This window comes from Urocitellus parryii, chromosome 6, assembly GCF_045843805.1.
Source record: "Urocitellus parryii isolate mUroPar1 chromosome 6, mUroPar1.hap1, whole genome shotgun sequence".
NCBI classification, from domain to species: Eukaryota; Metazoa; Chordata; class Mammalia; order Rodentia; family Sciuridae; genus Urocitellus; species Urocitellus parryii.
In genome coordinates, this window is record NC_135536.1 from 169,512,246 (window position 1) to 169,583,714 (window position 71,469).

General features: G+C 44.9%; 1 protein-coding gene and 1 pseudogene across 1 annotated transcript; one reads left to right on the forward strand and one right to left on the reverse strand.

The window, feature by feature from the left end:
- Nucleotides 1–3,892: 3,892 nt before the first annotated feature.
- Nucleotides 3,893–48,682, forward strand: Rassf2 (Ras association domain family member 2). The gene is made up of 12 exons (XM_077799698.1): nucleotides 3,893–3,939; nucleotides 5,097–5,171; nucleotides 25,801–25,890; nucleotides 28,714–28,789; nucleotides 31,841–31,992; nucleotides 34,392–34,480; nucleotides 37,419–37,579; nucleotides 38,379–38,480; nucleotides 40,459–40,510; nucleotides 41,007–41,128; nucleotides 42,296–42,393; nucleotides 44,336–48,682. The coding sequence occupies exons 3-12, from the start codon at nucleotides 25,832–25,834 to the stop codon at nucleotides 44,403–44,405; spliced, it is 981 nt and encodes a 326-aa protein (XP_077655824.1). The 5' UTR covers nucleotides 3,893–3,939; nucleotides 5,097–5,171; nucleotides 25,801–25,831; the 3' UTR covers nucleotides 44,406–48,682.
- Nucleotides 21,119–21,896, reverse strand: LOC113180686 (large ribosomal subunit protein eL8 pseudogene; annotated as a pseudogene).
- Nucleotides 48,683–71,469: the final 22,787 nt, after the last annotated feature.

A 71,469-nucleotide genomic window follows, 5' to 3' on the forward strand; every position in this document is an offset into this window, starting at 1 on the left:
GGCAACTAATTAGGTCCTTTGAGAGCAAGAACTAAGTCATCAGAGAAAGGCCTGAATCCATTCATGAGGGCTCAGCTCCCATGACCTGACCACCCCCACACAGCACTGCCACAGGGAGGAATTAAGCTTCCAAAGAGTGAACTTTGCGGGGACACAATCAAACCCAGGCAGCTGGAGAGGGAATTACTGATTTTGGTTGGACTCTCTCACACCTAGGGTTTTGGCTGGAACAACTCAGCTGACTTGGCCTTGGACTGTGTGGTCTCCCATCTTCCAGTGGGCCAGCCCAAGGTTTGTGAACATGGTAGATACAAAGTTCCAATAGAGAGTAGAAGACTATAGGGCTTCTTGCTTGATGCCCAGGCTTTGGAAAGGCACAATACAGTATCTGCTATGTTCTATTGGCAAGTCACAGTGTCAGCCCACATTCCAGGTGGAGAAACTGGAGGAACTGCAAAGTCTCATTGCAAAGAGAATGCAGGCCGGGAGGGGAGTAATTGTGACCATTTGGGCAATCATTCTACCCCTTTCTGGGTATTCTTGTTGACCTACCAAGCCCTTGAAACAGAGAAGCTGAATGGTGGCATGTTAGTCCCTTCAGTGTTTCTCACAGGGTGATCCCCAAAGATGGCTACTTGAGCCTCTCAGTATCCCTGAGGAGCACAAAACAGTCCTTTGAAACTCAGAACCCCTTTGGTCTTCCCAGGAGTCCCCTTCTATGGGTCTAGTTTGGGGCCACTTCAACTCTCTTTCATGGCTTTACTGGGCCAAACTTGTTTTCTACTTCCCTCAGAGTGAGGTGACCTTCCAAGAGGGATATTATTATTATTATTATCATTATTATTATTATTATTATTTAACCTCCGTAGCAAACAAATCTCCAGCCAGCCCACCTTGCTGTGTGCCTGGCATATCCAGGTATGGTGGGGTCCCAGGAACAGATTTGCTTAGACTTCCTTATTTCTCTATGACTGACTGGATCTTCTTTTGTAGATGTGTCAGTGAATTCTTACTCTCTGGGCCTGTGCTGTCCCTGTGGAAGCCACTTGTCACATGTGGCTATTGAGTACTTGGAATATGTCCAGTGCCCCTGGGAACTGACTTCTAAGCTTATTTATTCATATCTAAAATTAAAATTTGGGGCTAGGGATGTGGCTCAAGCGGTAGCTCGCTCGCCTGGCATGCGTGCGACCCGGGTTCGATCCTCAGCACCACATACCACCAAAGATGTTGTGTCCGCTGAGAACTAAAAAATAAATATTAAAAAATTCTCTCTCTCTCTCTCTCCCTTCTCTCACTCTCTTTAAAAAAATAAAAATAAAAATAAAATTTATACACTGATACTCAATTCAATTGCTGGGGACCATTTAAGTATGTTTGGAACAACTTGGTTATATGAATCTACAACTAGTTTTATATAACTGCAATTTGAATATTTTTAATGAAAATTTAAATCTGAATTGAGGTGTGTAGAAGTATAAATATATACTTAATTTCTGCTCAAGTATGAAAATAGAATGTAAAATATCTCATGAATAATAAAACATAGATTACATGTTGAAACGACAATACTTTGGGTATACTGGGTTAAATAAAAAGTATTATTAAAATTAATTTCACCTGTTTCTTTTTACCATTTTTAATGTGATTATTAGAAAGTTTAAAATCAAGCTGGATGCAGTGACATCCCAGTAATCCAGGAGCAGGACTGAGAGTTCAAAGTCAGCCTCAGCAATTTAGCGATGCCCAAGCAACTCAGTGAGACCCTCTCTCTCTAAATAAAATACAAAATAGGGCTGGGGATGTGGCTCAGTGGTTAAGTGGCCCTGAGTTCAATCCCTAGTACCAAAAAAAAAAAAAAAAAGAAAAGAAAAGAAAGAAAGAAAGTAAGTTTAAAATCACATCTGTGGCTCCAGTGTGCTTTCATTGTTGTGTTTTTTGGCGTTTTTGGAGATCAAACCCAGCACCTCATGCATGGTAGGTAAATGCTCTATCACTGAGCTACATCCCCAGCACTTTTCTTTATTTTTATTGAAGAATTCCTTCTGGAAGGCTCACCTGCTGCTTCCCTATACCATTTTGGGTATGAGGGTGGAAACCTATAAGAAAACATGGTTGTTTTTTTTTTTTTTTTCTAGTACTGAGAATGGAACCCAGAGCATCACACATGCTAGGTAAGTGTTTTTCTACTAAGCCACATCCCCAGCCCTCAAGGGTGGACTTTAATGCAATATTAATGCAATATTTTCAAAATATCTTTATCTCAGATGTATTGTCCCTATCTTTTCTTGAAGGTAGACAGACTTTTCCTTTTTCTCTTGTGGCTTCTAAGGGAAACTGATGAATAGTGTCTTCAATCAATCAATCAATCAATCAATGTATTTACCATGATGGAGAATATAATTAGAGAGAAATGGGTTTGGTTTTAAACAAATTATAGGGTCAATGTACTTGATGGGACATGGGACAAGGGAGCCTACACGTGGCTCAGGGGATGGGTCATAGGATGGTCACCTGATTCAAGGTAAGCCTGTGAGCTACTTTCCAGGGAGACTAAGGGATTCTAGCAGCATGTGGCTGCTTTCTTGAGTAGCCCTGCACCAAGCCCTAGTTATAGAAGTCATGACTACTTTTGGTCATGTGTCTGCAGAGCAGAAAAGATCACTCTAGAAGAGAAGAAAAAACCCCTTGGAGAAGGTTTATCCAGGGTTACTGGAAGCCTTCCAGCTCTGCATCTCCTCTTACTGAGTTCTCCCAACAGTTTCTGACCTGAGAAACTCCCACGTCCTCAGAATACATTCCCTGAGGGTCCTCCTGTTACCTGCAAAAGAAAGAAGCTTAACAGAATAGTGGCTTCAAAGAGGGAACATTAATGGGAAAGGTTTATGTTTTCTAGCTCAAGGAGAAAAAAAAAGCATATTTATTTATTTATTTTCAATAGAAAAAGCTAATCAGTGGCCTTCTTGTTCAGGGTAGCTGACAGTTCTCCTTAAGGCCCTGCAACTGCATTTTGGGTTCAACAGACTTTTGTGGCTGGCCTGGGAAGCAGATCACCATTTATAACATTGTTTCTAAGGGAGACACATTCCAAGATCCAAACAATGAATTCAATAAGGAATGTTTGGCTTCCAAGCAGGATGAGCTGATCGGGCTGTAAATTGGGGAACTGGCCACCATTAATCGTTATGCTCCCTTCCCCTTTGGCTGGGACCTTTCTGCGGGGTGGAGGTATGTATGCGGGGTGGGGGTGGGGGGAGAAATCTGAAAGGAGGATAGAGAACCCGTAGCTGGGGTGTTTGAGGACCTCCTCCTGGACCCTGGAAGTGCCCGGAGGTCCAGGGATGGAGAAGAGGGGGAGGTGAAAGATGGACAAAGAAACTTGTCCTCCTTCACATTGCTGTCACGTCTGCCAGCCCGCCAAGTCGACAGGGCGTGTTTAGCCTCTGCCCAACTCAACCCTTTGGGGGAATAAGCTGGGATGATGTTGATAAAAACCAAACCAAGTAAAAGGGCACATCTCCTGCGTGGGGAATCCGGTCGCTCTAGGTGGGCTCGGTAGAGCAGGGTGACTACTCCCTGGGAGTGGCTGTCACCGCGCCAGGCGAGCCGAGGAGCCGGAGCCAAGTCTCCATCCCACTTGGAGACGGCAGCGGCGATGGGGTGAGAGTAGCGAGCTCATCTTCCCACCCCGCACACTTACCCCCTTCTCACCTCCCCCAGCCCGGAAGAAGCCCTGGCAGCCCGAGCCCCGACTTGGCGGGCGGGGAAGGGGACGAGCAGTCACAGCATTGTCTAAGAGGGAGGGGAGAAGCTCCGCCCTCTGGAGGGGAGAGAGGGGAAGGGAGGGCGGGAGAGGAGCGAAGGAAGAAAGGCGAGCGAAGAGGGTGGGGGAGTGATGGAGAGCCAGAGAAAGAGGAGGAGAGAGGACGGTCAGACCCGGTAGGGCAGATAAAGGCAGAGGGACGGGAAGGAGGGCGCGGAGGGGCGGAGGGGAGCAAGGAGGGCGGGGCGGCCGACCCCCCAGAGCGCTGCCACCTCCGCCGCCGCCCGGCCCGACTGAGCTGGGCCGCCGGTCGCTGGCAGAGGCGCGGCTGGAGCATCCCCGCCCCCGGCAGCGGCGCCCCCACTTTGCAACTCCTCGGTCCCAGCGGCGCGCGCGGGATGCAGCTGGCCCGGGACGCAGGCAAGGCACCTGGCACCGGGCGCTGGGAGCTAGGCACGGGCGCCCGATGCTGGGCGCAAGGTGTGGGGCACCGGGCGGTCCCCTTCCCGCGTCGCCCCACCTCGCCCAAAGTTTTTCCTCCGTGCCCCCTGTCCCGTCCCGGTCAGCCCCTCAGTCTTCTCCTGCCCCCAGTCTCTTTCCTTCTCCCCCAGCCATCGGGGGAGCCCAGGCGTGAGAACTGCCCCGAGGGCCTGGTAGGCGCCCAGCCCCAGCCCACCCGCCTTCCGCCCCAAGAAAGTTGTGGCTCTGAGTTCCTCCCCTTTAACCCTTGGGGGGGGGGTCCATCCTTCTCTCCGCGCCAAGGGTGGTGGCAGGAAAGTGCCCCCAACCCAGATTCAGGGTCTCTGGGACTCCCTGGTGAAGTTGAGCCTGGTAGCAGGTGCAGAGCTGGGCAGGCCCAGCAGCCCTGGGGAGTGTCCGACCCCAATTCTCCGGTTCCTTCCTGGAAGCTGGACAAGTTCCCCAAAGGCTAATCCCGGTTCCCAGCGCAGGGACTCGGCGCGCACATGGCTCTCTCTGCCTTGCGAACTGCTGCTGGGAGCTCGGAGGCCTGTGGTCCTCGGTGTACTTCCTCTTTGCGGTCTCCCGGCCGCCTGGGTAGCTAGTGCCTGAGGTCACTGGGGACCCAGCTTTGAGTCCTTTCTGAGCAGGTGCTTTGGGCGGCCTAGGCAACTTCTGCATTTCATAGTGCACTCAGCTCTAAGCCAGAGAGCCCTGGGGACAGCGGAGAGTGGAGGTGGCCTGAAAGGGAGACCAAAAGTTCTGTTTTTCTGGATGATGTGTGGCCTCTGCACTGTCCATTAGCACCTCTGTACCTCCATAACTAAGAAGCTGAGAGCCAGGTTTCTTAGGGCTGCATACACTTTATTCTCAGGTATCTGGAACCCAGGGGCCTAGAAGGCATTCCTCCGGAGAGCAGAGTCCTAGTCTGCAGCGGGCCAGGGTTATAGTAAGTACCTTCCGTGTGATGAATGAATGTGTGAAGGAATGGAACCACAAATAGCGATTTGTCTCTGAGCAAATTTTATTCCTGCCAGTTAGTTCTGACACAATTGGAGGAAAGAATTGGTGACCACAATTCTATTTAAACAGGTGGGAGTCCAAGTTCTTCTTTAAGGAGCCTGTGGATGGGGATCTGAGGTTGACCCATCTTACTTTTCAACCCACATTTACTTACTGGGTACTTTATCTGAAGGTTGTCTGAGGGTTAAAGAAACCTCTCAAGGCAAACATATATTGGGTTTAAGAACAGTTTTGCTGTTGTTGTTTGTTTTTGTTTTGTTTTTAACTTGTATCCTGGGAACTGAGGTCTTGTCCTCTTAAGAGGTGCCTGTTTAGGATCAGAGAGCCTCCCTGGCCTTAGGGCCATGAATGTGGGCTCTATTTTCTCCTTTGGACAGGGCAGGCTGACATCTGGAATCTCCCTCTGGAAGAGGGCATGGAATGGTGTCTGAACTTGCAGAGGTGGGGTTTTGGACAGATGGGTAGTTTTTGCCCTGGGAGAAGATGGAGGCAGAGCATGTAGCCTGCCTGGGCACCTGGGGGTGTTGGACTGGTACAGTTTGGGATCTCCTGTGCTGGGGGGCCTGGAAGGCAAGACCTACTCCTTTTTTTTTTTTTTTAACAAATTGGACAACAAAGTGATGTATTGGGGAGACACAGGATAAAACTTGGGGTATAGCCTAGACCTATCCCAAGCACTTCAGTACTTTCTAAGCTGTTGAAATCCCATTAGAATGATGAGGGGCAATTTCAAGGATCCAGGCTGAGAGGAGGTCAGAGGATCTGAAGTCCCCCACTGAAGCTTCCTCCCCAGGGAAGGTAGGGGCGCATTCTGTGCAGCTGGCCAGGTGAGCTAGAGCATGTGCTGTCCCTGTGAGTGTGTTGGTCCAGCCAGCATCATTCCTACCTTCCTGAGGCTTCCTCTGCTCCTGGGGCTCCACAGTCCATCTCTCTGCGTCTCTGGGTGGCTTCTCTTAGGAGGTTCAGGTCTGTTTCCCAGTTTGTATGACACTGCAGCCAGCGTGGGGTATGGTAGATGATTATTTTTCATCTCTTACCTCTCTTCCTCATTCTCAGATGCCTTGGGCCATCTGGTACATGTCCTACTGGTTTAGCTTTTATTTCCTGATCTATTTCCTGGTGTCACAGAGACAGGCTTCTTGTCTGCAGTTCAGTGTGTGAGCCGCTTAGGAATGGCTGAGAAAGTTGGCTGGAGAGGTGCCCAGAGCCGAGCGTCTTGGCACCTCTGCTGCCTCAAAGAGCTGGACTGTGAGGCTTGCCAGAAAGGGACCTGTCATCAAAGTACAAAAGAACCTGGGCCAGATTATGGCTCTCAGGCTTTGCTGGGATACTTGTCAGGAAATGTCTTCACTGCCCCGAGGTTGGGGGTGTGGAGGCAGGGCCAGGTTACCCAGACAGTCCCTAAAGAGAGGCTGGGAGGTAGACTGAGGATACAAAGAACAATTCCAGGGCTTGACCCAGCCTCCTTCTCTCCCCTAGTGAAAAACTGGGCAGATCTCAGCAGTGTGCTTGAAATGGAACAAGCTGTCCAGTCTCGGTCTTCAAGTCATGGATGCAAAGAGCTGCTTCAGCTGAGTTTATAAAGCTAGAGTAGCAGTTCCTCCTACCACCTCCCACCCCTCCTATCACTTTTTACAATATTGTCCATTTATTTATGCCAGTGAGACATTGTCTGTTTAAACACCTCCCTTCCTTCCAGAAGAATTTTTTTTTAAAGTCCTTAAGATGGGGTAAACTCCCACAGACCTGTGATTGTTGGTTTCATTTATTTGGCCTGCTTGTGGGTTCCCATGGAGGATGTGGCCTTGGGGTTTAGTGGATGGGGCAGGAGGCGTAATAAACAAGGACATCCTTAGACTCAACTGGCTGAGCTGCCAGTGGGTCATTTTCCATCATCCCTGGGATGGCAGACTCTGAGACCTGTAATCAGTCATTTGGGATGATAGTTTGAGGCTCTGGAACTTCTGCCCAAGGCATCTGTGGCTGAATCAGAGGGAAATCTCTCACAGAAGAAGGAGAACTGGAAGGGCATTTGGCTAATTCCAGGGAGAAGGCAGTGACTTACAAGGACCTTTTTTTCCCCCTTTTCTGTTGATGAAAATTGATAAAAAGATGCCTTGTGTTTTCTTTGGATATAGCAACCCAAAATAACTTGGTTAAGTAGGTTCATTTCATCAACGTGGTGTTTTACATGAGCCGGCACTCAGTTGTGTTTGGTAACTGCTCATTTCTCTAAGTGCGAATGAAAATTGAATTTGGAACTTGACTTGCATTCTAACATTTTCTAACTGCAAGATCTGGGGTAATGTAATAGACACTGTCAGTGTCCTGCTTATGTTCCCTAGGCCTCAACCAATGACTGAGGGGAGAAGGTGTTTAAACACTCCAGCTTCCTCACCTCCTGGGGTTACTTTGGGACATGGTCTATGCTATCTCTAAAGTTTCCTAGAAGGACTGAATTGCTCTTAGTGGTAACTTGTTCCCTTCATTGGCTATCTTCCGCTTCCTGGCTCACTTCTCTACCCACTTTGCACTTGCACTTGAATCTTTGTATCAATTTCTACTTCTGGGGAAACCAACCTAAGATGGGCAATAGTCTGTAGTTAAAAACTCATTTATAACTCTCAGTTCCCTCCATTGTAAGATGGAAATTATAGTAACTGTATCACAGTGATATTATAAAAATCAAATGAACTATAGGCAGGGACGGCACAGAGCAATCATTCAGGAAAATATTTGCTGGTTCATTGATTAATAAGAAATGGGCTATGATGGATTTGAGAGCGTACAGCATGGTGCAACATGGAAAGTTATAATGCTTTGAAGACAGCAATCTGAGGTCACCTGCTCAGTGTTTTCATAGCTAGATTGTAACAGTAAATGTTTAACACCTGGCTCTCAAAAGGGTCAGGTAGAGGAAGGCTGCTTTATTCTGTTGGTCAATTTCTACGGTGCAAATATTCCCACCATGAACTGGGTAGTGGTGGTGCATGCCTGTAATCCCAATGATTTGTGAGGCTGAGGCAGGAGGATTGCAAATTGGAAGCTAGCCTCAGCAATTTATCAAGACCCTAACCAACCTAGTGAGATCTGGTCCCAAACTAAAAAAGAAAAGAGGTCTGAGGATGTAGCTCAGTGATAAAATGCCTCTAGTTTCAATCCCTAGTACAAAAAAAAAAAAAAAAGAAAAAGAAAAGAAAAGAAAAGAAAGAAAGAAAAAAAAACATCATGGCTGATTTCAAGCTACCAACATGGTGTGACCATCCCAGGGATCCAATTTCCAACTTTAAACACAGGAGAATAAGATTTAGCAGGGCATGGTGGTGCACACCTGTAATCCCAGTGGCAGGAGGATTGGGAGATCAAAGCCAGCCTCAGCAACTTAGCGAGGCCCTAAGCAACTCAGTGAGACCCTGTCTCCAAATAAAATACAAAAAAAAAAAAAAAAAAAAAAAAAGGCTGGGGGACTGGGGTTGTGGCTCAGTGGTAGAGTGCTTGCCTTGCATGTGTGAGGCACTGGGTTCAATCCTCAGCACCACATAAATAAATAAAATAAAGGTTGTGTCCATCTACAACTAAATTTTTTTAAAAGTTTTTTTAAAAAGGAGGGGGATGGGGATTTGGCTCAGTAATTAAGTGCCTCTGAGTTCAATCCCTGGTACCACAAGGAAAAACAAACAAACAACAACAACAAAAAAAGAATTGTACTAGTTGTCTAGGTGTGGTAGTACATGCCTGGAAGAGCCCTTCAGGAGACTGAGGCAGGAGGATCACAAGTTCAGGGTCAGCTTTGGCAATTTAGGGAGACACTCTCTCAAAATAAAATAAAAAGGGCTGGGGATGTAGCTCAGTGGTAAAACTCCTGCCTAGCACGCATGAGGTCCCTGGGTTTCATGCTAGTACTGCAGAAAAAAAAAAAAAAAAAACAAAATGAAAGAGTTGTACTCAATATCTGATATTTGGACTATAATTAAGCCCTGCTCTGAACTAGTTGAACACTGTGTGAGCCAGTTCTGGGGTTCATTTAGTGATTATTGAGATATTGATCCTGAGTCTTTCTGGGCCTTAGTTTTCCATCTCCAAGGAAAACGACAGATGATTCACACATCCTTTCTAGCCCTTTATCTCTTTAGAAAGCTCATTGGATTGTACTTCTGTCCATAAGAACAATATTTCAACAACAAAAATTCTTTTCTTTCTTTCTTTTTTTTCTTCCTATACAGGGGATTGAATCCAGAGGCATTCTACCACTATGCTATGTCTCTAGCCCATTTTCTTTTTTATTTTGAGATAGAATCTAAGTTGCTGAGGCTGGTCTTCACCTTGCAATCCTCCTACCTCAGCCTTCCAATTTGCTGGGATTACAAGTGTGGGCCACTGAGCCCAACTCAAAAAAAAAATTCACTTGTTCATGCTTGTGGTGTCCACCATTGATTGGGGACCCAGTATTGGGCAATCTTAGATGTTTTTCCTGTCGAAGAAGTAATTCAGTAGTTATTAACTGTGTAATTCTGCCTTCTTTGTATACCAGTTTTATTTTATGGCATGGGAAGTAAATATATGTCTCCAGAGAAGGCTGAGGAAGGGGATTAGGAAGGAGCTGGTTTCCTTTGGGAAGGACAGCCCCTAACTTTCTGAAGCATTGTACAATTTAATGAAATCCAAGAAAAGTTCATGGGGAGAGAGAAACTTTTATAAGACAGAATTCAACATCTCTGATATGGTTTTTCTCTTAATGCTCTGTTGAAAACCCTCTCAAGGGAATCCCTGATTCAGCAATTCCACCAGCAGGAATTCTTATCCGAAGTATATAATTGGACAAGTGTGTGGGGATGTCCCTTGCAACATTTATTTATTATTTTAATTGTTTTTTTTTTTTAGTTGTAGGTGGACACAATACTTTTTAAAAAAATTTATTCACTTTTATGTGGTGCTAAGGATTGAACCCAGTGTCTCACATATGTGAGGCAAGCGCTCTGCCACTGAGCCACAACTCCAGCCCTTGTAGCATATTTATAATAATGATAATTACAACAACAATGATAATAGCAATAAAAAGTGGAGTTTATGGTATATCAATATGTTGGGAAACCAGTGTAGTTTCAAAAATAAAGCATAGAGTTATATATGTATAAATATGGGAAAATAAGACATATTTCTTTTTTTTTTTTTTTTTTTTTTAAAGAGAGAGTGAGAGAGGAGAGAGAGAGAGAGAATTTTTTAATATTTATTTTTTTTTTTAGTTCTCGGCGGACACAACATCTTTGTTGGTATGTGGTGCTGAGGATCGAACCCGGGTCGCACGCATGCCAGGCGAGCGCGCTACCGCTTGAGCCACATCCCCAGCCCAATAAGACATATTTCCAAGAAGCAGGTCACCAAACATTGCACTATTTTTGTTGTTTTGTAATGTTTTAAGATGAGGGTCTCATTATGTTGCTCAGGCTGATCTTGAACCCCTGAACTCAAAGGATCATCTGGGGTTGGTGCATGCCTGTAATCTCAACCACTCAGGAGGCGGAGACAGGAGGATCATAAATTCAAGGTCAACTTTAGCAACTTACTGAGTCTGTAAGCTACTTAGGGAAACTATTTCAAAATCAAAAATAAAAAAGACTGGGGATATGGCTCAGTGGTAAAGCAACCCTGGGTTCAATCCCCAGTGCCAGAAAAAAAAAAAGTCGAATCATCCTGCCTCGGGCTTCCTAGTGCTGGGATTACGGACGTGTGCCACCACGCCTAGTCTTGTTTTATTTTGGTACAATAAATAATCTGTTTACATGTGTGTCTAGAAGGATCCATGGAAGAGTGTTAGCAGTGATTATCTTTTGGTGTTGGACTCTGGGGAGATTTTTTTTTTTTTACTGGGGATTGAACTCAGGGGTGCTTAACCACTGAGCCACATCCACATCTAATTTAGAGACAGGGTCTTGCTGAGTTGCTAAGTTCCTTGCTAAATTGTTGAGGCTGGCTTTGAACTTGCGATCCTCCTGCCTCAACCTCCCAGGCCGTGGGGATTATAGTCACACGGCCACCATGCCTGGTGAATTTGGGGAGATTTTTATTTCCATCTTTTTTTTCACATGTTATCATTATTGTGGAAATATGCATATGTATGTATATATCATAAAATTTACCCTTTTTTTCTATTAAGTATACAATTCAGTGGCATTAAGTACATTCATAATCTTGCGTGACCATCCCCACTATCCATTTCTAGAACTTTCCCATTATCTCAAGCAGAAGCTCTCTGTACCTTTACTCCATCTTCTCCCCAATTTCTGGTAACCTCTGTTCTACTTATTATCTTTTTGAATTAGCCTATTGTAGGCACTCCATATAAGTAGAATCACACAATATTTTTTCTTTCATGGATATTAATCTGTTTGTCTATTTTTTTTAAAGAATTTATTCATTTATTTATATGTGGTGCTCAAAATTGAACCCAGTGCCTCACACATGCTAAGCAAGCACTCTACTACCGAGCCACAACCCCAGCTCCTGTTTGTTTATATTTTTAAAATAAAATGAATTATTTTACTTGTGTAATAGAAATGGATAAAAACCCTGAAGTAGGTGGCGTGAGGGAGAGAGTGTGAGTTGTCATATTTGGCCTCAGATGGTTCGATTTCAGCCAGGGCCACTGGGCCCTGCTGGTCCTTCCTTCCTTTGATGCCGCAGCGCTCCTGCAGTGAGATCCAACCAAGTAGAAGTGGACTTGTTGAGACCAGCTTTCTTCAAGATTGAGGGAGTCTCAAGTTTTCTATGTCAAGCATCTTCTGTGTGTTCTAAACCCTGTGAGTGACCTGGATGTGCCACATACCCATCATGGCAGCCACCAGAATGGCTGTTGAAAGCTTTGTCCATGGTGTAGCCTGGGGTTCAGGGAGGACTTTGGCTGCTGGGGTCTAGGAGGCCCCAAGTACTCTGGAGATATGAGCAGTAGTTTCAGATAATTGTGCCCTTTTCCTAAATCTCTGTGTAGGATCTTTTTGATCACATGGACATCTGGGGGGGGGGGGATTGTTCTGCTGTGTGTGGACTTTAGGGCAGTGGGGTAGTAGCTGGTGAGCTCTGTCTGTATTTCAGGTTACAGAAATACAGAAGAGTTGACAGAAGGACAAGCAGCTGTGGGACCCAGGACTGGGAAGCCAGGTCTCATGGCTCTATTCAGGGGTCACGACATGGGTCAAGTGGCTTCCCTCCAGTATGCCTTGTTCTGTGACAAGGGCTTGAAGTTCCTTAAGTGAGCTCCCTGTGGGCCTGCCAGGCCTCCAGTGTGTCGGGAGGAGTGTGTGGGTCTGAGAGGGCTCTCGGGATGTTTCTTTACCTGGCTGTGCTTTTTCGTCTGTCCAGTGGACAACTGTCTTTGGAATTCCAGACCGTTAGGGAAGTATAAAGAAGATTCTAGAAAAACAGCCTTTGAGGGCCATGTTGGAGAAGCTCTGTTTTTTAGGAGGCTGATTTTCCTGTAGGCTTTGTTAGCTTTTCACAGGGCAGGCAGAGGAGGGCCCGAATATGATGTTGTGAAAGACTTCCCCTCAACCTCCTGGAAATGTTCTGGAAACCCCCAGATGACCCATCTCTCCTGGCCCTAGGATGGCCTCCAGATCTGATGTGTGAGGGTGAGTTTCCCCCCACACGCTGTTGGTGTGTTAATGAGGTTAGAGGAGGGGAGATAAGATGCTCCCACCATGGCTGCCCCTGGGGAGGGCCCAGAGTAGGTCAGAGCCATCCCTCTCTTCCCTCCTCACTGCTCCTCACATCCAAGGGACCTGCCTGTCTCCGGGGGTGGGGGTAAGGGGCAACCCCGTCAGGTTTCCGGCCCTGACTCCAGGTAGCAAGCAAAGGAAACCCCAAGATCTCTGCACACGAAGCTCCGAGTCTCAGCCTGTGGCACCATAAAAGGAAGAAGTGCTGGGGTTCCCTTCAGGAAAGGGATGTGAGGTCAGAGGTGAGTCTCAGATTGGCCTGTGACTTGGAGACGACCCAGTAAACAGGACGTGTGGCCATCACAGAAACCTGTGCTCAGAGGAAACAGGGAACTGGAGCCAGCCCTTCCTTACCTGCCCCGATCAGCCAGCAGGTCTGCAGAGCTGAGAGACCAGCCCATGGACAGGCAGGTGTGTGGGAGCTCAAGGACACAGACTCATGTCCTGCCTGCAGGATGGCCTCCCTGTAGGATGGGACTCCATTTATATCCCTAATTATTGGGCTAGAAGGAAGCTTAATTTGTCTTTATCCAGGTTAGACATTAAAACTGTCCTATCAAATATCCCTGGGTTTTGAGAATTGCAGGTCAGAATGTTTCTTATTTGCAGATAAAGATGGTAGGGTTTAAGTCTCTGGTTTCTCTGAGTCAGAGTCTAAGTTCTCGGACCTACTTTGTCCTATAGTAAGTCATAAGACCCTCCTTGTCCCAGAGGGGTCTTGCCTCATAACCTGGAGTGGGGAATGCCACACGGAGAGGCCAAGAAGAATGCAGGCCTTGCTGGGTTTCCCCTCCCTGTCTCTTGGCATTAGATAATACCTGTTTTGGTCTAATCACATTTCGACACAGTTGTTCATGCATAAATACCCAAAAGGCTTGGGTTCAGAGAGCTCCCAGATAAGTAAGCATGTGGAGGTTCCTACAGGGTGGCACACCTGGAGAGGTCACAGAAGCTCCACACCTCTTCACCCAGACCTCGCTCTGTGCATCCTTCATTCCTATCCCCTGCAACATCTTTTACAATAAACATGTGAACAGAAGGACGTGTTCGCGTGAGTCCTGTGAACCGCATTAGCTAATTAATCAAAACCGAGAAGGGGGTTGTTGGAACCCTAATTTGTAGTTGGTGGATTCAAAACACAGGCAAAGCCACTTGGGACTTGTGACTGGCATCTGACATGTGGGAGGTGGTCTAGGGGACTGAGGCCTCAAGCCGTGGGATCTGACACTCTCTCCAGGAAGGTAGTCTTTCTTGATGTGGGTTAGGGGACGCTGAGCTGGTGTCTAGAGCAGAATTCATTGCTAGTGGGAGAAATCCCCATGCACTTGGGCACTTGGTGTCAGAAGACTTCTGTGTTGACTACAGTGTGAGGGGACTTTGCTTTTCCTGACGTTTCTCACACGTCACATGTACATACCCTCACGCATGAACACCCATAAGCACGGACACATGTCACACCCGCACACATTCACACTACACGCACACCCACCCCCTGTCCCCACACACATACACATGTACACATACCCCACCAACACCACACCACACCCCACACACCCCCAAACATGCCACGCACACCGTGCTTACACACCCAGACCTGTACATTCACGTCCACTCACATGTACCACTTTTTCTGTCTAAAAGTTTTACTTCCTTTAGGCCTTTTTTTGGTTCCTGGTTTTCTTTTCTTTCTTTCTTTCTTTTTTTTTTTTAAAGAGAGAGTGAGAGAGGAGAGAGAGAGAGAGAGAATTTTAATATTTATTTTTTAGTTCTCGGCGGACACAACATCTTTGTTGGTATGCGGTGCTGAGGATCTAACCCGGGCCGCACGCATGCCAGGCGAGCGCGCTACCGCTTGAGCCACATCCCCAGCCCGTGGTTCCTGGTTTTCTGATGAGAGGTGAAGGGCCCTTGAGATTTCTTTTAAACATCCATCCAAAAGGTTAAAAGCTGTGGAAACTGGCGGGACTTCCCTATAAACAGGAGGCTGCTCGTCCTGCCCGGGAGGCCATCGCCTGGCTGTCCCTGGGGCTGCTTTCCTGGTCACTCACCTGGCCAGCGCCTGCCTGTTGGTGTGCGGCAGGAAGCAGGCCTTGGGAGCAGGGGTTCCAGCCCTGCTCTCTCAGGTCTTCCACGGGCCCTGTGGGTTGGGGAGCTCAGGCCTGTGTGCGAGGGAGGGTCTGAGCCAGAAAGCCCAGGAGGGGCTCCAGTTGGTGTGGAAGGAGAAGGGACTTTGCAGAGCCACCTGCTTGGGGAGTCCCAGCCTTGCTGATTGCTGTGTTTCAGTTCCTCATCTCCCTGGTGGCCCAGGCTGAGATGCGTGTCAGGAAGGGCCTGTGTCTGGTGTTGGCCAATAGCTGAGGCTTTTTCTAGGGGTGAGGGTGGGGTGGAAAAGATCTGTGGGGCCTGTGATGGGGAAGTAGTTCATCTCTAGACAGGGTGCTATGTGACTAGGGTCGTGGCTCTGTGAATGCCAGTGCCCAGGCTCCTGGACAGGGATCTGCGTACTCTAGGCCTGCAGGGAGGGACAGGGTCTGCCTTTCCTCTAGCCTGTCTGCAGGGTCAGTCCCTCCCTCCCTCTATTCCCCAGGACTCCCAGCCTGCTGCTGCCTCCCCTGTGCCTGGGCAGGAGTCCCTCAGATCCAGCTCTCAGCAGATACCAGAGAAGGGGCACAGGCTTCAGGCCAGCTGTGTCACCTGGAACAAATTGCCTAACCTCTGGGACTTTCTGTTTCCTCATCTGCAAAGCAGTGAAAATAAAGCCCTCCCTGTGGGGTTCCTGGATGGACTGAGATAGAGCACAAGCCTTTCCTAGGAGCATTAGCACAGCCAGGAGCTTGTTAGAAACGCAGTATCTTGGGGATGTGGCTCAGCGGTAGAGCACTTGCCTGGCACGCATGAGGCTCTGGATTTGATCGCCAGCCACGCAAAAAAGATAGAAAGAAAGAAAGAAATGCATCATCTCCTGACTCCACCCAGAGTCACTGAGTTAGAAGCTGCGGGTTGAGGGTGGCAGGCATCTGGGTTTTAGCAAGGCCTCCAGATTCTGACACCCACTGAGGCAGACCCTCCAGACTCCAGCTGGCTCAGCTGATTTGGTGAAATCTCCTTCCCTTCACTCCAAGGGGAGCTGTAGTATGTAGAGGTTCTGCTTTGCCGCGGTGCCATCTTGAGTTTGGACCTCAGCTCTGCTCCTTGCCAGCTGTATCTTTGGGTAAGTTATGTAGCTTCTTGGTGCCTTGATTGCTTTACCTGCAAAATGGGAATAATAAAATTTCTTTTATTGTTTGGTGGTATTGGGGATCGAACCCAGAGACTCCTGGGTGTTAGATAAGTCCTCTACCACCAAGCTACACCCTGAACTCTTCATGGGGTTGTTGTGGGGATTAAATGAATTGAAGTAGATAAATAGAGAGCCTGGAGTCAGCTCTGCATGGTAGTTGTCTACTTATTCACATTTGTTGTCTTATCATAGCCCCAAAGGTTCCCTGGTTGTTCTGTTCCCCTTTTGTGGGGAAACCGATATTGAGGACCTCCTGCTAGAGCTTTTAGACTGAGTCCTTTCCCCCTGGCTTCCTTCATTCTGTTCCTCCTGAGCAGGGCAAAGTCACTTCCGTAATGCTTAAAATTTGGGGGCTGGGGGAGGAAGTCAAAAGTAAATCTTTGAAAGTGGAGTACATTCTCCCAGGACACTTGACTGCAGTGCCCCTCCATGCAAGTGTTTGGTGCTGGATCCCTTCCTGAGCAGGGTGGCTGGGAAAGCCATGTGGTGGACAATCAGTGGGTCCCTGGAGACCTGGAGAGGGGGTGAGGAAGGAGGTGTTGGAGTTTGTTTGGGGAAGGGTCTGGGGATGAGCAGATTCCAGGGAGGATGCAGCCTGGCCAGGAAGTGGGCCTTCTGTTGACCGAGGCATGCAGGTGGAAAAGGGGCACCTCGTTTCCTTCAGTGTCAACCCGAATTTTGCCCAGGCCCCCGGCAGGCTCAAGTTGGTGAACCTCTGTGTAGAATCTCTTGTCATCTCCAGATCTTGGCAGGAACCCAGCCCACAACTCAAGTCTCCTTCCTCATGTAGCGCAATGGGGCCGGGGTTTCCTGTTTGCCATTGGCACTTCTTCCTGCCCTGCTAGGAGGACAGTACAGAGGGCCCCACGTTATCTCCTCTGTCGCTGCTTGGGGACAAAGCAGATTCCCTGGGAGACCAAACCAAATCATTTTTAACACCCTAGTATGAAGCACTGTGTCAGATAACTCTGTTGTGCAACCCGGGAGATCCAGATTGTCCTCAGAGGTAGGGGCAGGGCTCAGAGAAGAGGTGGGGACAGGCCCCAAAAGGGGAAGCGGCAGATCTCCAGTGTGCATTTCCTGTATATCAGGCCTAGAGCCCAGGGCTGACTTCCTGGCTTCTGTGACATGGTGCCCTGGTTTGCAAGAAGGCCTTTTGCACCAGCTCTGTGCGTGCAGACGCCGCCTTTGGGAGACTCTGCAGTGTCTCCTTGGAATTCTTAATAACAGGAAGGAGGTGCTAAATACCCAATTCAGGTTGCTTTTAGGAATTTCCATTCCTTCCTTTCTTCAAAGGATATTCTCTCACTGATCAGGTGGTAGCTGGAGGATCTACCACCCTGGGAACTGCCCAAGGGAAGCCCTTTCCTCCTGGAGTCTGTCTCTCCCTCCTTGCAGGTGTTTTTTCTTAGAGAGAGTCTGTAAATTGACTTCTGCCCTACTGCCCTCCCCAGGCCCCACTGGGAGCTGAGGTGCAGGTGGGGTGGGGCCTGGCTCCTGCCATACAACCAGGAAGACAGTTTGGGAAACAAACAAAAACAGCCATCAAAGGGGATTCTTCATCCATCTCACTCTGGACTTTCCAGGGGTTGTGCCTTTCTGTTCTGCATTTTCCACACACCCCCCCCCTTTTTTTTTCCAGGGACTTTCCAGGCAACATATAAGAGGAGAGGCGCTTACTCTCACGGCTGGGACAGAAACCACAGGGAGGTGGGTCCCCTAACTGCAGGGAGTGAGGGCATCGGCATTTGGAGGAACCAAGGGCTAAGAACAGATTTTGTCTTTGGAGAGCACTCTGGATGCTGTTCCTACCTTCTAGGGCTTCTCAAGGACTTGGCATTTACTCTCCTCAGAGGAAGCTGAGCCTGTGAATTTCCAGGCCTTGGACAGCCCCTCATTTATTTTTTTGGGAGGCTGGAAACACCTGTGAGTGAGGTCTGTGACAAGGAAGAGGGGAGGCTCCTTCGAGTGCCGGTGACAGGGCCTTGACTGGCACAGAGCTGGCCCTGGCAGCTGCGTCTTCCCAGCTTGGCAGAGCCAGGCTGCGCTTCCGGACCAAACTCAGGGTGCGCTGGACGCTGAGGTACCCACCCGGGTTCCCTTTATCTACAGCGTGTGGTGAGCACCGGCTTCTGACAGGCCTTCGCTGTCCCCTTTATCCTGAGACTAGTTCTTGCTAGTCTCTGGCAGGGAAATGCTGGAGAGTCACCCCCCATCCATGAGTGGCACTCATCAGTGTCTGACTGGCACATAAGGCCTGTCCCCCCCTGCCTCTAGCTCGACAACCCCACGCTCTTTGTACCCCAGAGCTCCCTTGGGAGCAGGCTGAGTCTGGCCTCCCGCAGACCCATGCATCCCCTCCTCATTGCCAGTCCTGCCCAGCTTCCCTCACTCCCTTACAGTTTCTCTGAAGATGGGTCCTCCTCCTGCTCCTAGGGATCCCTGAGCAAAGCCGCAGGTTCCCTTCCCTGGGCTGCTACTGACTCCATCCCTTTCCTTGAGTCTTGGCAGGAGAGAGGCACAGGCTGGGAGCTGTGGGCCCAGAGGAAGGAAGGGTCAGGCCCAGGAGGGGAAACACCAGACAGGATTTCTGAATGGAGCTGTAAGAAGGAGCAGTGAGAGGGCTGAGCACCTGTCCTCACACAATGCGGACATTGGGGACAATGGTGACAGTTCAGAGTGGGAGGTAAGTTTGAATCAGGGTCTAGGGAACATGTGAGCTTGCTTGAGTCTGAAGAAGGAGCATGAGAACACCTACAGGGCCTGGGAAGCAGGTTCCACGTTAAATGTGGCACATTAATGACCAAGGAACCTTTCCTTTGTAAGGACATTCTCAGGGGTCTTTGGGGAGGTCATGCCCTTGAGTTGTCTTAGAAACAGGCAGGCAATCATGATGGGTCTCCAATGGGGTGAGCTAGATCCCATCAACCAGCTAGGATGGCCTCACCCCGGTGATTAATGGAGCTGAGGAGAATCCAGAATATTCTGCCAAAGCAGGAAGCTAGTGCTAGAAGGGAAAACTGACTGGTCGGTGGTCCCAAAAGAAGCCCAACGCGACTAAGAGGCTCACTGCCAAGTGGGCAAGTCCAGCAATAGTCACATCTAAAGCTTTTGCAGATGTGCTTTGTAATTAGTAGAATATATGTATTTTATTTTCTAAAGTGATTTTTCTAAAAAAGAAGTATTGATTCTTTTTTTTTTTCTCTCTCCATTGGTGCTATTGGGGCTTGAACCCAGAGCCTTGTGCCTGCTAGGAAAGCTCTCTGCCACTGAGCTATACCGGCCCTTTTTATTTTATTATGGACCTTTATTTTATTTATTTACATGTGGTGCTGAGAATCAAACCCAGTGCCTCGCCATGTTAGGCAAGTGCTCTGCCACTGAGCCACAATCCCAGCCCACGAGTTAGCATCTTTTTTAAAAAAAAAAAAATTATATCTTCTGTATTTTGAGTTTTGAATATAAAGGTTTTCCCACTTGAAGTTTATACTACATTTCCTTCAGCAATTTTATTTATTTCTTCCTCTCTCCTTTCACTGTGTGATCAGCTCTGAGGTGTCAAAGCGGCTGATGTGGGAAGCCCCCCATTTCTCCTTTCCCTTTTCCTTCTAAAAGACCTGGTGACGGTCGGTCTGCATTCCCCAGGCATTGTGGGAAGTGATGCTAGTAAATGATTCTTACAGGGCATCTTAGAGCACAGGAGGACTCCAGAGGGTCTAGATAATAACTGGGGAGACAGAAGATTTGCAATCAGCTGGCTGTGCGAATCCCTCTCTCCAAGGCCACAGATGTTGGCAGGAACCCTTGGAGGAAGTCTCCAATTGAATCCACATTCCAACCCCATAAACGTCTTCCTCTGACTCTTCCTTATGTGAGGAACAATACTCTGTTTGAGACCTAACTCTAAATTTCCGGCCCTTTGTTAAGGGCTGTGTTTGCCCTAAAGCGTGCATGCATAACTTGAGCTTGGTTTTTGCAGCTGGCTGGGGTAGTCAGGGATTTGGGGTCATGGTTTGAAAGTTTGTGAAGAGAGATGTAGATGTTCCCAAGGCAGACAGAGGAGGGGTGGTGTCCTAGAATCACTTACCTGGAATTTCAGTTTGACAATATGGTAGACTATGGGACCATTTTCCTAGTGCTCCTTTCCTGAGATGTAGAAAAAAGATGGGAGAAGTCAGATTAGAGACAACATGAGGGGCAACATGAGCCTATACATTGGATTTATTGTGATGGCCTTGATAAGCTCACCCGACAGTAGAAAATGACTTGAGTCATGGTGAGTGTGTATATTTGGGGCCATCAGACTACTTGATTTGTAAGTAAAAAAGGTCATGAGGGTCACGGTCATGAGGTATTTTCAAAGGTTTATTATTATTTTGAATTTATTTTTCTGTGAATATGTCCTTTGAGCCACCCTGACCCCCTTTTCAAAATGACTATAGGATCTTTTTCTTATTGATTTATTAAAGCCCTTTATATATTAAAGACATTAGCCCTTTGTTTTATATATTTGTAAATATTTTCCCCAATTTGACATTTGCCTTTGTATAGGGATAATTTTTGTTTTCCAGAAAAAAGTTAACATTTTTACAAGTTATTTATTTATTTATAGGTACTAGGATTAAAACTCAGGGATACTTTACCACTGAGCTACATCTCAGGCCTTTTTTTTTTTTTTTCAATTTTGAGACAGGCTGTCACTAAAAGGTTAAGGGTATCACTAAGTTGCTGAGGCCGGCCTCAAACTCAGAATCCTTCTGCCTCAGCCTCCTGAATCACTGGGATTATAGGTGTGTGCTACCTGGCCCAGCATCAGCACTTTATTTTTCTGGATGACGGATGATTTTTATTATTATGTATAGAAAACACACCAGTGTACATTTATCCTAGTTTAGTGTCTAGTTCTTTAGCCTTTGCCTTTTCCAACTTGGCAATGCGAGCCACAGATTCTGGACCCAGGATGTTGCCTCTCCCCTGACGTCAGATCTCATCCCATCTGTCCTTGTAGTTGGTTCTGATAGCTTTCACCAGCTTTTCCGGAGCGCCCTTGTCTTCCAAGTTAATCTGTGTGAAGGCAACAGTGGTGCATGTCTTCCTGTGAGCCCCATGTCCCAGTCTGGCCTTCCCCTGGACGGTGCAGTCGGGGGCTCCCATCTTGCCACACACAGCAGGCAGGAAGACAGCAGCTGGGTGGGATCCACATCACGAGCAACCACCACCAGCTGAGCCCCCTTGTTCTCCACCAAGGTAGTGACAGCATTGACCCCTGCTCCAAGGATGGCTGGTCTCTTAGTGGGGACATCCCCTTTGCCAGCAGCTTTTCTCTCTACCCATGCCAACAGCTTCTCCTGCTTAGTCTCTGGTCTCTCCTTGGGGCATAAGCAGCTGGGTAACTGGCCGGCCAAGGCCTAGGTGAACTCATTAGCTGCAGGAGGCACTTTTGGCCGCTTACAGAGTACAGCCCTTTGCTGCTGCATCTGGTTGCAGTGGGGCCATCTTACAAAGTGGGTAGGGTCCCTTTGGGGCTGGGTGTCCTGTCCAATGCTGAAGTTCTCAGGCCTTTTCTTAAACAGGGTTCGCCACCTTCTTGGCTTTCTATCTTAATGACAGCAGGGGCCGGGCTTGCCTGCTTCCCCTCGGCCTTCTTTCTTTTTAGCATCTGGGGCAGCTGGAGGAGACAGCTGCATTTTATTGCTTAATGCTTAAACTTTTTACTCATCAGTGATTTCTTTTGGTGGATGGAGTAAGATAGGGCTTTAGCTTCCCTACCTTCCTTTTTCAGGAGTCAGCTAATTCTCTAGTGACTTTTTTGTTTGTTGCAGTTAATCTATTTTTCCCCCCTATTATTTAGAAATTCTGCTCACATTCTATGTTCTCAGATAAATTTGGGTCTTGGGTCTAATTCTGTATGTTATATTGTTTCATTGATCTGCCTGTTTTTTTTTTCTCTAGTACCAAATAGATTTAATAACCATAAAGAAGACTTAAAGTTCTCTCATTGGTATTCTCAGTAGATTTAAGAGGACCTGGAATCAAAAGGGAGTCGTCTTAAGAGCAGGGCAGATTGCTTTCGGATGCAAAACAGAATGACTAAATTATAGGTTATATTGGAGGCAGTGAACAAAGAGAGGTCTGCAGAAAAATCAACCCATGAATTAGAAGATGTGCTGGAGAATTCTGAGGAAAATAAGAGATGGAGATTGTGAGTCCAAATGATGTGAGACTTGAAAGACAGCTGCAGGAATAGAGGCGTGGATGAAGACAGACTCGGGGTGCAGGGGGAGAAGGGCACTAGGCACCACCCATCTGATTCTGGCTCCAGGCTGTACAATTGGCTCCGGCTGAGGTTCCTCAAGACTTTCGTGTGCTTCAGATCGGGCTCCAGGTTTCCCTTCCCTGGGCTCCCTCACCACGGCCTCTATCTCAAGGTACCCTGTTTTCTGGATTTCCAGAATACACTACCTTTTGTTCCCACCCCACCAAGGGACTCTTACTCCTTGGTCCACACTGACCAACTAGGTATCTCAGAGCCCTGCCTTAGCCCTTTTCACTCCCTCCCTGGAGACCTCACCTGATCGTGTGCCTGCACGCACCACCCCATCCTGCACGACTCAGGGGTGCCCGATCCTCCTGCTTGGACACATCCACCCTCCCTTTGGCCAGTGCCATCTCATCAAAGACTTCTTTGTTTGGAGGTCACTTCCTTCAGAAAGCTCCCAGCTCCCCACCCAAACTCCTATTAGGTGTCCTTCGGTGAGCTACCGTAGCCCTGTCTTCCTTTGGTAGAAGGGGCTGCTCCCTTTGTCTCCCTCCTCCTAGACTGTGCACCCCAAGGGCAGGGTAGGGCCCATTTGCTGTTGAAGGCTGTGGAGCCCTCCAGAAGTACAACGTGTGGCCTGGCTAGGCACACAATAAATGTGTGTTGAAAGTGAAAATTGACGCATGCATATAAAGGGTACCTTTTGGATATGTACTAGTTATGGGTAATTGTCACTTAAAATGAAAAAAAAAAAAAGAAAAAAACTTTCTCACTTTCCTTTCTCCCTTTTTATGCAATACATATTCACTCTGGGTTTTATGATCAGAATATTTTTCCTGGAATTATTTTCCTGGAAAAAATTTGTTTGGGGGTGGTGGTGGTGGTACTGGGAATGGAACCTAGGGGCACTTAACCACTGAGCTCCCAGCCCCTTTTATTTTTTTATTATGAGACAGGGTCTTGCTGAATTGCTTAGGGCTTGCTAAGTTGCTGAGGCTAGCCTTACTTGTGATCCTCCTGCCTCGGGCTTCTGAGTTGCTGGGATTACAGGTATGTGCTACCACACTTGGCCCTTTCTGGAAAAGTTTTTATATATTTAAAATTTAGAGACAGCAGTTGTGTCTCTAGGGTATGGCTTTTGGGTACACAGGTGGACTTGGAGTTTTCTGAGTGGAACTCAGCCCTCTGTTCCCTCCCTGGACTCTCATTCCTTTGCATTCATTCCCATAGTTGCCATAACAAATTACCAAAACTCAGAGGTTTAAAACAACACAGATTTATTATCTTAACAGTGGTGTGGGTCAGAGATCTCTCATGGTTCTCATGGGACTAAAATCAAGGTGTCAGCAGGGCGGGTTCCATCTGTTTCCATAAACAAGTGTTGAGCTCAGTTTAATGAAATGCGTGCTGAAGTGTTTAAGGGAAAGTGATTGATGTCAGTAATCTACTTTGAAGTGAATGAAAAATAACAAGGATTTGTAACTGAATTAAGGGATGTACAGATGAACAGATGTGTGATAGAGTAAGTTTAGTAAAAGATTAAGGATACAATAGTCTTGGCTTTCATGGTAATGTTTCTGCATCTTTAAACAAAACAAAACAAACAAACAAACAAACAAACTATATATATATATATATATATATATATATATATATATATATATATATTAGATGTTGATGGACCTTTACCTTATTCATTTATTTTTATGTGGTGCTGAGAATCTAACTCAGTGCCTCACACATGCTAAGCAAGTGCTCTACCACTGAGCCACAACCCCAGCCCTGTTTCTTCATCTTTATGTTTGCAAATTCTTTCTCTTATTTCTTCTTCTTTATTTCTTTATTTATTTTTATTTTTTGGTACTGAGGATTGAACCCTGGTATACTATTGAGCTACATCCTCAGCCCTTTTACTTTTTTCGAGTCAGGATCTCACTAAATTGCTGAGGCTGGCCTCCAATTTGCGATCCTCCTGTCTCAGGCTCCTGAGTTGCTGGGATGACAGGTTGTGTGCCACCATACCAACCCTGAAAATTCACTTAATAAAATGTTTGAAAAAAATTACTAGTACCCAGATAGAGCCAGCCTTTCAATTGTTTCTATGCATCCATATAAATGCCAGTGGTTCTCAACTGGAGGTGATTTTGTCTGGAGACATTTTTGATTGTTATGACTGGGGTGATATAATGATTAGAGGCCAGGGATGCTGCTAAACATCCTCCAAAACTCAGGACAGCCCCCATGAACAAGAATGGTCTAGCCCTGGATGTTAATAGTGCCAAGAAAACTTGATGAATACCTACATATTTAAATGTATGTGTTTATACATATCAATGTGTATATTTCTAGCTTTTTCTTTTTGGTACTGGAAATTGAACCCAGGGGCACTTAACCACTGAGCTATATCTCCAGCCCTTTTAATTTTTAACTTTGAGCCACAATCTTTCTAAGTTGCTTAGGGCCTCCCTTAGTTGCTGAGGCTGGCCTTGATCTTGAGGTCCTCCTGCCTCAGCCTTCTGAGTTGCTGGGATTATAGGCATGTGCCACCAACCTTAGCTGTTTATGCATATTTTATATCTACATGTATTTAAAACAAATCAGACTCATAGCTTCATAACCCATGTTTTCATAATGTATTGCTCTTTTCCCAGGTAATGAAATCGCCCACATTTTAATGGCAATCACAGATCATATGCTGTAGTTGTTTGTGTCCAGCTCTCTTTGGGCATTTTTAGGTGGTTTCTCCATTCTCAGTGTGTTTGTCAGTTTTCCGTCACTATCACAAAATAACTGAGATAAGCAGCTTAAAAGGAGGAACCGTTTATTTTGGTTGGTGGTTTCCGTCCAGGCTTGCTTGACCCCTTCACTTTGGGCCTGTGGTAAATACAAAGATAATATAAAGTAAATACAAAGGTAAACACATTTCCAAGTAAGAATTTTTTGCTGTGTTGCTTGCCCAATGGCCAGTACTATGTGGGGACATTGTGGGTGGATAGAAACCACTGACAGAGAGGGACAAGGCTCATTGGTCATCCTTGGGACCAGCTTGGGTATCAGCATTCCTTGTGGCGGGGGCATTTATTCTTGGAGTATCCCAATTTCCTGAGGGTGTTTCTCTCAGTAGCCACTGCCAGCACAATGGCCTCTCAGCCGTCCTGGGTCAGCTTGGGGCACCCCAGGCTGTGGACCTGGGGGATGGTCTCCTTCGGCGTCTTCCTCCCCTTACCAGCTGCTGCCTGGGTTCTGCTGAATTTCCCAAGGACCAAAGCCAGCTTCAACCTCCGTCTTCTCCTTCCCGTCACAGGCTGCCCTTCGGATGAAAAGAGAAAGGAAGAATGGACTACAATCACCAAACGTCCCTCGTCCCCTGTGGACAAGATAAATACATTTCCAAGTAAGAATCCTTGCTGTGTTGCTTGCCCAGGGGCCAGGACTGTGTGGGGACATTGTGGGTGGATAGAAGCCACGGGCAGAGAGGCTTCCTCTGTGCCTCAGAGGGCCAGGGCTCTGGTGTGTGAAAGGGAGCCGAGCGGCTGGACTTGGACTTGTGGGGACAGCAGCAAGTGTGCAGCTTTAGATTGAAAAAAAAAAATCCCCCAAAGCCTAGCCTGGGAGGGAAGTAAAGGGGGAGCCAGACACAGCACCTTTGTGGTGTCCTGGAAGGCTTCCAGGAGGAGGAGAGGATGGTGTCTGCTTGCTGTGGCCTAGATGTCTGTGTTTGCCTCAAATTCATATGTTGAATCCTAATCTAAGTCGATGGTATGAAGAGGTGAGTGGAGATCTCATGAATGGAATTAGTGCCCTTAGAGAAAAGGCCTGAGAGAGCTTGTTTGCCCTTCATCCCTGTGAGGACACAGGAAGAAGGTACTACTATCTCTGAGGGGCAGGCCCTCGCCAGACTCTGAATCTGCTGGCACCTTGATCTGGGACTTTCTGCCCTCTAGAACTGTGAGACGTGAACTCCTATTGTTTATAAGCCACCCTGTCTCTAGTATTTTGTTATAGCAGCCCCCAACACACTAAGAAACTACTCACTGTTCTGTCTGTGATATTGCCTGAGGGAGTCCTGGCTTGGGTTGTGTGTTCCTGAGTTGCTCTGTTTCTGGCTAAAATTCGCACACCCTCTGAGTAGAAGGGGCAGGTTCCTTGTTTTCTATGTACTATAGGTGTCTTGCACTCAGATTTTTCTTTTCTTTCTTTCTCCCTCTCCCTCCCCTCCTACTCTCTTTCCAAAGGCCAAAACTGACTTTTTCCCACTACAAACTTGAGGATATATTTTTTTTGGCCTAGCCTGGAAATTTTACATACTGAATGTTCTCCGTCTTAAATAAGCCAACTTGAGTTTATCTGAGACTAAATTGTTTTAGACACACTTGGCCATACACAGATGCCTGTTGTGTGAGATCCAGAACATTCTTATCTCTTTATTGAAGGATTTCTCCAGGGACTTTTTCTGACTGGGTTTCAGATCTATGTGTTCAAAAGTACCAGACATTTTGTCTTAAGTTATTTGGAATCACTTTTTTTTAATATATATATATTTTTTAGTTGTTGATGGTCCTTTATTTTATTTGCTTATCTATATGTGGTGCTGGGGATCGAATGCAGTGCCTCATGTGTACAAGGCAAGCACTCTGTCGCTGAGCTACAACTCCAGCCCCCACTTTTTTTTTTTAACCATTTATTTCAGCTTGCTTAGAATTATTCCCTTATCTAGATTTAATATGTCAGAATTTTTTTTGGAATTTCCAGTGAGTTTTAACTTGTGCTGTGGTCCAAAATCTCTCCATTGGATGATTGGGATTAAAAGGACTGGATTCTGTCACCTCTTGCCTGAGATCAGGCAGAAACACACAGCAAATGGCTTCCCCAACCTCCTGCCTTCCCAATCCCTCATGGAGTGCAACAGCAAGCACTTTTAGATAAAATCATATCAAAAATAGAACATTGCTGGGTGTGGTGGCGCCCGCCTGTAATCCCAGTAGCTTGGGTGGCTGAGTCAGGAGGATTGCCAATTCAAGGCTGGTCTCAGCAATTTAGTGAGACCTTGTCTCAAAAAAAAAAAAAAAAAAATTAAAAAGGGCTAAGATGTAGATCCATGGTAGAGCACTTGCTTAGTGTGCAAGAGGCCCTGGGTTGAATCCTCAGCAACACATACACACACATAGTCTCTCTCTCTCTCTGTCTCTCTTACGCACACACACACACACACACACACACAAAAAAAAAAAAAAAGAAAGAAAAAAAGAAAGAAAGAAAGAAAGAAGAAAGAAAATAGGATATTGCCAGGGTTTAGAAGCCCCAGCCTGTCTACTTCCTCTCACCGTCCCACAAGGTGACCCTCTATTCTGAATCCTAAAACCCATTTCAAGCTTTATTTATTTATTTATTGGGGATTGAACCCAGGGGTGCTTGATCTCTGAGATACATCCCCAGCCCTTTTTATTTCTTGTATTTTGAACTGAGGCTGGGATTCCAGGCACACGCCATTGTGCCTGGTCCATGGTAAACTTTCTAGAAGTGGAATCGCACATTATGTTCTCTTTTCAAGTCTGTCTTCTTTCCCAATGAGATTCGTTCATGTTGTGTTGTTCGTTCATATCTTTGTGATTGTGTAATGATGCACTGTGTGACCGGGACTTCCTTTGCTCATCCAACTCTCTTGTTTGTGGGCGTTTGTAAGTTTTCAAACCCACAATGAGGTCATGTCAATCACGTCTGAGTTGGTCTGTCCCACACCTGTCCCTGTTCACCTTCTGAAAGTTTTTCTGAGTTTTGCAAATGCCTGTGAAGAACTCTCCTCTCCTCACTCACAGCATGCACCAGGGAGGGAAAGAGTGGAGAGGCAGGGGAAATCCTGTCTGAGGGGTCTGAGGGGCCTGTGGCCTTCTGGAAGGGTGTTTGTCTCCATGAATCTGTGACATACCTGCCCACTCATTTGGCTTGGGTTTGGGGGAGTGTCGACAGAGATCCAGCCTTGGCAGTCCAGGACTGTCTTGGGGTTCTAGAGTTGCTTCTTAACATTCGGTCAGGTCTGGACCTTCATGCTGGGGGAAGGTGGCCATAGGGTCTTGGAAACTCTATGTGTGTATGTGTGTGTGTGTGTGTGTGTGTCCATGTGAACATCCACTGAGGGGGTAACTGAGGCCAGGTTCCAGGTGAGAATGATTGCATTATAAGAGGCTTCAGCTGGAAATGTTGTCACTTTCCCCCTAAGGAATGAGCTTCTCCTGCATCTGAAGACCTACAACCTGTACTACGAAGGCCAGAACTTGCAGCTGCGACACAGAGAGGTAAGGGCAAGCCCTGGCAGGCTCCCTGGTGGGCTGGCCCAGTATTTGCCTCCACTTGATCTGGGTCTGAGGGGCCTGAGGTCTCCAGGGGTCCCCGCCCTCCTGCCCAGTGAGTGGCCTCTCACTTACAATGTTGGCAAGAGTCCTTAGGGTTGTTTGGAAGGAGGCCCCAGGCCCAGTTTTGATCCAGAATGGTTCAGCTTTTCTGCTCTGGAGACATCCCTATGGGAGTGTGACAGGGTAGCACAGCCTCAGAGGGGGGTATCTCCAGAGGGAGGTTTTCATGAAGTGACCCTCTCAGATGGCTCCCAAGCAGGCATCCCCTTGTGGGGTGGTTCCCCAGAACCTTACCTGTCCTCTGTGTTTACACTTCAGGGCCCAAGTCCTATTGCAGATCACATAAGATCTGGGTGGTGACGCCCACTCTCCCCCTCCACCTGTGGCCATCTTCTCAGCCCTTCTCAGGATGCCCTTGGCTTTCCCTCTGACTGTTCCCAGCCCCCATCCAGAAGCTAAGCTTACCCATCCAGTATCTGTTTCTGTAAAGCCTGCTATCAGATAGATGTTGAGTTATCAGGGCGGCTGGTGGAGTAATTCATACTCGAGCGTTCTTGACTGATAAGAAGCAGTGTGTAATACCCTCAGGTTATCAAGCCATGGCGATCTAATCCATAGAAAGAGATAGCAGATGGTGGAATTTCAGCCACTCAGGCAGGCTGTTGAGGGTAGGATATGGGAAGCGTGGCCTTTTCCTATGTCCCTCAAGCCACTCCACTTAGGCAAAGTCCTATTGAGGGTTAAATTCTGTCTTGTAGTAGTTCAATGTCATGATACCAGCCCTGCCCAGTTGGAAGTCCTTATAAATCAACTGTACTTACGTAAAGCCTTCTCTCTCTCTCTCTCTCTCTCTTTTTTTGAACCAGGGATTGAATCCAGGGGTGCTGAACCACTGAGCTACATCCCCAACCCCTTTTATTTTTGATTTTGAGATGATCTCTCTAAGTTTCCTAGGGCCTCACTAAGTTCTTAAGTCTGGCATAAACTTGCGATCCTCCTCCCTCAGTCTCCCAGGTTGCTGGAATTACAGGCATGTGTCACCGTACCCAGCCATGAAGCCCTTTTCCCCAAGATCCCCAAATGCTCTGAAGTTGTTCCACTCCTTTCCTGATTTCCCCCCAGTCTCCACCATGACTTTTTGGCTTTGGTTAGTTGCTCACTGGGCAGGTGCCATTTTCACCCCAGGGGGTTTGTCCTGAAGATGTGGCCATAACCTAGGTCAGACACCCATGAGACTTATCCAAAAAACATGGGTTCAGAAGGGTTTTTCTGAGACTAGAGGAAAAAAAAAACTGTCCCTTTTTGGCATTGTCAAAGCTGCTATTAATTAGTAGCTAGGCCACCGAGCAAGATTTTGATCTTTTATCAGCTTCCCTAGGATATATCCTACAGAATAAATCTTCAAAGACAGCTGGATGTCGTGGTACACATCTATAATCCTAGAGGCTTGGGAGGCTGAGGTGGGAGGATTGCAAGTTCAAGGCCAGCCTCAGCAACTTAATGAGAACTTAAGCAACTTAGTGAGACCTTGTATCAAATAAAGAATAAAAAGGGATGGGGATATAGCTCAGTGGTAAAATGCCCTTGAATTCAATCCTCAGTACAAAAAAAAAAAAAAGAATAAATTCTCAAAGTACTACATGATTAAAGTTTTTCATGGTCATAAATGATCTACTTTTTCAAGATGGAACATACTGATGTCCTTAGAAATTTCACATTTGCCAGGTGTGGTGGTGTATCCTCAGCTCTGAGGCTGAGGCAGGAGGATCATGAGTTCAAAGCCAGCCTCAGCAATTTAGCAAGGCCCTAAGTAACTTAACTTAGCAAAACACTGTCTCTAAATAAAATATTTTAAAAGGCTGGGGATGTAACTCAGGGGTTAAACACCCCTGAATTCCATCCCTGGTACCAAAAAACAAAAACAAAAACCAACAACAACAACAACAAAACACAAAGAAAGCAACCTTTTAGCATAACTTGGAATTCCTGCAGGATTTATTTACCTTTAGGAGAGTCGTAATATTAAGCACATTAGTTTATTACAAAGTGCCAAGAAGTCCTGTTAAGAAATTTGCTTAACACAGCCTCTCCTAACTCATGATCCCTTGACATCCTTTTAAGGCAACAGTTCATCTGCTAAAGGAGCTGGTGTTCTGTAGAAAAAACTTGGGGAAATTCTGCTTTAAATATCCTTCATCCAGAGGGTTGGATTGCTAGACATATGTTGTAACTAAGGACATGTCACTTTCTATAGTAGGGGAGGAATAAGTAGCTAATTCAAGAACCTGGTTCTTGCTTCTATTAGTAAGGCTAGGTCTCATTTTATTATACTTTTTTGGAACCAGGGATTGAATTTAGGGGTGCCCAATCATTGAGCTACATCCCCTGCCACTTATAATTTTTCATTTTGAGACAAGGTCTCTGCTAAATTGCCTAGAGCCTCACTAAATTGCTGAGCCTGGCCTTGAACTTGTGATCCTCTTGCCTCAGCCTCCTGAGCTACTGGGATTACAGGCATGTACCACCAAGCCCGGCTAATCTCACTTATTTTAAATGTATTCTGGTTTCTTAAAAGTTATTATTATACTAACAACAACAAAAAATGTTCTTTTTAATTTGCACACATTTTTTAGAATTTCACAGCAACGTGGTTTTTTTTTGTTTTTTGTTTTTTGTTTTTTGTTTTCAGAGCTGGGGTGGAGCCCAGGGACTCCTGCATGCTAGGCAGGCTGTCTGCCACTGAGCTACCCCCACCCCACCCCGCTCCTTCACAGCAACTTTTGTGCTGTCCTGTAAGGTCAGCGTCAGGGTGTCAGGGAACTTTAGAACACAGTATGTCTTGGAGTTGGGACCTGTGAACACCATTCACATCCTATGAATACCATCCGGGGCACCCAGATAGGACACATGAAGGATGCTGTCTTTGTCCCCCAGTGCCGGGCTGACTTTTGGGGGGCTTTTCTGGGCTCACCTGACTGATTGCTTTGTGGGCAGGAAGAAGATGAGTTCATTGTGGAGGGGCTGCTGAATATCTCCTGGGGGCTACGCCGGCCCATCCGCCTGCAGATGCAGGACGACAATGAACGCATCCGCCCCCCTCCGTCCTCTTCCTCCTGGCACTCGGGCTGCAACTTGGGGGCACAAGGGTGAGTGAGGCGCGATGGGGCTGGGAGGTGACTGGAGTGGCTGGGTGGTGTGTGCCTAGTCAGCCATGCTCCAGTCCTGTTCCCACTACCTCCACTGCCACCAGCGTTGGGCTTGTGTTGAGGAGAACAGGGTGGGGTCCGTGTGACGGGGGCCTCCGTTCTCTCTCCACAATCACTGAGTGAGGTCAGGGTGAGGAGGGGAGGTGCTGAGTCACAGAAGGGGACATGCCAGCGTGTCCTTCCTGCGGGAGAATTCTGGAGTCTCAGGGTGTGTTGCTCGTGGCCCGCACATCCAGCAGATTTCTAACAGGATGCCAATGTGTTGGCGTCCTCAAGGAATGGTCCCCACTCCAGGGACATTAAGGACTTGAACTTTCAGACTGAAGCTCTCTGAGTCTTGCAGGGAACCTGGAAAAAGAAAAGGAATGTCAACCCCTGTGTGAATCAGCCAAGGGAGGTCAGCTGGGGAGTCTGCTGCATACCTGGAAGGGTCATGGTCCCCTTCTCCTGGTCCCCAAGGGAAGGGGTATGCAGATCTTGCCTGTTCCTCCCCAAACTCTGCTCCGCATGTGGCCGAATGAGTAACCTAATGCATCTGCGAAGCCGCGCCCTTTTTACTGTCTTTCTGGGACTTTGGTTTTCAGGATCAAGTGACTAGCCTCCTTCCCTCCTGAAACTTGCTGATGCTGGCGGTCGGTCTGCAGGCTACAGCCTGGGTGGAGTTTTGCCGGCCTGGAGCCAAAACCACTGTGATGTTTTTTTTTTTCTAGTTTAAATGAGAGCCAAGCCCTCTCTGTTGGCCACATGGAACTTTTTGTTGAACTCCACGGCCAAAATCCATCTTTACAATTCAGAGATACCTACCATGTGGCCCCACTCTGGAGGTGATCTGGTTTCTTTCCAAGAGAATCTAAGGAGGAAAAGTTCTTACCCGTCCCATTGGGATGTCTGGTCAGGGTTCTTTGGTTTCATTTAACTTTGCTGGTTTCACACGGCTTTGCCTTCAGGGCTTACTCTGTATTTTATTTCCAAGGAGCCAAACCCTGTCCACTGCCCGATACTGACCCCCACGCTGTTACATTCCGTTCCCTACATGAGGTGATGACAAAAATTCCATTTGTCCGTGGGGCCTTTGACTGGAGCTGCTGTTGAGGGGTCCTTCAATCTGCATATTGGTTTCTTCTCCCTTCCCTGGGGCATCAGGCTGGTTTTGGTTGGCCCTCGAAACGTACAAACACATGGAGAGTAACCAGTTGGGTGGCCAGCTATAGTGAAGTGAATACCTGGACTACTGGGTTAAGGAGGATGCTGAGGCCAGTTTCTGCTTCAGAGGGCTTTGGATCAGGAAGTAAGGAGTAGCTGGCTACTCCAGATGCTAAGTGTTCATTATTCCCTGAGAGGCTCTGGCTGTATGGATCCATTCTGGGGCTCAGAAGACTGTATTATTATAGAAAATTCTTTCAGATTTTTAATATTAATTGTATTCCCTTAGAACTATCATCCTTGGAACATAAGGCCTGTCTCTACTGGGTCAGGAAACACACAGTCTTTTCACCCTGGGATGGCCTTAATTGGTTAAATATGATTCTCCTTCCTGGCCAAATCCTCTGTTGATTTTGGGTGTGTTTCTCTGAACTGCTTCCATTGTCCTTTTTGGCTTTGAGGAATTAATGGCCAGTCATCACGGCAAACCCCGGGTCTCAGCCCAGACTGCCTGCTGCGACTCTCTCTCTCTCTAGCTTGACTGTGGACTCAACCCAAAGAATGCTGTCATTGTGCCCCTACCAAAGCTGCCCTGACCCGTGTAGCAGCCAACCTGTTACGTTCTACTCCTTTGAGAAGCCAGAAGCGGTTTCTGAGTGTTTCCTCCAACAGAAGGGAAGGTGGGGCTGGGAATGTGGCTCAGTGGTGGAGAGCTTGCCTGCCATGAGTGAGCCCCTGGGTTGGATCCCCAGCACCGGAAAATAACAAAACAAAACAACAAACCAGAAGCGAATCTGAACTGGAATCCTGCCCCAAAAACAAATGGCCATTATTAGGGTTTCAAAAAATCAGTCATGGAACCCACATGTGCTTAGGAACTCGGCGCAGGCCACACATGGGTTTTGTTCTTTGGAGTTTTCCTTCCTGGGCTGGATGAATTAGGTGTTTGTGTTGCTGCAGATGTTGGAAGAGAGCATCTTCTTGTTCCTAAACTTCCCCCTCCCCACTCAGTGCTCAGCCTGCAGGCTGGGCCAGCCTCCTGGGATGCTCAGGGCAGCCCACCTGCCTCCTTCATCAGCTGGTGTGAGCTGGTACCCAGCCCGGCACAAGCAAAGCATTCACTGGGGTGGGTGGGATGGGGGGATCTCTGGACCCGGGTTAACCCAGTCTCCCTTTTGTTTGTTTTCTGCCCCCAGCACCATTATGAAGCCCCTCACCATGCCTAACATTCAGATCTCAGAGGTGGACGCTTCTCCTGAGAGTGAACAGACGCCAAGCCCCACAGGTACACTTGCCAGGGGAGGAACATCTGGTTAGGGGCTAACTGGGTGATAGTTGTTATGAATTGTGATTTATTTGTAGATATATGAAATTTTTATAGTTCAAGATTCAAGAAGTGTTAAAAGGAAAAAAAAAATGAATCTCCCACCTCCATCACTGAGCATCCTCCCTAAAAACAACCTGAGTACATCCTTCCCCAGGTAGTTTATGCATATACAAGCAAAAACACACTGACAGATCTTTGGGATGACTTTTATTTTTTGGTGGGGAGGGGGTACTGGGGATTGAGCTCAAGGGCACTCGACCACTGAGCCACATCCCCAGCCCTATTTTGTATTTTACTTAGAGACAGGGTCTCACTGAATTGTTTAGTGTCTCACTTTTGCTGAGGCTGGTTTTGAACTCTGGATCCTCTTGCCTTGGCCTCCTGAGACACTAGGATTACAGGTGGGCACCACCATGCCTGGCTGTATGTCATTTCTTATCTTCTCCTTTTTATATAAGTGGTAGCATTTTGCACATTGCTGGTTTTATCTCTATATATATTTTTTCATTTTAACTTAGGATTGTTCCACATAGATCCATAAAGAACGTCTCTGTTCTTCACAGCTCTGCAGGATTCCATGGAAAAATGATAATTTATTTAGTCACTCCTATTAATGAGACATTTAAGTCATTGTCAGTCTTTGCTATGAAAAACCAGATTGCTGACAGTAACCTTATACATGGGCCATTTAACTCATCTGTAAGCATGTCTATAGAATTCCTTGAAGTGGAATTACTGGGTCTAAGACAATATGTATTTGCAGTTTTGACAGATGTTGTCAGTTTGCAAATCATAAAACATGAATTAAATTATTTTAATAAAAAGAGTTTAATCTACAATTCTATTACTGTCAATTTTTAATATTTATAGACATACATTGGTAGAAATATGTCAGGGGACCCCCATATATTTGTGTCTTATTAACATTTTTTATTGTGATAAAATACATATGATCTTTTTATTCTTAACATTTTGAAGTGTACTGTCCAGTGGTGTTAAATACATTTATAATTATTCAGCCATCACTACTAAGTATTTCCAGGACTCTTCTTCCCTTAAAACCATCATCCTTGTGTGGGGAAAAAGGTACACTCATACATTGCTGGTAGGACTGCAAATTGGTGCAAGCATTCTGGAAAGTAGTATGGAAATTCCCCAGAAAACTTGGAATGAAACCACCATTTGACCTAGTTATCCAATTCCTCGGCATATATCCAGAAGACTAAAAATCTGCACACTATAGTGACATAGCCACATCAATGTTTATAGCAGCTCAGTTCATAAGAGCTAAGCTATAGAACCAAACTAGGTACCCTTCAACAGATGAATGGATAAAGAAAATGTGGTATATACACACAAAGGAATATAACTCAGGCATAAAGAAGAATGAAATTATGGCATTTGCTAGTAAATGGATGAAACTGGAGACTATCATGCTGAGTGAAATAAGTCAATCCCAAAAAACCAAAGGCTGAAAGTTCTCTTGATATGTGGATGCTGACTCACCATAGGTGGTATGTGTGAGTCAGCAGGGCAGGGGAGTAGAATTTCACCCAGTTGAAGGGGGGGGGAGTCGGGGGAAGGAAAGGGGATGGGAATGGGAATAGACAGTTAAATGAATTGAATATAACTTTCCTATGTTCATGTATGAATACACGACCAGTATAACACCACATCACGTACAACCACAAGAATGGGAAGTTATACTCCTTGGATGTATGATATGTCAAAATACACTCAACTTTCATGTATAACCAAAAAGAACAAATAGAAAATTAAAAAAAAATCATCCTTAGATCAATAAGATCTGTCTCTAAAACCCAGAACTCTTTTTTTTTTTTTTTTTAAATAAAACTGAAACTCTTGGGAGTATAGCTCAGTGGTAGAGCTCTTACCTAGCATGCATGAGGCCCTGGGTTTGATCCCCTGCACCACAAAAAAATAAAATTAAAACCCCTGAAATTCTGTACTCATTAAATAATAGCTCTCCATTTCCCTGCCTACCCCAGCCACTGGGAACCACCATTCCATATTGTGCCCCTATGGTTTTTGACTGTTCTGGGTACCTCCTAGGAGGGCAATCATGCATCACTTGTCTTTTTGCAACTGGCTGTTTTCACTCAGCATAACGCCTTCAAGGGTCATCCGTGTTGTAACACGTGACAGCATTGGTTTGCAATATCTTGCAGGCCCTCACATGCTTGTTCTGTGCCAGGCACTGTTCTAAGTGCTGTCTATTCATTCATTTAGACCTAATCTCCTAAGATGGGTGCTATTATTAGTCCCATGGTAGAGACGAGAAAACAGAGGCACAGAAAGACTAGTGACAGATGTCAGTGGAGGAGCTGGGATTTGAACCTGGGGAGTCTGGTTCTGAGGTCTCTACTCTGTACCTTGTCACTCTAGTACTTCTTGGTAAATCATGTATTATACTTTTCTTCCAGTGGGAAATAGTTTTTATAAAATTTACAAAAATATATTGAAGTATATAAATTTTGTAAAATATATTTTGGGGGAGGGAAGGAGTGCTGTAGTGTTGGCTAGAAAGGGACCATGTACAAGTTGCTGCATCCCAGGTCCAGCAAACAGAGGCCCACCTTCCTCTCCCTCCCTCCCTCCCTCCCTTCCTTCCTTCCTTCCTTCCTTCCTTCCTTCCTTCCTTCCTTCCTTCCTTCCGGGACTGGGGATTGAACCCAGAGATGCTCTACCACTGAGCTACATCCCCAGCTCTTTTTTAAAAATTTGAGACAAGGTCTTATTAAATTGCTCAGGGCCTTGCTAAGTTGCCAAGGCTGGTCTTGAACTTGTGGTCCTCCTCCCTCAGCTTCCTGACTCACTGGGATTATAGGTGTGTGCTACCACACTCAGCCAGAGCTTGTTTCTCCTTTTCTTTCAGATTCCAGGGGTCTGAAGCCTGTGCAGGAGGACACCCCACAGTTGATGCGTACACGCAGTGATGTTGGGGTACGTCGCCGTGGCAATGTGAGAACCCCCAGTGACCAGCGGCGAATCAGACGCCACCGCTTCTCCATCAATGGCCATTTCTACAACCACAAGGTAGAATGGATGGGGGAAGGTGAAGGGGACAGTTTCAGAGGGCAACACCCCTTCTTGGGCATCTGCCATCTCGGGGCTATAGCTATGCGGTCCCTGGTGGGACACCTAGGAAGTCGTGTTTGCTGTTCAGTCTTTGGACTGTAGATCTGCTGGCTCTATGAGGGTAAGGGGCCTCAGGTCAGGGGGTCCCCACTAGGGCTATGGGTACATTCAGCGGGGCTGTACAAAGTAGCACCTGCTGTAGCCTTGAAGGCTTCCTAAACATCCCTCATGAACTGCCCCCACCGAGGTACCTGTGTCTGTACCCTCTTTCTGCACCCCGAGCCCCGCGGCAGGTGCATGGTCTGACTTTCCCCTGAGCTAACGGCTTTGTGAAGCAGAGCTGTGAGCCCCAGATCGGCACCTTCTCCACAGGCAGCTGACCCCCTTCTTTCCTGTTTGGTTCAAATCCTGGCTTCTTATCGCACGGGCACGACTGGAGGGTGGCCAGAGGCCTCCTCATGGTGGTTCCAGCCAAAGGGTCTTTGTGAGTGTTTTCTTTGGAGAGAGTCCAATTTCCCCTCCCCAACCATGCCCTTTGGGGAGTCAGCCCTGAGCCTCCCACAGGGGAGCCCACACTGAGTTAGTCAAACCTGGGGGGCTGCTTGTCTGCATCAAAGTCCGATGCTCACCCTGCTGGCCCCGGGGGTTCTCAGGGGGCACCTTTTGAGGACCATTGTCACGGAAGCTAGTCCCTACCTGGGTTTTTATGCTGTCTTTGTCCCTGTTCCCACCCTGAGCCGGACCCCTCTATTGACAGACCTCGGTGTTCACACCTGCCTATGGCTCCGTCACTAACGTCCGCATCAACAGCACCATGACCACCCCACAGGTCCTGAAGCTGCTGCTCAACAAGTTTAAGGCAAGTTCCCTTTGCTGGTTGTGTGCCTCAGGGCCCTGGAGGGGTGGTGGGGGAAGCTTTGGAGAGTGTGGCTTGGCGGGTGCTGGGCAGAGGATTTGGGTTTTTAGACCCTTGCTAACCAAGGCAAGGCCCACAGCATTAGCATCGCCCAGAAGCTTGTTAGAAAAGCAGATTCTTAGACCCCATCTTAGAACTTTCGAGTCAGAACGCTGAGGGTGAGGCCAGGGGCCTGCAGGGCCCTCCACAGCCCCTTTGGAGCTTGAAAAGCATCCATCCTCGTGTACTTTTATGGGCTGCCATGGAACAACCCCAGGGCCTGACCTCTGGTTTTGGGCTTAGTGCATAGATAACTTCTGGAACACAGGTGAAGACTCTGCTTTTTAAAAGGAGACTTAAACAGACATGCAAATAATAGTGCCTATGTGCTTCTAAGGTACTGTCACCCTGTTTTCTGTATTCCCTTTATAATTCTCTTGGAGACCAAGTATTCTTATTTTTATTTTTTAAATTATTTTTAAGTAGTGTTTTAGTCAGCTTTTCCTCTCTGTGACCAAAGACTTGACAAGGACAATTTTAGAGGAGGAAAAGTTTATTTTGTGCTCATGACTTCAAAGGTCTCCGTCCATAGACAGCCAACTCCACTCTTTGGGGCCCCAGGTGAGGCAGAACATCATGGAGGAAGAGTGTGGCAGAGGAAAGCAGTTTAGGACCTGCTCCTGGAAGCAGAGGAAGAGAAGAAGGGCGGGGCTTCTATTCAACTAGGACAAATAGGTGCCTCCAGGGACCCACCTCCTCCAGCCACACCCTACCACCTACAGTTACCACCAAGTTAATCCCTCTGGGGGATTAGTGCACTGATTAGGTTAAACCTCTTCTAACCCAATCTTTTCACCCTGAGCTTTGTTGCATTGTCTCACTCTTGAGCTTTTCCAGAACACGTAATATCTAAACCATAACAAATGGTGGCTTGCTGTGTTGCCCAGGCTGGCCTCAAACTTCTAGATTTAAGATCCTCTGCCTCAACTTCTCAAGTAGCTGGGACTACAGGTGATTGCCACTCAGCCCAGCTAGTATACTTTTTCTTTTTAAAAAAAATTTCTATAGTTGTAGGTGGACAGCCTGCCTGCCTTAGCATGTTTTTTTTGTTTGCTTTTTTTTTTTTTTTTTTTTTTTTTGTGGTGCTAAGGATCAAACCCAGTGACTCTTGCGTGCTAGGCAAGCTCTCTGCCACTGAACTCCAGCTCCAGCCCTAGTATACTTGTTTTTAATGGAAGTCAGTGTAGCCTAGAACACAGGACCCTGGTTTGAATTCCTGTCCATCACCTGCTAGCTGGCTGAGTCGGACAGGGGACTTCATCTCCTTGGTTTCTGCTTCCTCATTCATAAGAGGAAGATGAGAGTAACATGTTTTGAGGTTGTCAGGAGCACGAGATGAATGAAAATAAATGTAGTGTGTGGAACTTCATTTTACAATAAATGTTACCTATGACTGCGAGCATCACTAGTCTGAAATCTTTCTCCAAGGTAGACGCTTTTGGAACACTGACATAATGCTCAAAAACTTTCTGACTTCAGAGCATTTTGGATTTCAGTGTTTTGAAGATCAAGTTTATGCAAATACTCCAAAATCTGAAAAACTCCAAAATCTGAAATACTTTTGGCCTTAAACATTTTAGGTAAAGGAGGCTCAACCGATATTATCTTTTTTTTAGAAATTGAAATTCTGGGGATAGAAATCAGAGCTTCATGCATGGTAGGCATTTGCTCTATCACTGAGCTACCCCCACCCCTAGCCCTGCATTATCTGTTATTGATAAAGTTATCTGCCTACCCCCATCTCCTTTTAAGAGTTGTGAATAAACAGCCTCCCCTCAAAAGAGCCTAAATCTGGTTTTTTAGTGTTGCGGAAGATGGGATGTCTCAAAGCTGGGATATTTAAATACATGCTTTCAACAAGTCTCTTTTGCCCCTGATTCAGATAGAGAATTCAGCGGAGGAGTTTGCTTTGTACGTGGTCCACACCAGTGGTGGTGAGTCTGAAGAACACAGTGTACTTTAAAACTTTTAATTAACTCAAAATAGCAAGTTAAAAAAAAAATACCTCTGGCTCATTTGGTTGTTGTTTAGGTTTTGGAAACTTCCAAATGTTGGCCTCCAGGGTTGGTGGGCTTGCTGGATGAGAATTAGAATACCACTGAATTAGAATACCATATTTGGGCAGTAAACAAACCCTAAACTCTAACTGCCTATTAGAGAAGGAACTGGACTTTCTGGAGAGACAGATAAAGCCAGTTCTTCAAAGAGGCTTCTTCTAAAGGGTTTGAGGCAGGGGAGCCTTATTGAGGGGAGAATGTTGTTTTTAACAACACCTGCTGAATAGTTCATTTACAAATCAATCACTTAACTTGTATGACCACATCTCCTAAAGTGCCTGGTCCATTTGGACCCCTGTGTTGACCACTACTTATGGTGAGAAAGGTATTACAAGCTGAATTCAAGGATGTTCCTGGTTGTGTGTGTTTCCAGAGAAACAGAAGCTGAAGACCACTGATTATCCCCTGATTGCCCGAATCCTCCAGGGCCCATGTGAGCAGGTCTCCAAAGTGTTCCTGATGGAGAAGGATCAGGTGGAGGAAGTCACCTATGATGTGAGTTCCCTCCTGGTTGGGTGGTCTATCTTCAGAGGATGGGGATTTTGTTGGGGTGGAGCATGAAATTCCTTCTGGCATACAGTTGGGGACCCTACCGATACCTGGCTTTCATGAAGCCAGTTGAAGGTATAATCTTTGGGAACTGTTGGAGGAATCCTCTGGCTGAAAGTGATTTCCACAGAAGAAACAAATTTCATGAGTCTTTCTAGGATATTGGAAGAGGTTTGAGAGGTTTTATAAACACCCTCTTAAGAACTTCAAGAAGTATTTTTACCTTATGTATTAAGGTAAAAGAAGTTAAGAAATGTTTTTACTATATGTATGAGTCAGGTTTTGCTATAATAACAAATATCCCCAAATCTTAGTAGCTTATAACAGCAAACATTCACTTATTTTGCTCATGATTTTGCTGACTGGTGTCAATGGCTTTGCTTTAGGTTATAGGATAAGTTCATGTCTTCATTGTGTTTCATTCAGAGACCCAATCTAAAGGGTCTCTGAGGTATGTTCCTTATGAGTGATGGCTGCAGCATGAGAAACCAGACCAAACCATGTAGGTGTATTTGAAGCCTACACTCAGATTTAGCATATATCCTGTTTGTACATATCCCATTGGCCAAAGGAAGTCACAAAACCAAGCTCAACATTAATTGGATGGAGAAATAAACTTCTCTCATGGGGGAAAGTTGACATAGTAGGCAGAGATTCTGATGGGGAGGGGAAGACATTTCTTAACTTCAACATCCCAGCAAGCCTCTCCCAGCCTCTCTGAACCAAGTGCACATTTGAATACCTATTTGAGGCTTGAGAAACAAATCCTTATTCTGAACCATGATGAGTCCTCAGATTCTCTTAAGGGGAGAGCAAAGAGATTTATTAATTATTCTGAGTTCAGTTCCTTCAATATATCACTGTAATCACTGCATCAAGAGAAATTGGACATCACCAAAATCAGGGGCTAGAGACAGAGGCGAAAAATGAGACTGTGTCATGTGAATGAAGCAATCTTCCTTGTGACTCTGAACCAGTCTTAGAAGAAGGTTTGCATCTTGGCTTTCAGGAAATCCTGGATTAGTGGGCAAATAGATTTCTCAAGGTTCTACCCTGAAGGAGAGTAATGCATGCCAGGAGGGCATACACCCCATGTTGCTTCTTCCTTCCCAGGTGGCCCAGTACATAAAGTTTGAGATGCCTGTCCTTAAAAGCTTCATTCAGAAGCTCCAAGAGGAAGAAGATCGTGAAGTAAAGAAGCTGATGCGCAAGTAAGTGTGGTCACCAGGGTTACGGGTTGGATTTCTTTATGGAGGAACCCTCAATGACAGGGGCCTCTCTCTATCCAGGTGCCATACAGAGACTGCGCCAGGTGGCTTCATGAGACCGGGGCTTATGGGCCTTCTTTGGGGGGCTACCTGTTGACAAATCCAAATCTCAGATGGGAACATGAAACTTAAATGTGCAACAATACACTTAGAAGCCTCAATATACTTAAGGGCATCAAAATGTCTTTCCCCTCCTTTTATGGAAGAACTTCAAAAAGAAGATCTATGTTTTTAAATCTCTGTGGGGTCACTTTATCCTGTGTATTACTATTAGTCCATGTCATATTACTATAACAAAACACCCAAGACTTGCTAATTTGTAAAGAAAAGAGTTTTGTTTAGCTCCGAGTTTTGAGGTCCAAGAGCATGGCACTGCTTCTGCTTGACTCTGGTGAGGGTCTCATGGTAGATGGCATGACAATGGTGGGAACATGTGCAGAAGGAATCACGTGACAAGACAGAAAGCCAGACAGGGATTCAGGAGCCAAGCTTGCTCTTTGTAACAACTAGCTCTTTCAAGAACTAACGGGGATCCTTTAAGAACTACATCAATCCCTTCGGAGAGCAGTGTCCCTGGTAACTTAAGTGCATTTCATTAGGCTTTACCTGTTAAAGGTCCCACTACTTCCCAAGGTCACCACAGCAAGGATCAAACTTCCGACATGAACACTTGGGAGACACTCAAACCTTACCCAGACCACAGCTTCCTGCTATCTCAGGTGTGTGATCAGGCCCCCGGCAGCAAGTGGATGCCCACTCAGACAAGGGTCCTTGAGGAGCGTTTGGTGAAGGGACTATTTACAAACACATGGCAGGGTCTGGGGTAACCTCTGGGGACAATGCAGTCCCTGGGGACAAGTGTTTGCCTCCATACCTGAAGGAGGGAGGACAATCAGGGCTGGCTGAGATCCAAGGTTCTGGAAACCCCTGGACTGTTACCTTAGCAGTGCAAGTGGTCCGAGCCCCCGACCTCTAAAATCCTTTCTTTCTGCCCTTCCTCCCTTTCTAACATTTCTCTTCTGGAAGTTTCATTTGGCTTGAAAAAAAATCCAGGAAAGCTTCTTTCTGGGAAGGATTTTCTGATTTCTTTGCCATGGTTAGTCACAGAATTGACTGCACTTCATAGCGACGGTGGAACAATTGATTGATTTTTTTTTTGCTACCAGAAAATAAAGCCAAAGCTATATTTGCGGTAACTGATGACAGCATTTACATTTGGCTGAACACTTACTCCGCTCTAGACTTTAAAAATAGCGGTGTTGTGCAAAACCTCAAACACGAGGAGTGTGTCCCATTTCACCCAGCACCATAATGCCCAGTCTGGTACCTGCAGTGCCATCGTTCAGGGGCATCATGGGGAAACTGGACTCACCCACAAGCTGTGGACATCCCTATGTACTAGTTGCTATGGCCTCGTCTACAAAATGCAGGTACAGGGGGCAGGTTAAATATAGGAAGTTGCTGTTTTGGGAGCCCCTCCCCACAAAAGGCTTAAGTATTGGCAGTTTCATGTTCCATCCTAGATGAGGGCTAATGAGCTACCGTGCATCTGAAGTGCTAGGCTTGGTGCCTTGGGGATCGTAAGCACTCAGTTAATAGACCGCTTATTATTATTATTGTTGTTGTTGTTGTTTTCACCTTTCCCTCCTTCTTTAGCCAGACGTTCTAATCATAGTAACATAATCTAACTTGGGTTTGACCTCTTGATTTCCTCTCATTCTGATGTGGAAATGAACCTAGCAATGAAGTGGCTAAAGAGTGGGCCAAAGACGGAGGCACAGGGACAGGCCTACAGTGTCACCCGGTGTCACCTGGGTGGTGGAGAAGATCACCCGAGGGTGGTGATGCTGGCTGGCCCCTCCCACAGGCTGTTTCTTGCTCCTAGGTACACCGTGCTCCGGCTGATGATTCGGCAAAGGCTGGAGGAGATAGCCGAGACCCCAGCAACGATCTGAACCATGAGAACAAGAGGATCCAGACACCCCAGGGGTTGCCGTTGACTTGAGACGATCCACAGGAAGCTGGGTTCTTTCCTTCCATGGAAATGTTGTCATGCAGACCTTTGCAGCGCCTGACCAGCCATTATCTGCTCCCTGAAGCAGGATGAAGAAGTCAGAGGACAAGTCCCCATCCCTGGATCCCTGCTCTCTTCTCTCTCACTCACAAGACTTTTGTTCTAAGGAGGACCCAAAGTGTGTGTGTGCGCGCGCGCTTGCATGCATACACAGGATACATGTCCATGGGCCTCCCTGATATTTTCACATGCAATTAAATTCCAAGCCACCAGCACAAGTGCCATGAGGCTGGCAGATGAGCTGTTGATGGGCAGGAAAGTCAGGGGAGTCCCTATCCCAAGGGCTTTCAGCTAAAGAAGTGATTTCTCCCCTCTGGTGCCAGGGGGAAGCCACACATATCTGCCTGTCTCTGACAGGGGAAGAGTCCCTGGAGCTCACCATTTGGGGGGTTTACATGTTAATAGAGATTCTCCTTGTTTGTCTAGAAGGATCTATGGATGAGATCTTCGGAAATTAATAAAACAACAGCTTCATACCTTTGGGGCAAGTCTGATGGAAAGAAAAAGATAAGCCTTCACATGGGGTAGATGCAATGAGTGTCCGTGAGTTTTTACACTGGAAATTTTGATTGTTTTAAATAACAGAGATGAATGTGCAATGCTGTGTGGATGCCCGGAAAGAATGGATTCTTCCTCCGTGCCACCTCCGTGGCCACCTGTGTCTCTGCTTTCCAAACTGCCAACTCATCTCTCCGATGCTTCCTTGTGCTGAAGGAAAGTCTCTTGAATCAGTGGTCTGTCTGGCGGGCACATGGCACTGCCTAGTGGGTATGCCCAGGGCTTGTTTGGAGATGGTGGCCAGGAAGTTTCCAAGCTCTATCCTTCAGTCTCAAGAGAAGGGTAGAGGTCACCTGCAGAAATGACAGGTGCCTTTGCGCCCCACCCATCTTCACATCAACGAGTCTTCCTGCACTTGGAGCCGGGCTGTGTGTGTTCGTGGTCAAGACCTTACTCTTCCCAACCTCTGGATTCTTGCACGTTCCCTCACCTTGGATGTGGAGATGGAACCCCAGAGTGAGGACGTGTCCTGCTGCCCACTGAACGTGGTCTCGGGGAAGCTGCCTGGTGAGGGTGCCTAGAGAGGACAGAGCTTCTCTTTCAGCTTCTCAGCAGCCACTGTGCGGATCTTTAGAGCCAACCTCCCTGGGGGGAAAGAGCAGGGGCAGTGTGTCCCCTGTGACCCCAACGAGGAAGACTGCCAGGCAGCTGGGCACCTGTGTGGCTAATACTGTTTATCTGGAGGGAGAGACAGATGTTTGGAGCCAGGTGTTGGGCTATGGAGATCAAGCAAGCAAGATCTGGAACTTCTAACAGAGGCAACTCTGGAAGCTTACAAGGGAAGGGGCGAGCCCATCTCTTTTCTACCTCCTCTCCCAGGACCGGTTTGGGGAAGGAGAGCCATGGCTGGTGCCTCCCACAGAAGGTGGGCCTCTGTGGCAGAGCTGTTGTGGCCCTAGGCACCTTCCCATCCCCCATCTGCACTCCAGGCCTTCTCTGTGGCCTATTTAAAAGGCTCACAGCTGTGGTCTCACTATGGACTTCCAAAAAGATGGCATGCTGCCAGCAGGCGCTTTGCAGGTGGTGGTGGGGATCTCTTAGCAAGTTTACTTCCTCTGCAGGGCCAGCGCCACCAGACCCCTGGGGCATGTGGTAGAAACCCAGAGGGGCTTAGGCTCAATCATACATTTCTGCAAAGTGCACAGAATTGGGGGAGGGGGGAAACGGGGAGGGCTTGTGTGTGGCAGTGGGGAGAAGTTTCCTTTGTTACAGATTCAAAAGAGCAGTTTTGTGAATGCAAACAGAGAGGTTTGCATTTGAGAAAGGGATTTGGAGAATTTCTCTCCTAGTTATTTTTTATCATGAATGTTCAAAGCCTTTCGCTGCCCCAATAATTCTCCTCTGGGAGCTTGGGGGGTGGGAGAGAATTTCCACAAAGCTAATTACTAACCACTAATTCTTATAGGACAACTATTTCTGGTTCATAAAAGTTCTTTGTAATTTGTACTAGCACCGCAGATGATGATGGTGTTAAATATGGAAATGTTGCAAAATGCTAATTTGACAGGACAACTTGCCGAGAAGGTGATACCAAGAGTTTTAAAGATGGGGTTTTGGAATAGAAGTGGGGGAAAAGTACATCCTACACCATCCACTTCCACTAACACACTTTTCTGTTTTGGCTCATCCTGTAGAGATGGTTTCTCATGTAACCTGATCAAGAATTTTGGAAACTTGACCGGGAGTGTAGCTCAACCTAGGGCGCATACTTAGCATGAATGAGTCCCTGGGTTCAGCCAGCACCCAAAACAAACAAATAAAAAAGAACCCAAACAAAAACAGAATTGTAGAAACCTTTGAAATAGCAGCCTCAGCACAGTGTGGACCGGATTTTCTCACTGGTATCACATGGCCTTGCTGCTTTGAACTCCTCAACTTATTTGTGTGGGTTTATGTAATTGTGTGCAATGAACCTGAAATTGTGTGAAGAACAAAAGGCCAATGTATAGGGTTCCCCCCCTCCCCAACTTGTGAAAAGCAGTTAAGCTGCATCTGGCTTTTTTTTTCTTTTTTCTTTTGGGCAGAGGCTTATGTTACAAGGTGATCAAGTGAAGGAAAAACCTGAATCTGTCTGACTGGGCCGGTGGAATTAAGCACAAGGTCACATTCTCGGTGATCACTTTAGTGGGAAAATTAAATGGACGGGTGTTATTTGGGAAGGGGCTGAAAAGCACAAATGACAGGCCTGTGCGAGTCAGGGAGGCATGTGCGCCCTGATCTTTGGGCTGGGTGGATTTCAACCTTGAATTGAGGTTAAGGTAAGAGGGTCTCAGGACATTAGCCACCCATTCCTGAGACAAGTGTGGAGGCTGGAGGTCACTGTTTCCTTGAAGACAAGCTGGTTCAGAAGCGTCAGGTGCTTCAAAGGGGAAATATTTGCATCTTCCTCCTTATAATGCTCTTCTCAAAACCTCCCCATAAAGACATTTTATCAGCATATCCATGGCAAATGATAACCCTCCAAAATCTGTTCTCCGTGCAAAAACATCTTGGTGAGAATTGCTTCCTATGGAGTTGGGAGACTATTGCAGTGTCAGGAAACTCTTAAGAAAAAGTCAAGAAACTCTTAAGAAAAGAAAAGCTTTCTTATTTTTTTGTACCAGGGATTGAACTCAGGGGCACTCACCATTGAGCCATATCCCTAGCCCCTTTGGGTATTTTATTTAGATACAATGTCTCACTGAGTTGCTTAGCATCTTGCTTTTGCTGAGGCTGGCTTTGAACTCTCAATCCTCCTGCCTCAGCCTCCTGAGCTGTTGGCTTTACAGGTGTGCACCGCTGCACCTAGCTGAAAAGCTCTTTTTTTAAAATGTCAGAAACCAGCCTAAAGCCACATTTTATTTCAAAGCTCTGTAACACCGGAGAACTTGATATCCCAGATAATGTCTCTAAGATAGAAGTTTCTGTGTGGACAAGGGACTTGCAGTGTCTCAAGTGTCCAAACCATGACATTGGGAGTAAGATAGAGAGATTGCCTGGAGTCTCTCTTCTACAACAGCATGCCTGCATTTTTGGGTGTCTACTTAAATTGTTTTACACAAAGCCTTGCTCAAGTCAGATAAGATAGGATCTCCTAAATGTAAACACCCTTCTTTCAGACCTAAGCACCCCTTCTTTCAGACCTAACCGGAAGTGTTTACTCTGTCACAGGATGTTAAAGTGCCCCTCTGCCTGTCCCCACCTTTTAACTAAGCACAGAGAAGCACAAGCTGTGAAGAAAAGCCTCAGCTTCCCTTTGGGGTCTTCCTGGCAGATCACAGACCTGTTTCCGGGCTGATGGTTTCTGATGTGTGGTTACTAGTGTTTCTTAAGGGTTCCCCTCTTGTTTGAGTTCTGTGAAGTATTCTTTTCCTAACTTGCCTTCCAGTCATGGTACCTGGCCTGTTCAATGTTGGATTCTGAACTGATAAATGGATGCATTTAGGCATCTTAACATAATTTGACAGGGCCTCAGTAGGGAGCCGAACATTTTTTGTAACCTTTTTAATATGTTTTAATGCACCTGATTTAGCTCTTATTGAAATAAAGCACTTTTCAAAGAGAAATCTGTCTGTGGGTGGTTCTGTGATTGTCTATTGGAAGGAGAGTTCTGTGCTGGGAGAGAGTAGTAGTAAGGTCAGAGACAGGAGTGGGAAGGCCCCCTGAGAGGTAAGTTCATTTTCTTCCCCCAGAGTTTATGGTTTGAACAGGCCCAGATCTGGCTGTGATGTTCTTAGTCCATTTTCTGTTGCTTTAACAAAATACCTTGGGTGATGTAACTTATAGAGGGTTTGTTTAGCTCATAATTTTGGAGAACGGGAAGTCTAAGAACATGGAGCCAGCATCTGCTCAGCATCTGGTGAGGATCTTCTTGTTGCATCATTGCATGGCAGGGGGCATCCCATGTGGGACAAGGCAAGTGGGCCAGAGAGCTCAGTTTAAGAGGTTTTTTATTTCTGGTGCTGAGGTTGAACCCAGGGCCTTGTGCCTGCTAAGCATGTGCTGTGCCTCTGTTCTATATTCCCAGTCTGAGAACTCTTGTTAACAAAGCCACTCCCTCAATAAGCCATGAACCCATGAGTGGATCAATCCATTCATGAGTACAGGGCTCTAATGACCCACTCACCTTCCAAAGGTTCTACCTCTCAGTACTGCTGCCTTGGGGACCAAGTTTCCAGCACATGAATTTGGGGGATATGTTCAAATCATAGCATGTTCCAAATAAAAAGTGAAATGAGTATATCCTTATGAGGCTCCAGTTGAGGCCCCTGGGGAACCAGCAGTCATGGAGGAAGGAGCTAGGGACTGCCGCATGGTGAGGCCAATTTCACTCAGACGCACCGCTGGCTTGTTAGGACCAACTCTGTGAACCTTTTTTCTAAGACTTGATTTTTCTCACCTAAAACAGCCATGCCATCCTGCATAGAGCTGGAGACTTGGGTGTGCTTCTGTTGAAGACAGCCCTCTAGTGGTCTCCAAGGGTAAGGCTTTCAGATTGCAGCCCAAGTTAATTTTTTGTGTCAACTTGGTCAGGCTATGGTACCCAGATATTTGCTCCAACAGCAAACTAGATATTTTACTGTGAGATTATTTTTTAAAGATGATATTAACATTTAAATCAGACTTTGAGTAGATTGCCCTGTAGAGTGTGGGTGGGCCTCATGCAATCAGTGAAAGATCTTGAGATAAAAGACTGAGGACCCCTGCAGTAGAAGGAGTTCTCCTTCTGGCCTGCTTTTGGACTTAACTGCAACACGAGTCACATGAACCAAGTCCTTAAAACAAATTTCTTTCTCCATCTACATAAGTGTGTGTGTGTGTGTGTGTGTGTGTGTGACTAATACATATGTACAGACAGACATCTATATCTGCAGTTTCTTCACTTGCTAAACCAACTGTGAATCAAAAAAATAATTTTAAAAAATTCCAGAAGGTTCTTAAAAGCAAAACTTGCATTTGTATACGACCAGCACTATACTGCATCCACACGAATGCAGAGGTGTGTGGACGCGCGTTCTGTAGCTCCTGCCGTTCACAGATCCTCAGTCTGTCCCCAGCACTCATTAGAGCATCATTTGTCTAATGCATTGTTCATATATTATGTAGTTAGGTCTGTGATGGCTACATCTGTACTGGACATGTACACACATTTTTTTCTTGTCATTTTTCCCTAAATATTATAGTATAATAACTATTTACATATCATTTACATTGTCTTAGATATTCTAAGGGATGTTTTAAAGTCTACAGGAGGATGTATGTATGTTACATGCAAATACTATGCTATTTTACTTAAGGGGCTTGAGCCTCCATTGGATTTGATATCTACAGAGGGTCCTGGATCTAATCCCCCATGACTTAACAGTTGTCTTCCTAGGAAACCTGGTCATGTAGCATAAATAATGACCATCATAATTTGGCCTCTAAGTAAAAATCAAGACAAGATTTTTTTTTTTTTTGTACTTGGGATTGAACCCAGGGGTGCTTAACCACTGAATCACATTCCCTTTTTATATTTTATTTAGAGACAGGGCCTCACTAAGTTGCTGAAGCTGGTTTTTAACTCTTGATCCTCCTGCCTCAGCCTCCTGAGCCACTGGGATTACAGGCATGCGCCACTGTGCCCAGCTATTGTGAAGTTTTAAACACAATTGAATAGGTTACTAGAAAGTTTAAATACAAGCAAACACTATTAAAAATTGAATTTGGGTAAAATTGACATTGATAGTTTCATTTTAGAACCATGCAAAATAGAAAGTATATCTTGCCATTTCATGTTTAGCATATAGGTATATAAGTTTAACACGTAAGTGTATAAATTAACTTTATGTAAGGAATAAATTACTAGTATTGATACTAAGGAAAAACCTCAAGAGAGACTTTAGCTTCACTTGCTCTTAATGGACTTCAAAATCACTAACTTTGGAGGTCACACAGCTGGGCAGTACATTGTGAGTCTCCCACTAGCTTTGCTATAGATAGCACCTTTGACGTGTGGGTTAAGATGATAACAATTGCCTGGGTTATCTTCAGGGACCTGAAGGCCAATTTTGCTGAAAACACTGACCCCTCCACTTGGGCCTGCAGATAGATGAGCAATGGGTGACTGGAACAAGAGGCTTGGCATCTCTGTTTTCTGTTGTGTGTATCTTCTTTGCTGCCTTAGCCTTTGAGTCAGATGCTGCTCAGCTCTGCATATGGACATGAGGAACATCTGAGAAATATTTTTTCCAAAATAATAATCTAGGATTAACTTGATCTAGACTCACTCGGTCTCCTCCTGCTTCAAAGCTAAAGACACCAACCTGTTGCCATGACTGGAAACACCAGACTACCAAAGGAGTGAAAAGAGGAGGCACCCAAATTCCCAAAAAGAACATGAATGTGCCTCCGTCCCCTTTAATAGCTTATCTTCCTCATTATCCTTATCCTATATCTCTAACTCCTCAACTTTTTTTTTTGTCTTTTTGGTGGGGGGAGTATCCAGCCCTATTTTGTCTAATGCAATTTAGAGACAGGGTCTCACCGAGTTGCTTAGCAATTTGCTTTTGCAGAGGCTGGCTTTGAACTCATGATCCTCCTGCCTCAGCCTCCTGAGCCGCTGAGATTACAGGTGTTCACCACAGCTACTCCTCAACTTCTTGGAGTTGAGAAATTGATCTGCAAGCAGAACTCCTACTTCTCCATTCTTTGGTCACTGAATAAACTTGTGCTGTCAATACTCAGCATTTGGTTTTGGTTTTTGTTTTTCAAAACTTGAATCGAAAAATAATCCTGCTGTAGGTAACAGCATATACCCTGTAAGTATGTAAATTAGCTTCAGAAGTTTTAAACCATGGGCCCCTTGGTAGGAACCATAGGTCCTGGTTTGCTTGGAACTGTTCCACTTTATGCCTGTTGTTCCAGTGTAATTATAAACAGCACCCCCTCTTACTATGAAATGCCCATGTGGATGGTAAATACGTTCCTTCTACCCACTGGCCAAAGAGCAGCTTACAATTTTAATGAGAAGTTTTAAAGAAATAGTCATAAGTTTCATTGAAATGCTGTTTAAACTTTAGGATAGAACTGAAACCTCAACACATGCTTTGATAGAATGCGACATATATTTTATATGTCTTGTTAACTCTGATTTAAAAGTTCTTGAATTAGAACATGTGTGTGTGTGTGTGTGTGTGTGTGTGTGTGTGTGGAGTTTTAAAATTGGACACATAGTCATAAAAACTCATGGCTTTGGCTTTTATTTTTTAATTTGAAAATATATTGGGCCAGAGATGTAGCACAGTAGTAGAATCCTTTCCCAGCATGTGTATGAGGCAGTGGGTTCCATTCCCAGAACTGAAAAAAAAAAAGTATTTATTTTCCAGCTTTATTGAGGTATAATTGAGAAATAAAAATAAATTTGTATATATTCAAGGTGTACAGCCTGATGACTTTGATATGCATATATATTGTGAAGTGATTACTACAATCATGTTAATTAACATATCCATCTCCACACATAGTCATCACTTTGTATATGTGTGTGAGGACACAAGATCTACTCTTAGCAAATTTCAAATAAACAATACAGTATTGTAATTAAAATAACCATACTTTACATTAGATCCTTCGCACTGATTCATATATATATATATAATTTTTTTTTTCTTTGCACTGAGGATTGAATCCAGGGTGCTTAATCATCGAGCCACATTCCCAGCCCCGTTTCTGTTTTTAATTTTCTATTTAGAGACAGGGTCTTGCAAAGTTGCTTAGGGCCTCACTAAGTTGCTGAGGTTGGCTTTGAACTTGATCCTCACCCTCCCGAGCTGCTGGCATTACAGGCATGTGACACCTCATCTGGCCTGAGTTTTCAATTATGACACCAAAACACGACAGCAAAAGCAAAAATAAAACAAGTAGAACTACATCAAATTAAAAAGCTTCTACACAGCAAAGGAAACAACTGGCAAAATGAAATGACAACTTACAGAATGGGAGAAAATGTTTGCAAACCATATGTCTGAGAAGGGGTTAAAATCCAAAATATTATTCAACAATTTATGAGTCTGAACATCCCCTGCTCGTCATTAAGGCGCTCTAAGCTGTCCTTGGTGCCATTGACCTACATCTGTGGAACCATTTCGGGTGAGCAGCACCCAGGTTTGGGTACAGCAAAATCCTCCACTGGGAGAAGCCGGGCTTCAGGAGGTAGCTGGTGCCGACAGCGTGGGCAGGTCCTGCCAAGGGAGAGTGATTATGTCTGGATATAATTTTGGGAATAAATTGCTAATGAGAAACCCCACACATACTGAATGTTGAATGTCTGGGGCTATCCAAAGCCTTGAATACAAAATAATGTCAAGGAAAGTTCCTCAAGGTAAGGGCATATTTGAGAAATATGAGAAATGTAGTTTTGGTTAAAATTCCTTTAAACAAAATTTGGCAATAATACAAATTACCACAAAAAACAATTCAAGTAATTTGGCCCAAAGCTCTTGAGTTAGCTAAGCAAAAAGAGCCAACTACAATATTTATGACCCATTAAAAGAAACTAGGAAGTAAAAATGAAATTGAAAATGCTCAGAATAATCTAGAGAAGAATGATTAGAAATACCCAACGAATTTTGCAAGATTGCCTGAACAATGAAAAACTACAGAAATATAATGTATGTCTAGTTCTCTCATCTAATAAAAAATAAGAAAATAAAATTTAAAAATGGAAAGATACACTACATCCATGGATCAGAAATTTAACAGCTCTCCCCAAACTTTGCTTATAGATTGGAGTTATTCCAATAAAAAGCGGAGTAGGTTTTCTCATGCCTTCTTATTTCTTTTAAAACAACGATCCAAGTAAAGTAAAAACTATACCCATAAATATTATTCAGCCATTACAAGTATAATCATAATGTTTGTGTAGAAACATGGAAAATAATATTATGTTAAATAAATGAAAGAGCTGATGTTTAATATGGATGATGACCTATTTGGAAGAAAAGCCTATGGGAACACTTAACCTCATAAATGGTAAGATTAAATTTTCTTCATTCTTCTGTTACATTGGATTTAAAATTTAAATTTCCTGCTAAGTCCAAAAATATTGAGGATACAGAAACAAATAGGACTCATGCATGCTCGGCAAGGACTCTACCATTGAGCTATACCCCAGCCCCAGAATCCCTGTGAGATGCAGTCTCAGTGATACATCAAAATCAAGTGTGTGTGTGTGTGTGTGTGTGTGTGTGTGTACGCAATACATACACATAGGTTTATACATGTGTGTGTATGTATGCATATATACATATATATATAATGTACCTACACCCATATGTGATACACAGACATATACAAAACAAGAAGAAAGGATCACATCAGTAGTGCTTGGGCCTTTGAGAAAGCCAGCCACCCTGCTATCTTCATCGTCCAGGGTCCTGAAGGGTTGACACTCCATGCAAGAAACTGGAGAATTTCCTTGATGTAGGTAGGCTCAGTCACCCCAGACACCAAGCCCACTTTCAAATTGTATTCTCAATCCTCCTTTCAGAAATTAGACAAGTAAAAGCTTTCAAAGGGAGAAAAAAAATATGGTAAATTTCAGAAACCTGAGGTCAACCAGAATGTGCCATCAGACTACTCTACTTTCAGTTGTCACATTTTGATACTCCCTTTACTAAGAACTGGTACCAAATGCAATGCCTGTTGGCTAATCAAGCTCTCTGCAGGGTGTATTCTGGATAAACGTGTACCTCGCCCCACCTGGACACACAGGAGAGTCCTGCTCCCTGTCCCACCCAGTGCATCTGAGGTTGATGGAGGAGCTGGGACACTTGGCAAGAGACTGGGAACAGTGGTAGATTATTTCTGGCCTGACTCAGATAATTATCAAATAAAGGATTTTAAAATAATTCACTCGGGTATCTATTCGGGTCCTTCCAGGATGTGCACACTAAGTCAACAATAAACAATCCTAAAATAACTGACTCTGAGCAATCTCAAAATGCCCTTAGAATTCCCCCACCCCGCAAAACTTCAAGAATCCTAAAGATCACCAGGGGACTTGTTAAAACGCTGGGCCTCCTACCAGAGTTTTCATTCAGCAGAGAGTAGTGGGCTGGGAATTTGCATCTCTACTCAAGTTCTCCGGGGATGCTGAGAACTTTCAGTCCACGTAGGTCATGAGGTTCTAAATGAGTCAAAGGCACACAATCCATCACCTGGGAGTTAAAAAAATATTATTTTGGTACAAGAGCTTGAACTCAGGGGTGCTTTACCACTGAGTACATCCCCAGTTCTTTTAACTTTTTATTTTGAGCCAGGGTCTTACTAAGTTACTGCTGAGGCTGACCCCAAACTTGAGATCCTCTTGCCTCAGCCTCCTGAGTCACTGGGATAACTGGCATGAGCCACTGGGCCAAGCCCTGGGGAGGTTTGAAAAACATTGATGTCTGTTTCATACCAAGAGATTCTGATTTAACTTCTGGGGTGTGGTTCTGATAACATGATTTTTATTTATTTTTTTTTTTTTCAGTTGTAGTTGGATACAATGCCTTTATTTTATTTATTTATTTTTTTTTATGTGGTGCTGAGGATCAAACCCAGGGCCTTGCACCTGCAAGGCAAGTGCTCTACCACTGAGTCACAATCCCAGCCCAGTTCTGACAACATGATTTTTAATACTGCACCTGCTACCACTTACCATTCTCCCATCCCTGTGTGTCCTGAGTTTGAGAAGCTCTTCACCAAACAATCCTAAAAGATTCCAAATCCAAACGATGAAACATGATCACATGTAAAATACCTAAACATTATAAACAACGGAAGTACCTAATGCTATTCATCAACCCTAAATGATCCTAAAGGATACTGAAAAATTCTAAATAATGCTTAGCAGCAAAAACTTAAAACAAAAACAAACAAACAAACAAAACACTAAAAGACCATAACAATTGAAAAAGACCTTAAATAGCCTTAATGACGTCAAGTTTTGGAGTCTAGTTGGGCATGGTGATACCCCTGTAGTCCTAGCTATTCAGGAGGCTGAGGTAGAAGGATCATTTGAGCCCAGGAGTTTGAGGCCAGCTTGGCAGCCCAATGAGACCCCATCTCAAAAATAGATAAATAAGCCACCCACAATGACACATACCTATAATCCCAGCGGCTCAGGAGGCTGAGGCAGAAGGTTTTTGAGTTCAAAAGACAGCCTCAGCAATTTAGTGAGGCACTATACAACTCGGTGAGACCCTGTCTCTAAATAAAATATAAAAAAGGGCTGGGGATGTGGCTCAGTGATTAAGCACCCTGGGTTAAATCACTGGTACCAAAAAAAAAAAAAAAAAAGATAAATTAAAAAGGTCTAAGAGTCACCAAATGAATTATGACCCTGGCTGATCCTAACTGACTCTAAAACCTAAAAAGTTTAAAACCTAAACTTAACACAAAAATGAACCCTAAGTGATACTAAATGAATTTCAAAAAATCCTATATAATTAGAAGAGATCCTAAATGGCCATAAAACATTCTAAATGATCTTTAATGGCTTCTAACAACCAGAAGTCCTTAAACCTTGAATAAGCCAATTAGAAAAATAAAGAACGCAAATGATATTTATTGACTCTAAGTGATTTTAAACCTCTCTTAAAAATTCCCAAGTCCTCATCCAGTCTACCTCCCCTCACCTGGCTAAGAGCCCCTCCTCCTGGGGCCCCATTGCCTCCGCCCTCCTGGACAGTGCTGTGCTTTGGCTACCCTGGTCTTGCTGTCCTTTTTACATGCTAAGCCCCCCATTTCTGGGATTGACACTTGTCACTTTCTCTTTCTGGAACATTCCTCCCCCAGTTCATGACATGCTTGGCTCTTTTTTGATTCAGCTCAGCTCCTGCTTCCTACTGAGTTTCCCTGAGCACCTCAGTCAGCTGCCAATCACCCTCTGCGTCCACTGTCTCCAAAGTACTTTTCACTCTCTGAACATATATGACAATTTATGCGTCTAAACTCCAGGAGGGTATTCTCAACACCTCAAGCAGTACCCAGCTCTTGACAGGTTCCCTGATAATATGTGTGTAATGAGTGAGTGAGTTCCCAGATGGATCCTAAACAGAAAGATCTTCAAATGCCGACTACACCAATGCCAACAACATCAAAGGCCTGAACCAGATTCCCTACCGATTTAATACCCCCTAAAATGGTCTTAGATCAGCCCAAACTAATGGGCCAGTAATCACCACAAATGGTCCTAAATCCTTTGTGATCCCAAATGTCAGGAGCCATCCATGGGCTGTGTGTTTGGACTATTGCGCAAAGTAGCCAAATGAGGGCATAGGCCTGGCCCTGCCAACTCCCTGTCAGGCTTTGATCGTATGATGCAGGTGTGTCTCCACCTCTAGCTCTGCCTAAGATCCCACACAGCACCTGAGATGGGTGTGACTTGTCAAGATGTCAATCAACTTGCCAACCACAAGACATCATAAGCAAGACTCCACCCTTGAAATCTTATCCTTGCCTCTGATCTCCCCCCTACAAAATAAACCAAAAGGGGGCTCATGCTCTCTTTCCAGCATGGAAGATGACCCTTAAGGTCACAGAGCCGTCCCGCCCTTGGTTTAAAAACTACTCTCTGTGTTGTGTGACTTTTTGCAGCTTTCTTAGCTTAATGTTGCAGCCAGCCCTTTTAAACCCAGTCTGTCTCATCTGCACAGGTCACAGCCCAAACCTAAACTACCCCAAATGATCACTCAAAGCAACGGTAAAGATGAAATGGTCTTCCATGACTTTAAATGGTACCAAAGGTAAACCACTCTTAAAGTCTAAGCAATCAAAAACAAACAAACAAAAAACAAACCTTGAACCTTAAATGTCTCTAAAAGACCTTCAATATTTTTGAACCCCATACAATGTTCTGATGCAGAAAGTGACCCTAATTCTAAGGATTCTATAGAGCCCAGCCATTTAAATGATCCCATGGCTAATGTGTCTAACACCCTTAAAGGCCTCTTCCTTGCAAATATCGCAAGTGATCCTAAACTGTCTGAGATAGTCAGCTCTCCGTTGCTGTGACAAAATACCTGAGACTAATAACTTAAAAGGAGGAAAGATTTATTTTAGCTCATTATTTCAGGTTTCACTTCAAGGTCACTTGGCCTGTGGCTTTGGCCCTGTGGTGAGAGCAGAACATGGTGGTGGGGAGCATGTGGTGGAACAAGGCTGCCCACCTCGATGCAGAAAGGGAGAGAAAGAGGCTGGCAACCCAGCCTTCCACACTCGAGCTCTCAGGAGACATTTAAGATCTAAACCATAACATTATCCTAGAACCCAGATCCTAACACTTTGGAGTGATCTTGTTAAATTTGTTTTTGCTTTTGATTCAGCAGAGCTGGTGTGGGACTTTAGGATCTTTCTAACAAACTCTGAGGGGATGTCCGTGGTGCTGGGCCCACAGACCACACTTAGAACAACGCAGCTAGAAGTTATATGATTTCCAATGACCTCCAAGTATCCCAAAAAACTAAAACTGCCCTAAATTCTAAGTCTTCCTCAAATAAACTTAAATAATACTAATACTGCACCAATTTGCAGTCCCACCAGCAATGAACAAGAGTGCCCTTTTCCCCGCATCCTCTCCAGCACTTATTGTTGTTTGACTTCCTAATGGCTGCCAATCTTACTGGAGTGAGATGGTATCTTAGGGTAGTTTTGATTTGCATTTCTCTGTTAGCGATGGTGAGCATTTTTTCATGTACTTATTGATTGATTGTATGTCCTCCTCTGAGAAGTGTCTGTTCAGGTCCTTTGCCCATTTATTGATTGGGTTATTTGTTATCTTATTGTCTAATTTTTTGAGTTCTTTATATATTCTGCTTATTAGGGCTCTATCTGAAGTGTGTGGAGTAAAGATTTGTTCCCAGGATGTAGGCTCCCTGTTTATCTCTCTTATTGTTTCTTTTGCTGAGAAAAAACTTTTTAGTTTGAGTAAGTCCCATTTGTTGATTCTAGTTGTTAACTCTTGCGCTATGGGTGTCCTATTGAGGAATTTGGAGCCTGATCCCACAGTATGTAGATCATAACCAACTTTTTCTTCTATCAGATGCCGTGTCTCTGATTTAATATCAAGCTCCTTGATCCATTTTGAGTTAACTTTTGTGCACGGCGAGAGATAGGGATTCAGATTCATTTTGATGCAAATGGATTTCCAGTTTTCCCAGCACCATTTGTTGAAGATGCTATCCTTCCTCCATTGCATGCTTTTAGCCCCTTTATCAAATATAAGATAGTTGTAGTTTTGTGGATTGGTTACTGTGTCCTCTATTCTGTACCATTGGTCCACCTGCCTGTTTTGGTACCAGTACCATGCTGTTTTTGTTACTATTGCTCTGTAGTATAGTTTGAAGTCTGGTATCGCTATACCGCCTGATTCACACTTCCTGCTTAGTATTGTTTTTGCTATTCTGGGTCTTTTATTATTCCATATGAATTTCATGATTCTTTTATCTATTTCTACAAGAAATGCTGTTGGGATTTTGATTGGCATTGCATTGAACTTATAGAGAACTTTTGGTAATATCGCCATTTTGATGATGTTAGTTCTGCCTATCCATGAGCAGGGTATATTTTTCCATCTTCTAAGGTCTTCTTCTATATCTTTCTTTAGGGTTCTGTAATTTTCATTGTATAAATCTTTCACCTCTTTTGTTAGGTTGATTCCCAAGTATTTTATTTTTTGGGGGGATATTGTGAATGGAGTAGTTGTCCTCATTTCCGTTTCAGAGGGTTTGTCGCTGATATACAGGAATGCCTTTGATTTATGCGTGTTGATCTTATATACTGCCACTTTGCTGAATTCATTTATTAGCTCTAATAGCTTCTTTGTGGACCCTTTTGGGTCTGCTAGGTATAGAATCATATCATCTGCAAATAGTGATAATTTGAGTTCTTCTTTTCCTATTTTTATGCCTTTAATTTCTTTCGTCTGTCTAATTGCTCTGGCCAGTGTTTCGAGGACTATGTTGAACAGAAGTGGTGAGAGAGGGCATCCCTGTCTTGTACCAGATCTTAGAGGGAATGCCTTCAATTTTTCTCCATTCAGAATGATGCTGGCCTGTGGCTTATCATAGATTGCTTTTACAATGTTGAGGTATGATCCAGTTATCCCTAATTTTTCTAGAGTTTTGAACATAAAGAGATGCTGTACTTTGTCGAATGCTTTTTCTGCATCTATCGAGATGATCATATGGTTCTTATTTTTAAGTCTATTGATGTGGTGAATAACATTTATTGATTTCCGTATATTGAACCAGCCTTGCATCCCAGGGATGAATCCTACTTGATCATGGTGTATAATTTTTTTGATATGTATTTGAATCCGATTCGCCAGAATTTTATTGAGGATTTTTGCGTCAAGGTTCATTAGAGATATTGGTCTGTAGTTTTCTTTCTTTGAAGTGTCTTTGGTTTCGGAATCAGGGTGATGTTGGCCTCGTAGAATGAATTTGGAAGTTCTCCCTCTTTTTCTATTTCCTGAAATAGCTTGAAAAGTATTGGTGTTAGTTCCTCTTTAAAGGTTTTGTAAAACTCTGCTGTATACCCATCCGGTCCTGGGCTTTTCTTAGTTGGTAATTTTTTGATGGTTTCTTCTATTTCTTCTATTGTTATTGGTCTGTTTAGGTTGTCTATATCCTCCTGACTCAATCTGGGCAGATCATAAGACTTAAGGAATTTATCTATGCCTTCACTATCTTCTATTTTATTGGAGTATAAGGATTCAAAATAATTTCTGATTATCTTCTGTATTTCTGAAGTGTCTGTTGTGATATTGCCTTTTTCATCCCGTATGCTAGTAATTTGGGTTCTCTCTCTTCTTCTCTTCGTTAGCATGGCTAAGGGTCTGTCAATTTTATTTCTTTTTTCAAAGAACCAACTTTTAGTTTTGTCAATTTTTTCAATTCTTTCTTTTGTTTCAATTTCATTAATTTCAGCTCTGATTTTAATTATTTCTTGCCTTCTACTTCTTTTGCTGTTGTTTTGCTCTTCTTTTTCTAGGATTTTGAGATGAAGTATGAGATCATTTATTTGTTGGTTTTTTCTTTTTTTGAGGAATGAACTCCAAGCAATGAATTTTCCTCTTAGAACTGCTTTCAATGTGTCCCATAGATTCCAATATGTTGTGTCTGTGTTTTCATTTAACTCTAGGAAGTTTTTAATTTCCTCCTTGATGTCTTCTAAAACCCATTGATCATTCAGCAACCTATTGTTCATTCTCCAAGTGATGCTTGATTTTTCCTTCCTTCTTTTATCATTGATTTTCAGTTTCATTCCATTATGATCAGATAAGATGCATGGTATTATCTCTACCCCTTTATATTGTCTAAGAGTTGCCCTGTGACATAATATATGGTCTATTTTTGAGAAGGTTCCATGTGCTGCTGAGAAAAAAGTGTAACTACTTGATGTTGGGTGGTATAGTCTATATATGTCAATTAAGTCTAGGTTGTTAATTGTGTTGTTGAGTTCTATAGTTTCCTTATTTAACTTTTGTTTGGTAGATCTGTCGAGTGGTGAGAGAGGTGAGTTGAAGTCTCCCATGATTATTGTATGGTGGTCTATTAGACTCTTGAACTTGAGAAGAGTTTGCTTGATGAACACAGCTGCACCATTATTTGGGGCATATATATTTATGATTGTTATGTCTTGTTGGTGTATGGTTCCCTTGAGCAGTATGAAGTGTCCTTCTTTATCCCTTTTGATTAACTTTGGCTTGAAATCTATTTTATTAGATATGAGTATGGACACTCCTGCTTGTTTCCTCAGTCCATATGAGTGGTATGATTTTTCCCAACCTTTCACCTTCAGTCTATGAATATCTTTTCCTATCAGATGCATCTCCTGTAGGCAGCATATTGTTGGGTCTTGTTTTGTGATCTATTCTACTAGCCTGTGTCTCTTAATTGGTGAGTTTAAGCCATTAACATTTAGGGTTATTATTGAGATATGGTTTGTTCTTCTAGCCATATTTGTTTACTAATGTTACTAAACCTGATTTGTTACCCTCTTTGACTACTTTCCCACCTTACTGTCCTACCTCCCATAGTTGGTTTTCAATGTTATTTTCCATTTCCTCTTCCTGTAATGTTTTGCCAATGATTTTTTGAAGAGATGGTTTTCTAGCTGCGAATTCTTTTAACTTTTGTTTATCGTGGAAGGTTTTAATTTCATCTTCTATCCTGAAGTTTAATTTCGCCGGATACACGATTCTTGGTTGGAACCCATTTTCTTTCAGTGTTTGAAATATGTTATTCCAGGATCTTCTAGCTTTCAGAGTCTGTGTTGAGAGATCAGTTGTTATCCTGATTGGTTTACCCCTAAATGTAATCTGCTTTCTTTCTCTTGCAGCTTTTAAAATTCTCTCCTTATTCTGTATGTTGGACATCTTCATTATAATGTGTCTAGGTGTGGATCTCTTATGATTTTGCACATTTGGTGTCCTGTAGGCTTCTAGGATTTGGGATTCTGTCTCATTCTTCAAGTCTGGGAAGTTTTCTCGTACTATTTCACTGAATAGACTGTTTATTCCTTTGGTATGGAGCTCTGTGCCTTCCTGTATCCCAATGACTCTTAAATTTGGTCTTTTGATATTGTCCCATAATTCTTGGATGTTCTGCTCATGGTTTCTTAGCAGACTTGCTGAGCTGTCTATGTTCTTTTCCAGTTGAAATACTTTGTCTTCATTGTCTGATGTTCTCTCTTCTAAGTGATCTACTCTGCTGGTAGTATTCTCAATTGAGTTTTTGAGTTGGTTTATTGTTTCCTGCATTTCTAGGATTTCTATTTGTTTGTTTTTTATTACCTCTATCTCCCTGTGAAATTGATCTTTTACTTCCTGGATTTGTTTGCCAATGTGATCTTTCATTATCTGATTTTGCTGTCTCATGTCTTCCTTGAGACTCCAGATCATCTGAAGCATGTATATCCTGACCTCTCTATCTGACATTCCATCTGTTGCACCTATTACCTCTTCTAAAGTTGAGTTGACCTGCATTGCCTGTGATCCTTTCTTTCCTTGTCTTTTCATATTGCTGGCGTTTCTTTCTGCGTAGTGAAACTGTTGTGTTTTGAAATTTTCTATTTATTTATATTGCTCTTGTATAGTTGAAAAATCACCCTTGCAGGGCAGGTAGTGGCTGTGATCCTCCTCCAGTTCGTGTGATCCGTCTACCACGCTGGCAGGCCCTAGGTCTGCTCTGCTGGTCGGTCAAAGGTCCGCCTACCCAGCAGGCACGAGGGGCACCTCTGTCACTCCGCAGGTTGCTGGGCCTAACCTCCCGATGGGTCGAAGGTTCGCCTAGCTTGCACACTGGGGGAGGGGCCGGTTCCGCCCCTCAGCAGGCCACTCGGCCCATCTGCCGGTGGTCACAGTCCCGCCTACCTTGCAGACACTGGGGGAGGGGACGGGCCTGCCCCTCAGCAAGCCACTGGCCCTGTCCTACTTGTGGGTCCTGTCCGCGTTCCCTGCAGACACGTGTAGCTGTTCTGTCACTCGGCAGGTTGCTGGACCTGACCCGCCCGTGGGTTGCAGGTTTGCCTAGCTTGCAGGCACTGGGGAGGAGAGATATTAGAAGGGGAGGGAAGAAGTCACTAAAGAGAATGAGTGTAGGCAGGTAGAATTCAAGGAAGGGGGAATAGGAAAATTGAAAAGAAGTGAGAAGACAAAAGAAAAAAAAAAGTGAAAAGAAAGAAAGAAGAAACGAAAAAAATAAAAATTTAAAACAAAAAAAAAAGAAAAAATTTTATAATGATAGTAAAAAATGGAAATTAAAGTTTAAAAAATAATAGTAATACTAATAAAAAGAATTTAAAAAAATTGAAACCATTAATAAGAAAGTTAAAGAACAACAACTACATCAACAACAAAAAGTGAAAATAAGATAAAAAAAATTAAAAAAATACTAATAATAATCATTAAAAAAATAATAATAATAATAAATGCAGTCATATAGCTCGATTAACTTCTCTTCCAGTTGGTGGAGCTATGCCTACTGGGCCAGGCTTCTCTTCTTGATAGTTGGGAACCAATCACTGTGCCTCAGCTCTTCTTCCCAGACTGTGCGGGTCTCCAATCTTGAGTGCCTAGGGCCTTCTCTTGTGGTTCCTCAAGCCAGGCCCCGCTCACCTGTGACACTCACCACAATACTGACTACACGCCAGGTCTGCTGCTCCTGGGAGCCCTGTTTTCATGGGTGCCTGGGCACACCCTTTCTGTTTGCCTCCCTCAGACCCTAAGTTTGTAGGGCTTGGGGCTGAGGGCCCCCAGCGAATTTGTTTGCCCTCAGGTAGCAGCAACTCCCCTGATAGCTGGTGCAAGGGACCTGTTGTCAGCACTGGTGATAGCGATAGCTGGGAGTTCTGCGCCGCTAGTCCCGCGTCACTCCTGATTCCCTGGGTCTGGCTTTTACCTCTTTGAGTTCAGGTGGGCCGACTAGTTATTTCAGTGGGATCATTAGTGCTTTTATTTCAGTGGGATCATTAGTGCTGAGTCACATGAAGCAGGCGAACCGGAGCTAGAATGCAGCCAATTCGGGCTCGGTGTGTTCTGAGAAGGCTAGACCGTTCGCCTGGGGTCCACTTCAGCTCAACCGTGCCTAGTGGTCCTGAGCGAACAGTATTTTGACAGTTTACTTCTCCCTATGCCCGTGCAGCTGAAGGGGTTAGAGACTTGATCTCTCCGCGACCGCCGCCATGTTGGATCATTTAGATTTTAAATTGTCACTCATCTTATCAGCTGTTCCATTTTACTCGGCAGCTCACTCTCGCGGTTAAGAGTCTGTTCTAGGGGCTGGAGATGTGGCTCAGCGGTAGCGCGCTCGCCTGGCATGCGTGCGGCCCGGGTTCGATCCTCAGCACCACATACCAACAAAGATGTTGTGTCCGCCGAGAACTAAAAAATAAATATTAAAAATTCTAAAAAAAAAAAAAAAAAAAAAAAGAGTCTGTTCTAAGGTGCTCCGCAGAAAGCGGTGGCTGCAGCGGCGGCGGCGGCGGCGGCAGCGGCCAAGCTGTGGCCTTCGGGACCCCCGTGGAGGGGGTGCGGGCTGGGGGAGGGGAGGCAGCGCGCCTCAGGGCCCGCGTGGGCCAGGTACTGGGCACGCGAGAGAGCGGGTGGGGTGGGGGAAAGAGATTGAGATCTAGATTTAGGGAGTGAGCGTGGGAGGAGAGATGGGGGGGGAGAAGCGAAGTGGAGAGGCGGAGAGGGGAATGAGAAGGGGCCCAGGGAGCCGGGCAGCTCGGGGGCTGCAGCCTTACTGCTCGCGCTGAAGTCGTGGCGGATTCACTCCATCTAGGCCCTTTTCTTGACATGGTGCTGAATCCTTGTCGACAGATCTCCTTTAATGATCTTTACTTCTTCTTTTAAGAAGCAGCAACATACGCTGCGGTCGCGGTGGCGCGGAGCACAGAGCGGCTCACTCACTCCCCGCCGCCATCTTCTTAACATTATCTATAAAAGCAGTTCTGGAAACCCAGGACTTCCTGCTCAAAAGACCCTGAGCCCACTCCCAGGACTGCTTCTCAGGCAGGCATGATACAGTTAAGCTTAGGATTTTAGAGAAACCACAAAGAAATGTCTACAGCATCAGCTCCAGTTTAGGCAGATACCTGAGGGTCGCACACGCTGCTGCGGTGACCACCAATGCCGCCTGTCCTGTCCCCTTCCTGGTGATCGCGACCGTCGCCTCCGAGCAACTCCCCACATGACTTTAAACTAAGCCCCAAAGACTCCAAATAACCCTAAGGATCCCAGTAGACGCTAAAAAAAAAAAATCTTATACTTTTTTGCCTCTATAAAGGACCCTTGAAAATTCAAATTTACTTTATACGACTCCAAAGCCCAACAGTTCAAAGAGCCCTAATAGTTCCAAGGGCTTCTAAATGCACATATAATGCCTAAACTAACTTAAATAGAATCAATCCAGAATTATCCTAAACCCCAAAAGACCTTAAATAGTTTCAAAGAAACCTGAGTCCAACAAAGCTGACTTTCCCAGTCTCAAGGACAGTAATACTAACAACTCCAGTGACCTTGACTTTAAGAACTGGCAGTTCTAAGCTGTCACAGGCAATGGAGCAAACACCTTGTCACAGACCTGTCCTAATGCTGACTACCTCACATCTACATCCCAAAGAACAGGGCTCTGTGTATTTACCTTGACTTTAACTCTGTCTGAGGGACCTGTTGATACAGAACCAGAAGATCCTGAATTCCAAATGACAGCAGATACATCTATGGTTGGACCCACTTCCCTGATACAGACAACTTTTAATGCCTAATGGCCATAACTAATGACCCTGAACTCCAAACTCTGTAAAGGACATTGGAGATAACCCAGAACCCTAATGCTGTATCACCCACACCTCTTAATGATCATATGTCTTCACTCCAATAATCCCCGTGACATGAGGACAATTACAGAGACACCTGGAGGCTTTCTCAGACTTAAATGTGACTTTGACTCTGATCCTAAGGACCCTAAATCTAATTAACCTAATTTTAAACCCTAATCCCCAGAGTGATGACAGATTCTCCTGATAAAGACCACAGGGCCTCACCCGGCACTCCCTCCCCTCAGCCCCACATGCATGCCATCCCTCGAGGGCTTATTACAAAACAAGATGAAGTAATGCTTACATATATGTAAATCCATTCGACTTTTGAACTGGAATCCAAAAATCCGTCCAAGGGCTATTATAAACCATGTTTTTTTCCCACTTAGTCACTGAAATTCAAACTGAATTGGGATGAATATAATGCTGATTATAGGCTTTATGAGACTAATTTTAAGCTATCCTTATAGTCATGATGTTGCTCTTTGGGCCAGCGTGACATTTAGCATGTTGAAGAAATAAAGGGAAGAGAAATCCAGGAGTTGCCATTTTAAGAACAAGCCAAACACAAGAATTCATGCAGGATATTGTAACTGAATCCTACCAAGTGATAAAGAATTTAACTGTGTTATTCCCCCAAGGAAGATGCTCCAAAAAATGCATTCCCACCCAGAGTATTCCAGAACCATAATACTGTTTCTTGGGGGATGTACTAAAAAGATAATATTTGGGTTTCAATGAACAACATAAGTGAGATTCAAGTCTTGGGTAATAAAGAGTGGTCTCACAGGGGGTAATAATGTCTTTATTTAGAATTAGTAGAGAAAGAATATTAAATTCTACAGACCTAACACAAAATTAGTTCTGCTAACTGAAAGTTGATGTCAAGACATAATGAGAGCCAGGTGTGGTGATGAATGCCTGCAATCCCAGTGACTCTGGAGGTTGAGGCAGGAGGATTGCAAGTTGAGGTCAGTCTTAACAACTTAGCAAGACCCTGACTCAAAATAAAAAATAAAAAGAGCTCGGGGTGTAGCTCAGTGGTAAAGCACCCATGGGTTCAATCCCCGGTACCAAGAAAGAAAGAAAGAAAAAGAAAGATATAACGATGCATGAAAATAGCTAGTTGGTAAAAAGATACACAGGGGATAATAGTATATCTGTAAAGATACAGAAAAAGATCCGCAGGATATAAGTGCTAAAGATTATCTTAAGAGTAAGATGGGGGATGGGTGGTGAAGGATTGAAAGTTTTAGAATTTATTTCTTGACTGATTGACATGAACGTGCCCCATCTCTATCTATTTACAAAGTCAAAATAGGGAGGTACTATGATCAATCCCATTTAACTGATGAGGAAATTGAGACTTAGTAATTGATTTAGTGGCTTGCCCAAGGTCATACCACCACTAAGTGGGGGATCAGAAGGGGGATCTGAACCCTGCTTGTCTTTGAAGCATGGATGCACAGGACCCTCTGCCTCCTTGATCTCACTCTAGCCTCCATTTTCTTAATTGAGAGGCTCAGGATCAGAGCAGTTAAGACATGGTGTAAGATCACGCAGCCAACAAGGGTATGGAGCCAGGATTCAGCTGGGTCCAAACCCAGCCCTGCTCTACTACAAAGTAGAAATCTGAATTTCTGCTCAGACCTCTCAGGAGCTTAGTTCTCAGGCTGTAACTGAGAACTTTTTTTGCCCCCACCCTCAACCAAATGTTGATGAACCCACTGAGGATTTAGGTAACCAGCGAAGACCCAAGCTTCTAATAGAAGAGAGTATGTACTCTTTGCTGTTGACCTTTTCCATTTCAAATATATTAACAGATTCTGTTGTCTCTAAAACAACAACAAAACAGTGCTGTCCTTCTCCTCCTGTACTCAATTCCTATTTTTCCCTGCAGCTTTGAACTCTTCTCAATTCTTTCCTATTTGCTGCCTTATCTATAAGGAACATATGGATGGAATTCTTTCTGATTTGCTGATCTGGGTGGGGGTCTCATCTTCTCCACTTCCTTCCCTACTTCTTGTGTCTCTTGCCAATCATGATTTTTGGTTTAGACGGCTGTCCACCTTTCATATCATTTGACTATACAAAAACTCTGTAAAACTAAAGAATGTCTTATACTGTGCTGATTTTCGCTTTCTCGTCTTAGCTTTCTGTTTCCTTTAAACATTATGTTTTTGCTTGCTTCGTTTTTAAAAAAGGTATTTTTCATGAATTCAGTCTCATACTTGAACAAAATCTCTAGACCCCTCGCGTGTTGGATCCAGTGTTGTGTCAACTTGCCCTCCTGGAGGCCTGGTGCTAGGCCCTCCCTTCACTTTCCTCCCCTTCTTCATTGCCATCTCTATCTACTTCCTCTTTCCTGAACACCTGTCTTCTTCTTTTGGGTTTACTCCCTGTTTTTAGCAGGATTGCAAATTCTGACTTCTCAGGCCATTGCTGCCTTCTGGGAACGCAAGCCTCTGAGATTTGGGAGGTTCTGATTTTTCAAAAAAGCTCAAGAAAGCCAGATTTTTTTTCCCCAGAATCACTCATTTTTTTTTTTTTCAGTGCGGGGGGGGGGGGGGGATGCAATCCAGGGCCTCACTCATGCTTGAAAGTGCTCTACCACTGAGCTACATTCCCAGTCCTGAATCTCTGAGCTTGAAAACACTCTGTCAAGCCAGGTGTGGAAGCAAACACCTGTAGTCCTCACTAAGGTAGGAGGCTAGAGAGCTGAAGACCAGGAGCTAGGGATATAGCTCAGTTGGAAGAGTGCTTGTTTCGCATGTATAAGGCTGTGGGTTCAATCCTCGGCACCTCATTTAAAAAAAAAAATGTTCAAGGCCAGCCTGGGCAAGTCAGAAAGACCTTGTCTCAAAAATTGGAAAATAAAAAGAACTGGGGATAAGACTCACTGGTAGAGCACCCCTGGGTGCAATCCCCAGTATCAGCAAAAAAACAGCGAATGAAACAAAGACCCTAAATGTTATGCCAAACAGAAAAGCGGGTCACCTGAACAGCCTGGTAGATAGTCACTCTGCTGTCAACTTAAGCTAGTTCAATCTAACTTGAGTTTAAATTGGCTTCTCCAGGCCATACATAAATCCTTATGCTTTCTAGTTCAAGAATTTAGAAGTCCATATGCTTAGAAGATTCCAGAAGAAAATCCATGCATTTCCCCACACAATCTGAGGGCAGCTGCTAACCTTAACAAGATTTGTCAAGAGTTTCTTTGGTCACAAGAGTGGTTTAGAACTTGATCCTAGGGTCAGGCATTGACTGTGGAACTTGAGAATAAAATTCTAATTCATTTCATTGCTGTTATGGTCATACCTGCCACATGGGTGAGGAACAGGCCCTGGGCCAATTGGGTATCACCCTTCCCCCTCAGTGGCATACCCTGGATGCCCCAGGGTCTTGGAAGGGGAGTGCCTCTTCCTCAAGGTCCTGCAGGTATCTCCCACTGGGCTGCCCCATGTGGTCACTCTCATAGGCACAGCTGTGAATTCCAGAACCTTCAAGCCAATGAATCTAGACTCTGGTGTGGGCCAGCTTTCCTGACACTGCCCCAGGCAACTTGCCTCTTATCCTGTCCATTGCTAATGCCTTGTCTCCTGCCCCCTTCTGGGCCAGGAGGGCCATTTGACTCAGGTTCAAATTCAAGAAGGGAGCCCGGTGCAGTTAAAATGGCTTCTCCAGGCCATACGTAGTAGATCCTTTTTTTTTTTTTAATTTTTTTTTAGTTGTAGTTGGACACGATGCCTTTATTTTTTAATTTATTTTTAAATTTATTTTTATGTGGTGCTGAGGATCGAACCCAGGGCCTCGCATGTGCTAGATGAGCACTCTACCACTGAACCACAACCCCAGCCCCAATCCTTATGTTTTATAGTTCAAGAATTTAGAAGTCCATATGCCTATTTAATTTAGAAGTGCATGCCGTAATCCCAGTGACTCGGGAGGCTGAGGCAGGAGGATTGCAAGATCAAGGTTAGTCTCAGCAATTTAGTGAGACCCTCAGCAACTTAGCAAGACCCCCATCTCAAAATAAAAAAAATCAAAAGGTCTAGGAAAGTAGCTCAGTGGTAAAGGACCCTTAGACTAAATCCTCAATACAAAACAAACCAACTTCATGAAGGGCCTGGAAATGTATGCTTTTGATGTTATTACTAAATAAGATGCAAGACTATCTTAGTTTAGACTCCTCCAGAAGTGAACTCTTGAGACTAGGATTTGACGGCCGGTAGTTTATTTGGGACTTGATTCTGGAAAACACTGAGAGTGCAATGAGGAAGGAAAGGGAACACAGGGTGTAGGATCAGTTAAGTCATCACTGTGGGCAATGGAAGCTCAGTTGCACTGGAAACCTCTGAGAGCCGGTAGAAGACACCTCATAGTCTTTCTGCAAGAAGTGAGGGAGCTGGGATATTTAGCACCAGCTTCCATCAGGTATTAGTTGAGGGCTGTTCTTGGGGTTGGGGGGTGGCTGGGATTTCCTGGCATATCTGCTTTGTAGTGTACAAAAGCAAGAGCAAGCTCCAGGAGCCAAGTAAATCCCGTACCCAAGGGAGAGGACGCTGGCTGTTAGAGGTCAGGGGTCTGTGCACAGATGTGGCAAGGAGAGAAGGATAGTGTCTGCTGTGTGGGCTCTATTCGTATGTTAAATGGCAATTTAAAAAAATCTAAATATTTAAACTATGACACATTTTTTTGGGGGGGTGGGGGGTACCAGGGATTGAACTCAGGAGCATTTAACCACTGAGTCACATCCCCAGCCCTATTTTGTATTTTATTTGGAGACAGAGTCTCACCGAGTTGCTTAGCACCTTTTGCTTAGGCTGACTTTGAACTCCTGCCTCAACCTCCTGAGCCACTGAGATTACAGGCATGTGTTACCACCCCAGCCATGCCACACTTTTGTAAACACGTTTTGGTGTTTCTTCATCTCACAATTTCTTGGATGTCCTAAAAGAGAAATACCACTGTCCTCTACCCCAGGTGATACTCAAGAAATTTGTTTAGGTCTCACCTAAAAAGTCCAGAAGAGTAACCGACCCTACCATCCCCTGCCC

Excerpts from the sequence above, each read along its gene's own strand:
- Rassf2 (XM_077799698.1), top strand. The coding sequence starts at position 25,832 with ATGGACTACAATCACCAAACGTCCCTCGTCCCCTGTGGACAAGATAAA. Across the intron at positions 34,481-37,418 it reads ACAGACGCCAAGCCCCACAG|ATTCCAGGGGTCTGAAGCCT; the intron begins GTACACTTGCCA and ends CTTTTCTTTCAG. Across the intron at positions 42,394-44,335 it reads GTAAAGAAGCTGATGCGCAA|GTACACCGTGCTCCGGCTGA; the intron begins GTAAGTGTGGTC and ends TCTTGCTCCTAG.